Source organism: Salmo salar, chromosome 16 (genome assembly GCF_965601325.2).
Source record: "Salmo salar chromosome 16, fSalSal1, whole genome shotgun sequence".
In the NCBI taxonomy this organism is placed as follows: Eukaryota; Metazoa; Chordata; class Actinopteri; order Salmoniformes; family Salmonidae; genus Salmo; species Salmo salar.
This window is the reverse complement of record NC_138306.1, coordinates 59,062,261-59,127,500: the sequence shown is the minus strand read 5'-3', so window position 1 is coordinate 59,127,500 and position 65,240 is coordinate 59,062,261. Positions and strand designations below refer to the sequence as shown.

The window sequence follows — 65,240 nt, the reverse complement described above, 5'->3', positions numbered from 1 at the left end:
GCGTAGTTCGTTGACTATGAATAACTTGGAAGTGAGGGATCTTATGTTAAGTACTGTTTTGATTTGTGAGGTATATCACACTCTTTAAAAAAGAAAAAAGAAGAGAGACAAGGATGGAGGTCTTTATTCCAGTGAGATTGCTAAAGGCGAACAACCGCCATGTTTAGATTTTCCAGACCTAGATTGAGGCACAGACACGGTCTCAATAGTGAAAACTAGGCTGACTGCACTGACTGTGCTGGCAGCAGATTCCACTAAGCTGGCAGGCTGGCTAACAGTCTGCTGCCTGGCCTGCACCCTATCTCATTGTGGAGCTAGAGGAGTTAGAGCCCTGTCTATGTTTGTAGATAAGATGAGAGCACCACCTCCAGCTAGGATGGAGTCCGTCACTCCTCAAAAGGCCAGGCTTGGTCCTTTTTGTGGGTGAGTCCCAGAATGAGGGACAATTATCTACAAATTCTATCTTTTGGGAGGGGCAGAAAACAGTTTTCAACCAGCGATTGAGTTGTGAGACTCTGCTGTAGAGCTCATCACTCCCCCTAACTGGGAGGGGGCCAGAGACTCTCTGCTGTAGAGCTCATCACTCCCCTTAACTGGGAGGGGGCCAGAGACTCTCTGCTGTAGAGCTCCTCACTCCCCCTAACTGGGAGGGGGGCCAGAGACTCGCTGCTGTAGAGCTCATCACTCCCCTTAACTGGGAGGGGGCCAGAGACTCTCTGCTGTAGAGCTCATCACTCCCCCTAACTGAGAGGGGGCCAGAGACTCTCTGCTGTAGAGCTCATCACTCCCCCTAACTGGGAGGGGGCCAGAGACTCTCTGCTGTAGAGCTCACCACTCCCCCTAACTGGGAGGGTACCAGAGACTCTCTGCTGTAGAGCTCATCACTCCCCCCTAACTGGGAGGGGGGCCAGAGACTCTCTGCTGTAGAGCTCATCACTCCCCCTAACTGGGAGGGGGCCAGAGACTCTCTTCTGTAGAGCTCATCACTCCCCCTAACTGGGAGGGGGCCAGAGACTCTCTGCTGTAGAGCTCATCACTCCCCCTAACTGGGAGGGGGCCAGAGACTCTTTGCTGTAGAGCTCATCACTCCCCCTAACTGGGACGGGGCCAGAGACTCTCTGCTGTAGAGCTCCTCACTCCCCCTAACTGGGAGGGGGCCAGAGACTCTCTGCTGTAGAGCTCCTCACTCCCCCTAACTGGGAGGGGGCCAGAGACTCTCTGCTGTAGAGCTCATCACTCCCCCTAACTGGGAGGGGGCCAGAGACTCTCTGCTGTAGAGCTCATCACTCCCCCTAACTGGGAGGGGGCCAGAGACTCTCTGCTGTAGAGCTCCTCACTCCCCCTAACTGGGAGGGGGCCAGAGACTCTCTGCTGTAGAGCTCATCACTTCCCCTAACTGGGAGGGGGCCAGAGACTCTCTGCTGTAGAGCTCATCACTCCCCCTAACTGGGAGGGGGCCAGAGACTCTCTGCTGTAGAGCTCATCACTCCCCCTAACTGGGAGGGGGGCCAGAGACAATTACTCGATGCCGACACATCTTTCTCGCTGAAGCTATGTTGAGCTTGGTGACCTCTGACTGTTTATCCTAACATCGTTGGTGCCGACGTGGATAACAATATCTCTATACTCTCTACACTCGCCAGTTTTAGCTTTAGCCAGCACCGTCTTTAGATTAGCCTTAACGTCGGTAGCCCTGCCCCCTGGTAAACAGTGTATGATCGCTGGATGATTCGTTTTAAGTCTAATACTGTGGGTAATGGAGTCGCCAATGACTAGGGTTTTCAATTCATCAGAGCTAATGGGCTTGCAGCACGGCTATCCTCGCCGTAAGGCGATCGTTCTCCTGTTTATTATGAGAACAGCGACTGCAATTAGAAGGCATAATGTTAATGTTACTACTTAGCTTCGGCTGGTGGAGGTCCAACAGCAGGACCAGTGTAGCAACGCGGAGGCCCTCAGAGGACAGGAGAACTCTGTAGGTCCTGTAGAACCATGTCCAGATAAAGCGTCCAGGGTGGAAAAAGTTAAGCGAGGACAAAACTAAAACGTTGGTAAATTAGTTAAATGCAAAGTTTTTGATTAAATTGTTAAATAAAAGTTTTAAAAAAGCAGGTAGCAGAGTAGCAGCAAACAGCACAGCCGTACAGAGACAACGCAAAAGTGTTACGTTTCAAATTTCTTTTTGCTTGTTTTACTGGAGGATGTGTTTAATCTCAGTCAATCCTACAGAGTTCCCCTGTCCTCTGAGGGCCTCCGCGTTGCTACGCTGGTCCTGCTGTTGGACCCCGTTGGGAGGGGGGCTACAGCTTCTCTCTAGGAGTTTCTACAGTCTGTTCTCTATCTGCAGCACCGACTACTCCTTTACCATCTCCTCTTTTACCTGCACCAGCTCTCTCCTCATGGGGGCCTTTACCTCCTCAAGAGCTGTGGTAAGGCTCTCTCCTCATGGTGGCCTTTACCTCCTCCAGAGCTGTGGTAAGGCTCTCTCCTCATGGTGGCCTTTACCTCCTCCAGAGCTGTGGTAAGGCTCTCTCCTCGTGGTAGCCTTTACCTCCTCCAGAGCTGTGGTAAGGCTCTCTCCTCGTGGTGGCCTTTACCTCCTCCAGAGCTGTGGTAAGGCTCTCTCCTCGTGGTGGCCTTTACCTCCTCCAGAGCTGTGGTAAGGCTCTCTCCTCGTGGTGGCCTTTACCTCCTCCAGAGCTGTGGTAAGGCTCTCTCCTCGTGGTGACCTTTACCTCCTCAAGAGCTGTGGTAAGACTCTCTCCTCATGGTGGCCTTTACCTCCTCAAGAGCTGTGGTAAGACTCTCTCCTCGTGGTGGCCTTTACCTCCTCCAGAGCTGTGGTAAGGCTCTCTCCTCGTGGTGACCTTTACCTCCTCAAGAGCTGTGGTAAGACTCTCTCCTCATGGTGGCCTTTACCTCCTCAAGAGCTGTGGTAAGGCTCTCTCCTCATGGGGGCCAGCAGAGACGGCCCACAGTCCGGAGCCAGCAGAGATGGCCCACAGTCCGGAGCCTGCAGAGATGGCCCTCCAGTCCGGAGCTCCCAGAGTCGCCCTCCAGTCAGGAGCTCCCAGAGTCGCCCTCCAGTCAGGAGCTCCCAGAGTCGCCCTCCAGTCCGGAGCTCCCAGAGTCGCCCTCCAGTCCGGAGCTCCCAGAGTCGCCCTCCAGTCCGGAGCTCCCAGAGTCGCCCTCCAGTCCGGAGCTCCCAGAGTCGCCCTCCAGTCCGGAGCTCCCAGAGTCGCCCTCCAGTCAGGAGCTCCCAGAGTCGCCCTCCAGTCCGGAGCTCCCAGAGTCGCCCTCCAGTCAAGAGCTCCCAGAGTCGCCCTCCAGTCCGAGGTCTCCAGCGACGCGCATCAGCCCGAGGTCTTCAGCGATGCGCCATAGTCCAGAGACTTCGGGAAGGGTAAAATATAATAAGCAGTTAGCGGGGGTGGACAGGTTAGGTTGGGGAGTAAGGCCGGAGCCTGAGCCACCTCCATAGTAGGTGGGTTGGGGAGGGGGGGTGTAGCACAAGAACAGTCGGTGATGGTGGCCACCCTCCCTTCCCTCCCTTTAGTTTGGGATTATAATTTTTTTTTTGGGGGGGGGTTATTTTTGTGTTTTTGTTTAAGGTGTATCCGGGGTCTGCACCTTTGGGGGGGGGGGGGGGGGGGTACTGTCACGTCCTGACCAGTAATAGAGGTTATTTGTTATTGTAGTTTGGTCAGGACGTGGAAGGGGGTGTGTTTGTTTAGAGTGTTTCGGGGTTTGTTGGGCTATGTTCTTTGTTAGTCTATTTCTATGTTAGTTCTAGTATGTCTATTTCTATGTGGCGTTTGTTGGGTTGACCTTCAATTGGAAGCAGCTGCTCCTAGTTGCTTCTAATTGAAGTTCTTATTTAAGAGGGGTGTTTTTTTTTCTATGGGATTTTGTGGGTAGTTGTTCCTTGTATAGCTGTGTGCCTGACAGGACAGTTTATCGTCGTTGGTTTTGTATACGTGTGTTTTGTTTTGTTTTTCCTTCTTTCTGCCGAATAAAAAGAAAGTGAGTGTACACACTCCCGCTGCATTTTGGTCCAATCCTTACAACACCCGTGACAACAGTGGTGTTTGTTCTTCACTGGTTGACCTTTTCTTGTGGCAACAGGTCACAGATCTTGCTGCTGTGATGGCAGACTGTGGTATTTCACCCAGTAGATATGGGAGTTTATCAAAATTGGATTTGTTTTCAAATTCTTTGTGGGTCTGTGTAATCTGAGGGAAATATGTGTCTCTAATAAGGTCTCTCTCTCTCCACACATACTCTCTCTCTCTCTCTCTCTCTCCACTCTCTCTCTTGCCATTATCTTTCTATCTCTCTCTCTCTCTCGCTCTCTCTGTCTCTTTCTCTCTCTCTCTCTCTCTCTCTCTCTCTCTCTCTCTCTCTCTCTCTCTTACACTCTCTCCCGTTTCTCACCTCTTTTACAAGAACAGTCTGTTTTCACAGGGGAGGGGGGGGGGAGGTTGTGGAAATTCTGATGTTTGTTTTGCAGTCCTCCTTCATTACCAGTTCTCATGAACTTGAAGAGGCCCCAGCTGAATTACAATGTAGTTCGTCCCAGAAAACTCTGCCTGTCATAACCTGAAACAGGTGTTTCTGAAGCCTTTAATTCCCTCTCTTTGTATAATGTAAACAGCATAGTATATGTGGATACTTCATAAATTATTACTTTTTCATAACACCTTACATGTTTATTATTGCTCTGTTTTTCCATTGGCTACAGAACGGAAATAAAAACTTCCAAAACACACTGGGGAACTTTCCAATCCAGATACTTTTTTTTTACTGCAGGAAGTTAGAAATGTTTTTTAAACGAAACCCCCAAGAAATGACAAATGATTACAATTACCCCCCAAAAAATGTTTTGAACTGGCCAATGTCCTGTCAAACAAGATGTATTAAATTAGAACTCTCTCTCTGGACAGCCGAAGTACAACACTAATATTTAAACGACATGATGATTTACTTTACATCACGGTCCTAAATATTTACAAACAACATTTTATTTATTAAGGTGCACCCCCTTTATCTCTGCTATCGACACCGGGGAGTTTTTCTGAAAGTCGACCTTAACAGAAAGTCCAACCAAAACTGTCTTGGGAGCTGCAAATTACACATCAGTTCTGGATTCGGATAATTTATATACACATCTGGTTAGTCAACGACCTGAAAGCCAGACTGCTGTGGTGGAGAATAGAGGAGCGGGCCAGAGCAGACGGTCTTTCACTCTCTCCCTCTCTCTCTCTCGCGCTCTTTCTTTGTCTGCGATCAGATACAGACCCAGCTCAGAGCCTCCAGGACCAGTACTGGGTTAGCCTCAGAGTCGGACGCCCAGGCTTCGCTTACATTAAGCCCTTCACTTCACAAGCTTGGTCACCAACAGGATGAATCCAGGACCAGTGTTGTTACTGTGGGCTCTGGCCCTTCTAGCTACCGTGGCAAGCCAAGAGTACGAGAACCGTATGGAGAGTCATATCGACCGCTCTGTCCCCTGGATCCACACCTTCCGCCAAGGGTTTAACTTCCAGTGTCCCCATGGAGAGGTGCTGGTGGCCCTGCAGAGTGTCTTCAGTGAGAAGGAGGGGTCCGACCGCCTCTGGGCCTTCGAGTGCCAACAGACTCCCACCACCCTGGGGCATCCCACAGAGTGCTGGTGGGACGACACTAACCGCGCCGGGATGGAGTGGTAGGTCCCTGATGCCATCTCTGGTCATCTTTGTCTCTCTTTGACCTCTCTGTAGTGTGCCCTCTTTGACCTCTGTGACCTCTAGGCTTTCTGTGCCCTGATCCTTGTCTAGAAGTGTCATGTTTACACTGGTATCCGTCATCTCTAATCTCTGTAGATGTGGAGGTCCCTGTGGTGTGAATCTTCTCTGGTCATCTCTAATCTCTGTAGATGTGGACGTACCCTGTGGTGTGAATCTTCTCTGGTCATCTCTATAGATGTGGAGGTCCCTGTGGTGTGAATCTAATCTCTGTAGATGTGGAGGTACTGTTTGCTGGAAGCAAGTTAGGGGTGCCCTTTCTCTGTAGTGTGTTCTCTGTAGTGTGTTCTCTGTAGTGTGTTCTATGTAGTGTGTTCTATGTAGTGTGTTCTCTGTAGTGTGTTCTCTGTAGTGTGTTCTCTGTAGTGTGTTCTCTGTAGTGTGTTCTATGTAGTGTGTTCTCTGTAGTGTGCCCTTTGTAGTGTGTTCTCTGTAGTGTGTTCTCTGTAGTGTGTTCTCTGTAGTGTGCCCTTTGTAGTGTGTTCTCTGTAGTGTGTTCTCTGTAGTGTGTTCTATGTAGTGTGTTCTCTGTAGTGTGTTCTCTGTAGTATGTTCTCTGTAGTGTGTTCTCTGTAGTGTGTTCTCTGTAGTGTGTTCTTTGTAGTGTGTTCTCTGTAGTGTGTTCTATGTAGTGTGTTCTCTGTAGTGTGTTCTATGTAGTGTGTTCTCTGTAGTGTGTTCTCTGTAGTGTGCCCTTTGTAGTGTGTTCTCTGTAGTGTGTTCTATGTTGTGTGTTCTCTGTAGTGTGTTCTTTGTAGTGTGTTCTCTGTAGTGTGTTCTATGTAGTGTGTTCTCTGTAGTGTGTTCTATGTAGTGTGTTCTCTGTAGTGTGTTCTCTGTAGTGTGCCCTTTGTAGTGTGTTCTCTGTAGTGTGTTCTCTGTAGTGTGTTCTATGTAGTGTGTTCTCTGTAGTGTGTTCTATGTAGTGTGTTCTCTGTAGTGTGTTCTCTGTAGTGTGTTCTCTGTAGTGTGTTCTATGTAGTGTGTTCTCTGTAGTGTGTTCTCTGTAGTGTGTTCTATGTAGTGTGTTCTCTGTAGTGTGTTCTCTGTAGTGTGTTCTATGTAGTGTGTTCTCTGTAGTGTGTTCTATGTAGTGTGTTCTATGTAGTGTGTTCTCTGTAGTGTGTTCTATGTAGTGTGTTCTCTGTAGTGTGTTCTCTGTAGTGTGTTCTCTGTAGTGTGTTCTATGTAGTGTGTTCTCTGTAGTGTGTTCTCTGTAGTGTGCCCTCTGTAGTGTGTTCTCTGTAGTGTGTTCTATGTAGTGTGTTCTCTGTAGTGTGTTCTATGTAGTGTGTTCTCTGTAGTGTGTTCTATGTAGTGTGTTCTATGTAGTGTGTTCTCTGTAGTGTGTTCTATGTAGTGTGTTCTCTGTAGTGTGTTCTCTGTAGTGTGTTCTCTGTAGTGTGTTCTATGTAGTGTGTTCTATGTAGTGTGTTCTCTGTAGTGTGCCCTTTGTAGTGTGTTCTCTGTAGTGTGTTCTCTGTAGTGTGTTCTCTGTAGTGTGCCCTTTGTAGTGTGTTCTCTGTAGTGTGTTCTCTGTACTGTGTTCTATGTAGTGTGTTCTCTGTAGTGTGTTCTCTGTAGTATGTTCTCTGTAGTGTGTTCTCTGTAGTGTGTTCTCTGTAGTGTGTTCTATATAGTGTGTTCTCTGTAGTGTGTTCTCTGTAGTGTGTTCTATGTAGTGTGTTCTATGTAGTGTGTTCTATGTAGTGTGTTCTCTGTAGTGTGTTCTATGTAGTGTGTTCTCTGTAGTGTGTTCTCTGTAGTGTGTTCTATGTAGTGTGTTCTCTGTAGTGTGTTCTATGTAGTGTGTTCTCTGTAGTGTGTTCTATGTAGTGTGTTCTCTGTAGTCTGCCCTCTGTAGTGTGTTCTATGCAGTGTGTTCTCTGTAGTGTGTTCTATGTAGTGTGTTCTCTGTAGTGTGTTCTATGTAGTGTGTTCTCTGTAGTGTGTTCTATGTAGTGTGTTCTCTGTAGTGTGTTCTCTGTAGTGTGTTCTATGTAGTGTGTTCTCTGTAGTGTGTTCTCTGTAGTGTGTTCTCTGTAGTGTGTTCTATGTAATGTGTTCTCTGTAGTGTGTTCTCTGTAGTGTGTTCTCTGTAGTGTGTTCTCTGTAGTGTGTTCTATGTAGTGTGTTCTCTGTAGTGTGTTCTCTGTAGTGTGTTCTATGTAGTGTGTTCTCTGTAGTGTGTTCTCTGTAGTGTGTTCTATGTAGTGTGTTCTCTGTAGTGTGTTCTATGTAGTGTGTTCTCTGTAGTGTGTTCTATGTAGTGTGTTCTCTGTAGTGTGTTCTCTGTAGTGTGTTCTATGTAGTGTGTTCTCTGTAGTGTGCCCTCTGTAGTGTGTTCTCTGTAGTGTGTTCTCTGTAGTGTGTTCTATGTAGTGTGTTCTCTGTAGTGTGTTCTATGTAGTGTGTTCTCTGTAGTGTGTTCTATGTAGTGTGTTCTCTGTAGTGTGTTCTATGTAGTGTGCCCTCTGTAGTGTGTTCTCTGTAGTGTGTTCTCTGTAGTGTGTTATCTGTAGTGTGTTCTATGTAGTGTGTTCTATGTAGTGTGTTCTCTGTAGTGTGTTCTATGTAGTGTGTTCTCTGTAGTGTGTTCTATGTAGTGTGTTCTCTGTAGTGTGTTCTATGTAGTGTGTTCTCTGTAGTGTGTTCTCTGTAGTGTGTTCTATGTAGTGTGTTCTCTGTAGTGTGTTCTCTGTAGTGTGTTCTATGTAGTGTGTTCTCTGTAGTGTGTTCTCTGTAGTGTGTTCTATGTAGTGTGTTCTCTGTAGTGTGTTCTATGTAGTGTGTTCTCTGTAGTGTGTTCTATGTAGTGTGTTCTCTGTAGTGTGTTCTATGTAGTGTGTTCTCTGTAGTGTGTTCTCTGTAGTGTGTTCTCTGTAGTGTGTTCTATGTAGTGTGTTCTCTGTAGTGTGTTCTATGTAGTGTGTTCTCTGTAGTGTGTTCTCTGTAGTGTGCCCTCTGTAGTGTGTTCTCTGTAGTGTGTTCTATGTAGTGTGTTCTCTGTAGTGTGTTCTATGTAGTGTGTTCTCTGTAGTGTGTTCTATGTAGTGTGTTCTCTGTAGTGTGTTCTCTGTAGTATGTTCTCTGTCGTGTGTTCTCTGTAGTGTGTTCTATGTAGTGTTTTCTATGTAGTGTGTTCTCTGTAGTGTGTTCTATGTAGTGTGCCCTTTGTAGTGTGTTCTATGTAGTGTGTTCTCTGTAGTGTGTTCTATGTAGTGTGTTCTCTGTAGTGTGTTCTATGTAGTGTGTTCTCTGTAGTGTGTTCTCTGTAGTGTGTTCTCTGTAGTGTGTTCTATGTAGTGTGTTCTCTGTAGTGTGTTCTATGTAGTGTGTTCTCTGTAGTGTGTTCTCTGTAGTGTGTTCTCTGTAGTGTGTTCTATGTAGTGTGTTCTCTGTAGTGTGCCCTTTGTAGTGTGTTCTCTGTAGTGTGCCCTCTGTAGTGTGTTCTATGTAGTGTGTTCTATGTAGTGTGTTCTATGTAGTGTGTTCTCTGTAGTTTGTTCTATGTAGTGTGCCCTTTGTAGTGTGTTCTCTGTAGTGTGTTCTCTGTAGTGTGTTCTCTGTAGTGTGTTCTCTGTAGTGTGTTCTATGTAGTGTGTTCTCTGTAGTGTGTTCTCTGTAGTGTGTTCTATGTAGTGTGTTCTCTGTAGTGTGTTCTATGTAGTGTGTTCTCTGTAGTGTGTTCTATGTAGTGTGTTCTCTGTAGTGTGTTCTATGTAGTGTGTTCTCTGTAGTGTGTTCTCTGTAGTGTGTTCTCTGTAGTGTGTTCTATGTAGTGTGTTCTCTGTAGTGTGTTCTATGTAGTGTGTTCTCTGTAGTGTGTTCTCTGTAGTGTGCCCTCTGTAGTGTGTTCTCTGTAGTGTGTTCTATGTAGTGTGTTCTCTGTAGTGTGTTCTATGTAGTGTGTTCTCTGTAGTGTGTTCTATGTAGTGTGTTCTCTGTAGTGTGTTCTCTGTAGTATGTTCTCTGTCGTGTGTTCTCTGTAGTGTGTTCTATGTAGTGTTTTCTATGTAGTGTGTTCTCTGTAGTGTGTTCTATGTAGTGTGCCCTTTGTAGTGTGTTCTATGTAGTGTGTTCTCTGTAGTGTGTTCTATGTAGTGTGTTCTCTGTAGTGTGTTCTATGTAGTGTGTTCTCTGTAGTGTGTTCTCTGTAGTGTGTTCTCTGTAGTGTGTTCTATGTAGTGTGTTCTCTGTAGTGTGTTCTATGTAGTGTGTTCTCTGTAGTGTGTTCTCTGTAGTGTGTTCTCTGTAGTGTGTTCTATGTAGTGTGTTCTCTGTAGTGTGCCCTTTGTAGTGTGTTCTCTGTAGTGTGCCCTCTGTAGTGTGTTCTATGTAGTGTGTTCTATGTAGTGTGTTCTATGTAGTGTGTTCTCTGTAGTTTGTTCTATGTAGTGTGCCCTTTGTAGTGTGTTCTCTGTAGTGTGTTCTATGTAGTGTGTTCTCTGTAGTGTGTTCTATGTAGTGTGTTCTCTGTAGTGTGTTCTCTGTAGTGTGTTCTATGTAGTGTGTTCTATGTAGTGTGTTCTCTGTAGTGTGTTCTCTGTAGTGTGTTCTATGTAGTGTGTTCTCTGTAGTGTGTTCTCTGTAGTGTGTTCTATGTAGTGTGTTCTCTGTAGTGTGTTCTCTGTAGTGTGTTCTCTGTAGTGTGTTCTCTGTAGTGTGTTCTATGTAGTGTGCCCTCTGTAGTGTGTTCTCTGTAGTGTGTTCTCTGTAGTGTGTTCTCTGTAGTGTGTTCTATGTAGTGTGTTCTCTGTAGTGTGTTCTCTGTAGTGTGTTCTCTGTAGTGTGTTCTATGTAGTGTGTTCTCTGTAGTGTGTTCTCTGTAGTGTGTTCTCTGTAGTGTGTCTATGTAGTGTGCCCTCTGTAGTGTGTTCTATGTAGTGTGTTCTCTGTAGTGTGTTCTCTGTAGTGTGTTCTCTGTAGTGTGTTCTATGTAGTGTGTTCTCTGTAGTGTGTTCTCTGTAGTGTGTTCTATGTAGTGTGCCCTCTGTAGTGTGTTCTCTGTAGTGTGTTCTCTGTAGTGTGTTCTCTGTAGTGTGTTCTATGTAGTGTGTTCTCTGTAGTGTGTTCTCTGTAGTGTGTTCTATGTAGTGTGTTCTCTGTAGTGTGTTCTATGTAGTGTGTTCTCTGTAGTGTGTTCTATGTAGTGTGTTCTCTGTAGTGTGTTCTCTGTAGTGTGTTCTCTGTAGTGTGTTCTATGTAGTGTGTTCTCTGTAGTGTGTTCTCTGTAGTGTGTTCTCTGTAGTGTGTTCTATGTAGTGTGTTCTCTGTAGTGTGTTCTCTGTAGTGTGTTCTATGTAGTGTGTTCTCTGTAGTGTGTTCTATGTAGTGTGTTCTATGTAGTGTGTTCTCTGTAGTGTGTTCTATGTAGTGTGTTCTCTGTAGTGTGTTCTCTGTAGTGTGTTCTCTGTAGTGTGTTCTATGTAGTGTGTTCTCTGTAGTGTGTTCTCTGTAGTGTGCCCTCTGTAGTGTGTTCTCTGTAGTGTGTTCTATGTAGTGTGTTCTCTGTAGTGTGTTCTATGTAGTGTGTTCTCTGTAGTGTGTTCTATGTAGTGTGTTCTATGTAGTGTGTTCTCTGTAGTGTGTTCTCTGTAGTGTGTTCTCTGTAGTGTGTTCTCTGTAGTGTGTTCTATGTAGTGTGTTCTATGTAGTGTGTTCTCTGTAGTGTGCCCTTTGTAGTGTGTTCTCTGTAGTGTGTTCTCTGTAGTGTGTTCTCTGTAGTGTGCCCTTTGTAGTGTGTTCTCTGTAGTGTGTTCTCTGTAGTGTGTTCTATGTAGTGTGTTCTCTGTAGTGTGTTCTCTGTAGTATGTTCTCTGTAGTGTGTTCTCTGTAGTGTGTTCTCTGTAGTGTGTTCTCTGTAGTGTGTTCTATGTAGTGTGTTCTCTGTAGTGTGTTCTCTGTAGTGTGTTCTATGTAGTGTGTTCTATGTAGTGTGTTCTATGTAGTGTGTTCTCTGTAGTGTGTTCTATGTAGTGTGTTCTCTGTAGTGTGTTCTCTGTAGTGTGTTCTATGTAGTGTGTTCTATGTAGTGTGTTCTCTGTAGTGTGTTCTATGTAGTGTGTTCTCTGTAGTCTGCCCTCTGTAGTGTGTTCTATGCAGTGTGTTCTCTGTAGTGTGTTCTATGTAGTGTGTTCTCTGTAGTGTGTTCTATGTAGTGTGTTCTCTGTAGTGTGTTCTATGTAGTGTGTTCTCTGTAGTGTGTTCTCTGTAGTGTGTTCTATGTAGTGTGTTCTCTGTAGTGTGTTCTCTGTAGTGTGTTCTATGTAGTGTGTTCTCTGTAGTGTGTTCTCTGTAGTGTGTTCTCTGTAGTGTGTTCTCTGTAGTGTGTTCTATGTAGTGTGTTCTCTGTAGTGTGTTCTCTGTAGTGTGTTCTATGTAGTGTGTTCTCTGTAGTGTGTTCTCTGTAGTGTGTTCTATGTAGTGTGTTCTCTGTAGAGTGTTCTATGTAGTGTGTTCTCTGTAGTGTGTTCTATGTAGTGTGTTCTCTGTAGTGTGTTCTCTGTAGTGTGTTCTCTGTAGTGTGCCCTCTGTAGTGTGTTCTCTGTAGTGTGTTCTCTGTAGTGTGTTCTATGTAGTGTGTTCTCTGTAGTGTGTTCTATGTAGTGTGTTCTCTGTAGTGTGTTCTATGTAGTGTGTTCTCTGTAGTGTGTTCTATGTAGTGTGCCCTCTGTAGTGTGTTCTCTGTAGTGTGTTCTCTGTAGTGTGTTATCTGTAGTGTGTTCTATGTAGTGTGTTCTATGTAGTGTGTTCTCTGTAGTGTGTTCTATGTAGTGTGTTCTCTGTAGTGTGTTCTATGTAGTGTGTTCTCTGTAGTGTGTTCTCTGTAGTGTGTTCTATGTAGTGTGTTCTCTGTAGTGTGTTCTCTGTAGTGTGTTCTCTGTAGTGTGTTCTATGTAGTGTGTTCTCTGTAGTGTGTTCTCTGTAGTGTGTTCTATGTAGTGTGTTCTCTGTAGTGTGTTCTATGTAGTGTGTTCTCTGTAGTGTGTTCTATGTAGTGTGTTCTCTGTAGTGTGTTCTCTGTAGTGTGTTCTACTGTAGTGTGTTCTCTGTAGTGTGTTCTATGTAGTGTGTTCTCTGTAGTGTGTTCTCTGTAGTGTGCCCTCTGTAGTGTGTTCTCTGTAGTGTGTTCTATGTAGTGTGTTCTCTGTAGTGTGTTCTATGTAGTGTGTTCTCTGTAGTGTGTTCTATGTAGTGTGTTCTCTGTAGTGTGTTCTCTGTAGTATGTTCTCTGTCGTGTGTTCTCTGTAGTGTGTTCTATGTAGTGTTTTCTATGTAGTGTGTTCTCTGTAGTGTGTTCTATGTAGTGTGCCCTTTGTAGTGTGTTCTATGTAGTGTTTTCTCTGTAGTGTGTTCTATGTAGTGTGTTCTCTGTAGTGTGTTCTATGTAGTGTGTTCTCTGTAGTGTGTTCTATGTAGTGTGTTCTCTGTAGTGTGTTCTCTGTAGTGTGTTCTCTGTAGTGTGTTCTATGTAGTGTGTTCTCTGTAGTGTGCCCTTTGTAGTGTGTTCTCTGTAGTGTGCCCTCTGTAGTGTGTTCTATGTAGTGTGTTCTATGTAGTGTGTTCTATGTAGTGTGTTCTCTGTAGTTTGTTCTATGTAGTGTGCCCTTTGTAGTGTGTTCTCTGTAGTGTGTTCTATGTAGTGTGTTCTCTGTAGTGTGTTCTATGTAGTGTGTTCTCTGTAGTGTGTTCTCTGTAGTGTGTTCTATGTAGTGTGTTCTCTGTAGTGTGTTCTCTGTAGTGTGTTCTCTGTAGTGTGTTCTATGTAGTGTGTTCTATGTAGTGTGTTCTCTGTAGTGTGTTCTCTGTAGTGTGTTCTCTGTAGTGTGTTCTCTGTAGTGTGTTCTATGTAGTGTGCCCTCTGTAGTGTGTTCTCTGTAGTGTGTTCTCTGTAGTGTGTTCTCTGTAGTGTGTTCTATGTAGTGTGTTCTCTGTAGTGTGTTCTCTGTAGTGTGTTCTCTGTAGTGTGTTCTATGTAGTGTGTTCTCTGTAGTGTGTTCTCTGTAGTGTGTTCTCTGTAGTGTGTTCTATGTAGTGTGCCCTCTGTAGTGTGTTATCTGTAGTGTGTTCTCTGTAGTGTGTTCTCTGTAGTGTGTTCTATGTAGTGTGTTCTCTGTAGTGTGTTCTCTGTAGTGTGTTCTCTGTAGTGTGTTCTCTGTAGTGTGTTCTATGTAGTGTGTTCTCTGTAGTGTGTTCTATGTAGTGTGTTCTCTGTAGTGTGTTCTATGTAGTGTGTTCTCTGTAGTGTGTTCTCTGTAGTGTGTTCTATGTAGTGTGTTCTCTGTAGTGTGTTCTCTGTAGTGTGTTCTCTGTAGTGTGTTCTATGTAGTGTGTTCTCTGTAGTGTTTTCTCTGTAGTGTGCCCTCTGTAGTGTGTTCTCTGTAGTGTGTTCTATGTAGTGTGTTCTCTGTAGTGTGTTCTATGTAGTGTGTTCTCTGTAGTGTGTTCTATGTAGTGTGTTCTCTGTAGTGTGTTCTCTGTAGTATGTTCTCTGTCGTGTGTTCTCTGTAGTGTGTTCTATGTAGTGTGTTCTATGTAGTGTGTTCTATGTAGTGTGCCCTTTGTAGTGTGTTCTATGTAGTGTGTTCTCTGTAGTGTGTTCTATGTAGTGTGTTCTCTGTAGTGTGTTCTATGTAGTGTGTTCTCTGTAGTGTGTTCTCTGTAGTGTGTTCTATGTAGTGTGTTCTCTGTAGTGTGTTCTATGTAGTGTGTTCTCTGTAGTGTGTTCTCTGTAGTGTGTTCTCTGTAGTGTGTTCTATGTAGTGTGTTCTCTGTAGTGTGCCCTTTGTAGTGTGTTCTCTGTAGTGTGCCCTCTGTAGTGTGTTCTATGTAGTGTGTTCTATGTAGTGTGTTCTATGTAGTGTGTTCTCTGTAGTTTGTTCTATGTAGTGTGCCCTTTGTAGTGTGTTCTCTGTAGTGTGTTCTATGTAGTGTGTTCTCTGTAGTGTGTTCTATGTAGTGTGTTCTCTGTAGTGTGTTCTATGTAGTGTGTTCTCTGTAGTGTGTTCTCTGTAGTGTGTTCTATGTAGTGTGTTCTCTGTAGTGTGTTCTCTGTAGTGTGTTCTCTGTAGTGTGTTCTATGTAGTGTGTTCTATGTAGTGTGTTCTCTGTAGTGTGTTCTCTGTAGTGTGTTCTCTGTAGTGTGTTCTATGTAGTGTGCCCTCTGTAGTGTGTTCTCTGTAGTGTGTTCTCTGTAGTGTGTTCTCTGTAGTGTGTTCTATGTAGTGTGTTCTCTGTAGTGTGTTCTCTGTAGTGTGTTCTCTGTAGTGTGTTCTATGTAGTGTGTTCTCTGTAGTGTGTTCTCTGTAGTGTGTTCTATGTAGTGTGCCCTCTGTAGTGTGTTCTCTGTAGTGTGTTCTCTGTAGTGTGTTCTCTGTAGTGTGTTCTATGTAGTGTGTTCTCTGTAGTGTGTTCTCTGTAGTGTGTTCTATGTAGTGTGTTCTCTGTAGTGTGTTCTCTGTAGTGTGTTCTATGTAGTGTGTTCTCTGTAGTGTGTTCTATGTAGTGTGTTCTCTGTAGTGTGTTCTCTGTAGTGTGTTCTATGTAGTGTGTTCTATGTAGTGTGTTCTCTGTAGTGTGTTCTATGTAGTGTGCCCTCTGTAGTGTGTTCTATGTAGTGTGTTCTCTGTAGTGTGTTCTCTGTAGTGTGTTCTATGTAGTGTGTTCTATGTAGTGTGTTCTCTGTAGTGTGTTCTCTGTAGTGTGTTCTCTGTAGTGTGTTCTCTGTAGTGTGTTCTATGTAGTGTGTTCTATGTAGTGTGTTCTATGTAGTGTGTTCTCTGTAGTGTGTTCTATGTAGTGTGCCCTCTGTAGTGTGTTCTATGTAGTGTGTTCTCTGTAGTGTGTTCTATGTAGTGTGTTCTCTGTAGTGTGTTCTCTGTAGTGTGTTCTATGTAGTGTGTTCTCTGTAGTGTGTTCTATGTAGTGTGTTCTCTGTAGTGTGTTCTCTGTAGTGTGGTCTCTGTAGTGTGTTCTCTGTAGTGTGTTCTATGTAGTGTGTTCTCTGTAGTGTGTTCTATGTAGTGTGTTCTCTGTAGTGTGTTCTCTGTAGTGTGTTCTATGTAGTGTGTTCTATGTAGTGTGTTCTCTGTAGTGTGTTCTATGTAGTGTGTTCTCTGTAGTGTGTTCTATGTAGTGTGTTCTCTGTAGTGTGTTCTCTGTAGTGTGTTCTCTGTAGTGTGTTCTCTGTAGTGTGCCCTCTGTAGTGTGTTCTATGTAGTGTGTTCTCTGTAGTGTGTTCTATGTAGTGTGTTCTCTGTAGTGTGTTCTATGTAGTGTGTTCTCTGTAGTGTGTTCTCTGTAGTGTGTTCTATGTAGTGTGTTCTCTGTAGTGTGTTCTATGTAGTGTGTTCTCTGTAGTGTGTTCTATGTAGTGTGTTCTCTGTAGTGTGTTCTCTGTAGTGTGTTCTCTGTAGTGTGTTCTATGTAGTGTGTTCTCTGTAGTGTGTTCTCTGTAGTGTGTTCTATGTAGTGTGTTCTCTGTAGTGTGTTCTCTGTAGTGTGTTCTATGTAGTGTGTTCTCTGTAGTGTGTTCTCTGTAGTGTGTTCTATGTAGTGTGTTCTCTGTAGTGTGTTCTATGTAGTGTGTTCTCTGTAGTGTGTTCTATGTAGTGTGTTCTATGTAGTGTGTTCTCTGTAGTGTGCCCTCTGTAGTATGCCCTCTGTAGTGTGTTCTCTGTAGTGTGTTCTCTGTAGTGTGTTCTATGTAGTGTGTTCTCTGTAGTGTGTTCTCTGTAGTGTGTTCTATGTAGTGTGTTCTATGTAGTGTGTTCTATGTAGTGTGTTCTCTGTAGTGTGTTCTATGTAGTGTGTTCTCTGTAGTGTGTTCTATGTAGTGTGTTCTCTGTAGTGTGTTCTATGTAGTGTGCCCTCTCTAGTGTGTTCTCTGTGGCACGCTCTGGTCTGACCATCTGCATCCTCTCTGATCTCTATCGATTGTAAGATTTGCTGAAAACAAAGGCTGCAGCTGCAGCTGTAACGACGCTGGAACTTGCTGATTGGGTGGGTGAGGAGAGTCAAATTTGGTAATTGCTAATTATGGACAGTTTATTTCCCTCTGGGCTGAGTTGTAATACCCTCAGTCTCAGCAACAGGGTGACTGAAGGCTCTATCCTATTGGTGTCTACGTCGGAAAAGCCTGAGCTTCGATGGGATTTAATAAGGATAGACCATTTTATTGTCCCTCACTGATCCATGTCCATAGAGGAGCCTCTCTAGCATGAATCATCACGTTTACATTGTGCTTAGGTTTACGTTTATTTAAACATCTTGGTACATATGCAGAAACATACATCAAATGTGACGTCATAGAATATCTAAAACAGTGAATTGGAGTGCTTTATGATCAACAGAGACTGATATGAAGGAACTCAGGAATCCAACAAAAAACAAAACTTGAATCCGTTTTTCTGAAGTCTAGTCTGAAAAGATAGGAGGCAGGATGTCAGAGAGCCATCACGTAGTCGTCAGAGAGCCATCACGTAGTCGTCAGAGAGCCATCACGTAGTCGTCAGAGAGCCATCACCTGGTCGTCAGAGAGCCATCACCTAGTCGTCAGAGAGCCATCACGTAGTCGTCAGAGAGCCATCACGTAGTTGTCAGAGAGCCATCACGTAGTCGTCAGAGAGCCATCACCTGGTCGTCAGAGAGCCATCACCTAGTCGTCAGAGAGCCATCACGTAGTCGTCAGAGAGCCATCACGTAGTCGTCAGAGAGCCATCACGTACTCATCAGAGAGCCATCACGTAGTCGTCAGAGAGCCATCACGTAGTCTTCAGAGAGCCATCACGTAGTCGTCAGAGAGCCATCACGTAGTCTTCAGAGAGCCATCACGTAGTCGTCAGAGAGCCATCACCTAGTCTTCAGAGAGCCATCACGGAGTCTTCTACTGAGCCATCACGTAGTCGTCAGAGAGCCATCACGTAGTCGTCAGAGAGCCATCACATAGTCTTCAGAGAGCCATCACATAGTCTTCAGAGAGCCATCACCTAGTCTTCAGAGAGCCATCACGTAGTCTTCAGAGAGCCATCACGTAGTCGTCAGAGAGCCATCACGTAGTCGTCAGAGAGCCATCACGTAGTCATCAGAGAGCCATCACCTAGTCGTCAGAGAGCCATCACGTAGTCGTCAGAGAGCCATCACCTAGTCGTCAGAGAGCCATCACGTAGTCGTCAGAGAGCCACCACGTAGTCTTCAGAGAGCCATCACGTAGTCTTCAGAGAGCCATCACCTAGTCTTCAGAGAGCCATCACCTAGTCTTCAGAGAGCCATCACGTAGTCTTCAGAGAGCCATCACCTAGTCTTCAGAGAGCCATCACCTAGTCTTCAGAGAGCCATCACGTAGTCGTCAGAGAGCCATCACCTAGTCTTCAGAGAGCCATCACGTAGTCGTCAGAGAGCCATCACGTAGTCGTCAGAGAGCCATCACGTAGTCGTCAGAGAGCCATCACGTAGTCGTCAGAGAGCCATCACGTAGTCTTCAGAGAGCCATCACATAGTCGTCAGAGAGCCATCACGTAGTCGTCAGAGAGCCATCACATAGTCGTCAGAGAGCCATCACATAGTCTTCAGAGAGCCATCACGTAGTCGTCAGAGAGCCATCACCTAGTCTTCAGAGAGCCATCACGGAGTCTTCTACTGAGCCATCACGTAGTCGTCAGAGAGCCATCACGTAGTCGTCAGAGACCCATCACATAGTCTTCTACTGAGCAGGGTAATTCTAAAACCACTGAAGAGGTCCACGATGAAGGGTTAGAGAGACACGTGGCCTATAGACCAGATATAGTCACACACACACACACACACACACATTCCTAGGAGGACGTTAGGTCGGTGTGTGTCATGTCATCAGTCAGGTGCCAAACACATTCTCTCTGCCGTGGGGACATTCAATTAAACTCAACTTGATTTACTGCTCTGTTTACGGCTGAAATGTTGCAGCCTCAACTCACAGCGGTTAAGTTATTTCTGTACAATGGAGTTTATTGCTCTATGTTCCAAACCAATGAAAACAGTACCCCCCCCCCCTCACTTCCTCCGCGAAGAACATCATTGACTCGTTAGTGGATGACATCATCGTTCTAGAGAGCAGGAAGCAGTCCTTATATTGATCTCCGTACATCCCAAAAACTCTCCTGTTCAACTACATTTATAATCTTTTTTTTTGTCTATTTACATTTTTTTTTACATTTTTGTCATTTAGCAGACGCTCTTATCCAGAGCGACTTACAGTAGTGAATTCATACATTTCATTACATTTTTCCCCCCGTACTGGTCCCCCGTGGGAATCGAACCCACAACCCTGGCGTTGCAAACACCATGCTCTACCAACCGAGCCACACGGGACATTTGATCTTGTGTTTCTGTCGACTCCGTGTTCTTTCTCTCTTCTGCGTTGTTGGGAACGGCCCGTCGATCTACACACGCTGTTTACCAAGCATGTGTCAAATACAATCGGATTTGATTTGATTTGACATAGTGCACTACTTTTCACCAGAGCGCTATGGACCCTGGTGAAAAGTAGTGCACCACATAAGTGAGAGGGTGCCAGATGGGACTCTACTGCTGGTGACTCTACCGCTGGTGACTCTACTGGTGACTCTACTGCTGGTGACTCTACTGCTGGTGACTCTACTGGTGACTCTACCGCTGGTGACTCTACTGCTGACTCTACCGCTGGTGACTCTACTGGTGACTCTACTGCTGGTGACTCTACTGGTGACTCTACTGCTGGTGACTCTACTGGTGACTCTACTGGTGACTCTACTGCTGGTGACTCTACTGGTGACTCTGCTGCTGGTGACTCTACTGGTGACTCTACTGCTGGTGACTCTACTGCTGGTGACTCGACTGGTGACTCTACTGGTGACTCTACTGCTGGTGACTCTACTGCTGGTGACTCTACTGGTGACTCTACTGCTGGTGACTCTACTGGTGACTCTACTGCTGGTGACTCTACTGGTGACTCTGCTGCTGGTGTCTCTACTGGTGACTCTACTGGTGACTCTACTGGTGACTCTACTGGTGACTCTACCACTGGTGACTCTACTGGTGACTCTACTGCTGGTGTCTCTACTGGTGACTCTACTGCTGTTGACTCTACTGGTGACTCTACTGGTGACTCTACTGCTGGTGACTCTACTGGTGACTCTACTGCTGGTGACTCTACTGGTGACTCTACTGGTGACTCTAACGCTGGTGACTCTACTGGTGACTCTACTGGTGACTCTGCTGGTGACTCTACTGGTGACTCTACTGCTGGTGACTCTACTGGTGACTCTACTGGTGACTCTACTGCTGGTGACTCTACTGCTGGTGTCTACCGCTGGTGACTCTACCACTGGTGACTCTACTGGTGACTCTACTGCTGGTGTCTACCGCTGGTGACTCTACCACTGGTGACTCTACTGGTGACTCTACTGGTGGTGACTCTACTGGTGACTCTACTGGTGGTGACTCTACTGGTGACTCTACCACTGGTGACTCTGCTGTTGGTGACTCTACTGGTGACTCTACTGGTGACTCTACTGGTGACTCTACTGCTGGTGACTCCATTGCTGGTGACTCTACTGATGACTCTACTGGTGACTCTACTGGTGGTGACTCTACTGGTGACTCTACTGCTGGTGACTCTACTGGTGACTCTACTGGTGACTCTAACGCTGGTGACTCTGCTGGTGACTCTACTGGTGACTCTACTGCTGGTGACTCTACTGGTGACTCTACTGGTGACTCTACTGCTGGTGACTCTACTGCTGGTGTCTACCGCTGGTGACTCTACCACTGGTGACTCTACTGGTGACTCTACTGCTGGTGTCTACCGCTGGTGACTCTACCACTGGTCACTCTACTGGTGACTCTACTGGTGGTGACTCTACTGGTGACTCTACTGGTGGTGACTCTACTGGTGACTCTACCACTGGTGACTCTGCTGTTGGTGACTCTACTGGTGACTCTACTGGTGACTCTACTGGTGACTCTACTGCTGGTGACTCCATTGCTGGTGACTCTACTGATGACTCTACTGGTGACTCTACTGGTGGTGACTCTACTGGTGACTCTACTGGTGACTCTACTGCTGGTGACTCTACTGGTGACTCTACTGGTGACTTTACTGCTGGTGACTCTACTGCTGGTGACTCTACTGGTGACTCTACTGCTGGTGACTCTGCTGCTGGTGACTCTACTGCTGGTGACTCTACTGCTGGTGATTCTACTGCTGGTGACTCTACTGGTGACTCTACTGGTGACTCTACTGCTGGTGACTCTACTGGTGACTCTGCTGCTGGTGACTCTACTGGTGACTCTACTGCTGGTGACTCTACTGGTGACTCTACTGCTGGTGACTCTGCTGCTGGTGACTCTACTGCTGGTGACTCTACTGCTGGTGACTCTACTGGTGACTCTACTGCTGGTGACTCTACTGGTGACTCTACTGGTGACTCTGCTGGTGACTCTACTGCTGGTGACTCTACTGCTGGTGACTCTACTGGTGACTCTACTGGTGGTGACTCTACTCGTGATTCTAAGGGTGGTGACTCTACTGGTGACTCTGCTGCTGGTGACTCTACTGCTGGTGACTCTGCTGCTGGTGACTTTGCTGCTGGTGACTCTGCTGCTGGGGACTCTACTGGTGACTCTACTGGTGACTCTACTGGTGGTGACTCTACTGGTGATTCTAAGGGTGGTGACTCTACTGGTGACTCTACTGGTGACTCTACTGGTGGTGACTCTACTGGTGATTCTAAGGGTGGTGACTCTACTGGTGACTCTGCTGCTGGTGACTCTACCACTGGTGACTCTGCTGCTGGTGACTCTACCACTGGTGACTCTGCTGCTGGTGACTCTACTGCTGGTGACTCTACTGCTGGTGACTCTGCTGCTGGTGACTCTACTGGTGACTCTACTACTGGTGACTCTACTGCTGGTGACTCTGCTGCTGGTGACTCTACTGCTGGTGACTCTACTGGTGACTCTACTGCTGGTGACTCTACTGGTGACTCTACTGGTGACTCTACTGGTGACTCTACTGCTGGTGACTCTACTGGTGACTCTACTGGTGACTCTGCTGCTGGTGACTCTACTGGTGACTCTACTGGTGACTCTGCTGCTGGTGACTCTACTGGTGACTCTACTGGTGACTCTACTGGTGACTCTGCTGCTGGTGACTCTACTGGTGACTCTACTGGTGACTCTACTGGTGACTCTACTGCTGGTGACTCTACTGGTGACTCTACTGCTGGTGACTCTACCGCTGGTGTCTACCGCTGGTGACTCTACCACTGGTGACTCTACTGGTGACTCTACTGCTGGTGTCTCTACTGGTGACTCTACTGGCGACTCTACCACTGGTGACTCTACTGGTGACTCTACTGCTGGTGACTCTATTGGTGACTCTACTGGTGACTCTACTGCTGGTGACTCTATTGGTGACTCTACTGGTGACTCTACTGCTGGTGGGGATTCTCCATTCTGGCATTCTTCATGTATGTGTGAAGTGAAAAGGTTGCCAGTATTACCACACAACACAGACCTATACAGGTCCTGGTTGGAATGCTGATTGTACATTAACAAAACCTTTGCCGCCTTATGCTGCTGGTTCTGCTCTGCCACACGTGCTGCTTACTGTGTGTGTGGGTGTGTGTGTGGGTGTGTGTGCCACTCCCTTACAGCTAATTTGGTAAACAAAGCAGGAGGCTGATCCACAAAATGCCCGCGGTTTAGGATGGAGAAGGTGTATGATGTGCAGTTCCCCCAAAGCCCGAACCCTACAGATCATCATTTGTCTCGGAGAAATCGTATGTATGCTAATCACTCTTAGAGAAAGTGTGTTATCTAAAACCTAAAAGGGTTCTTCGGCTGTCCCCATCGGATAACTCTTTGAAGAACCCTTGGTGGCTCCAGGTGGAACCATTTTGGTTCCAAGTAGAACCGTTTTGGGTTCCATGTAGAACACTTTCCACAGAGGTTGGAAACCAAAAAAATTGTTTTACTTGGAACCAAAAATGATTATTCTACGGGGACAGCCGAAGAACCCTTTTGGAATCCTTTTGGAACCCTTTTGGAACCCCTTTTGGAACCCTTTTGGAACCCTTTTGGTACCCCTTTTGGAACCCCTTTTGGAACCCTTTTGGAACCCCTTTTGGAACCCCTTTTTTCTATGAGTGAACAATTGCCAATATCCTCCACCTTCTCACAACATCATAATACTACATTCAGACTAGGGGGGGGGGATCTAGAACCTAACTGACAACATAATGTAGTTACCTGTATGTTATTCATACTGAATGTGTTTCGTGTTGTGAATGTGTCAAGTCATGTCCATCTCCATCACGATGCTATTGACAGCCATTGTGGTTTGTTCAGACGCCACTAATATCAGTTTGGAACAGAGGGCAAACAGGGTTTCCCGAAACTGTATAGTGCCCTATGGGCCCTGGTCAAAAGTAATGCACTAAATAGGGAATAGAGTGCCATTTGGGACGCACCCTACAGAATGTGTGTAGTTATTCTAAGGGAGAATGGACTTAACACTAGATAATTGGTTCACAGGTAGCAAGCAGCAGCAGCAGTAGTAGTAGTAGTAGTAGTAGTAGTAGTAGTAGTAGTAGTAGTTGTAGTAGTATTATTAGTAGTAGTAGCAGTAGTAGTATTATTATTATTAGTAGTAGTAGTAGTAGTAGTAGTAGCAGTATTATTATTATTAGTAGCAGTAGTAGTAGTAGTAGTAGTAGTAGTAGTAGTAGTAGTAGCAGTATTATTATTATTATTATTATTAGTAGTAGTAGTAGTAGTAGTAGTGGTATTATTATTATTAATAACAGTAGTAGTAGTTGTAGTAGTAGCAGTATTATTATTAGTAGTAGTAGTAGTAGTAGCAGTATTATTATTATTATTAGTAGTAGTAGTAGCAGTACTAGTAACAGTAACAGTAGTTGTAGTAATGATAGTAGTAGTAGTAGTAGTAGTAGTAGTAGCAGTATTATTAATATTAGTAGTAGTAGTAGTAGTGGTTGCAGTATTATTATTATTATTAGTAGTAGTAGTAGTAGTAGCAGTAGTAGTAGCAGTATTATTATTTGTATTATTATTATTAGTAGTAGTAGCAGCATTATTATTATTATTATTAGTAGTAGTAGTAGAAGTAGCAGTAGAAGTAGCAGTAGCAGTAGTAGCAGTAGAAGTAGTAATAGCAGTAGTAGAAGCAAAGTAATAGTAGTAGTAGAAGCAGTAGTAGTAGTAGTAATAGTAGTAGCAGTATTATTAATATCAGTAGCAGTAGTAGTAGTAGTAGTAGTAGTAGTAGTAGTAGTAGTAGTAGTAGTAGTATTAATATTAGTAGTAGTAGTAGTAGTAGTAGTAGTAGTAGCAGTATTATTAATATTAGTAGTAGTAGTAGTAGTGGCAGTATTATTAATATTAGTAGTAGTGGTAGTAGTAGCAGTATTATTAATATTAGTAGTAGTAGTAGTAGTAGTAGTGGCAGTAGTATTAGTAGTAGTAGTAGTCGTAATCCAAATCAGTCAGGCAGGTACAGGACGGCAGGCAGGATTAGGGTCAGGGTCAGGACAGGCAGAAAGGTCAAAACTGGGAAGATTAGGAAAAACAAAGACTAGAGCACAGGAAACATGGGAACACAGCTGGTAGACCTTGAAATAGGAGACAAAGGGCTGTGAGACACATGAAAAGCAGGATGTATACGGAGGGTGCGGGGCAACAGAAGACGAACAGCAGAGCGGCTAAGGATTTTAGGGATGTGGAAAGGGCCGATGAAACGGGGGCAAAGTTTACGGGGCTCCACCCAGAGGGGCAGGTCCCCGAGTGGAGGTGGTCTGAAGAAGAGCGGCCCGGGATCTCTTCCTGAACACCTGGGCAGAGGGTATGCTGACTTCTTGCTCAGGGAAGAGCGGGGATTGATATCCCAAGGAACACTCGAAGGGTGAGAGACCTGTGGCTGAGCAGGGAAGGGTGTTACGGGCGTATTCCACCCACACGAGTTGCTGGCTCCAGGTGGTGGGGTTATTATTCTCCAAAAACGTCAAGGCTGGAGTTATCTCCAAAAACGTCAAGGCCGGAGTTATCTCCAAAAACGTCAAGGCCGGAGTTATCTCCAAAAAACGTCAAGGCCGGAGTTATCTCCAAAAAACGTCAAGGCCGGAGTTATCTCCAATAACGTCAAGGCCGGAGTTATCTCCAAAAAACGTCAAGGCCGGAGTTATCTCCAATAACGTCAAGGCCGGAGTTATCTCCAAAAACATCAAGGCCGGAGTTATCTCCAAAAACGTCAAGGCCAGAGTTATCTCCAAAAACGTCAAGGCCGGAGTTATCTCCAAAAACGTCAAGGCCGGAGTTATCTCCAAAAACGTCAAGGCCGGAGTTATCTCCAAAAACGTCAAGGCCGGAGTTATTCTCCAAAAACGTCAAGGCCGGAGTTATTCTCCAAAAACGTCAAGGCCGGAGTTATTCTCCAAAAACGTCAAGGCCGGAGTTATTCTCCAAAAACGTCAAGGCTGGAGTTATTCTCCAAAAACTTCAAGGCCGGAGTTATTCTCCAAAAACGTCAAGGCCGGAGTTATTCTCCAATAACGTCAAGACCGGAGTTATCTCCAATTACGTCAAATGGGCTTGTGTACTCATTCAACATTTTCAACAGACTGTCTTGGGTGTTTTTCTTCTCCTGGTGATTTGTAACAGTCTTTATACAACTAGCAGACTCTTGTCCATCCTCTGACATTTCCTTTGCTTACTTTATGATCCCAGTTTCCTGTGCTTTTAGAAATGTTTGGATGTTTGGCACAGCTTTCTGACACCATGGCCAGCTGAGCTCACTCCACTTGATCAGGAAGCTGAATAAATATGTAATTCACTCGAGACAACGTCATTATTTCACATTAAAATATTCACTATTTTTCCCCTAAGAAACACTATCATTCATGTGTAGACTGAAAAGAAACATTGCCAATAGACGTAATGTATATTTATTTAGTCGTTAGGCGGTGATCAACACGCCGCTGCGGTTTGAAAAGGTATTTCATTAATATTGTGTTCCACCCTAACCATTGTGTTCCATACTAACCATTGTGTTCCACCCTATAACCATTGTGTTCCACCCTATAACCATTGTGTTCCATACTAACCATTGTGTTCCACCCTATAACCATTGTGTTCCACCCTATAACCATTGTGTTCCACCCTATAACCATTGTGTTCCACCCTAACCATTGTGTTCCACCCTATAACCATTGTGTTCCACCCTATAACCATTGTGTTCCACCCTATAACCATTGTGTTCCACCCTAACCATTGTGTTCCACCCTATAACCATTGTGTTCCACCCTATAACCATTGTGTTCCACCCTATAACCATTGTGTTCCACCCTAACCATTGTGTTCCACCCTATAACCATTGTGTTCCACCCTAACCATTGTGTTCCACCCTATAACCATTGTGTTCCACCCTAACCATTGTGTTCCACCCTATAACCATTGTGTTCCACCCTATAACCATTGTGTTCCACCCTATAACCATTGTGTTCCACCCTAACCATTGTGTTCCACCCTATAACCATTGTGTTCCACCCTAACCATTGTGTTCCACCCTATAACCATTGTGTTCCACCCTATAACCATTGTGTTCCACCCTATAACCATTGTGTTCCACCCTAACCATTGTGTTCCACCCTATAACCATTGTGTTCCACCCTATAACCATTGTGTTCCACCCTATAACCATTGTGTTCCACCCTAACCATTGTGTTCCACCCTATAACCATTGTGTTCCACCCTATAACCATTGTGTTCCACCCTATAACCATTGTGTTCCACCCTAACCATTGTGTTCCACCCTATAACCATTGTGTTCCACCCTAACCATTGTGTTCCACCCTATAACCATTGTGTTCCACCCTAACCATTGTGTTCCACCCTATAACCATTGTGTTCCACCCTATAACCATTGTGTTCCACCCTATAACCATTGTGTTCCACCCTAACCATTGTGTTCCACCCTATAACCATTGTGTTCCACCCTAACCATTGTGTTCCACCCTATAACCATTGTGTTCCACCTTAACACCCTAACCATTGTGTTCCACCCTAACCATTGTGTTCCACCCTAACCATTGTGTTCCATACTAACCATTGTGTTCCACCCTATAACCATTGTGTTCCACCCTATAACCATGTGTTCCACTCTAACCATTGTGTTCCACCCTATAACCATTGTGTTCCACCCTATAACCATGTGTTCCACCCTAACCATTGTGTTCCACCCTAACACCCTAACCATTGTGTTCCACTCTAACCATTGTGTTCCACCCTAACCATTGTGTTCCATACTAACCATTGTGTTCCACCCTATAACCATTGTGTTCCACCCTAACCATTGTGTTCCACCCTAACCATTGTGTTCCATACTAACCATTGTGTTCCACCATAACCATTGTGTTCCACCCTAACCATTGTGTTCCACCCTAACCATTGTGTTCCACCCTATAACCATTGTGTTCCACCCTATAACCATTGTGTTCCACCCTAACCATTGTGTTCCATACTAACCATTGTGTTCCACCATAACCATTGTGTTCCACCCTAACCATTGTGTTCCACCCTAACCATTGTGTTCCACCCTATAACCATTGTGTTCCACCCTATAACCATTGTGTTCCACACTAACCATTGTGTTCCACCCTATAACCATTGTGTTCCAACCTAACCATTGTGTTCCACCCTAACCATTGTGTTCCACCCTAACCATTGTGTTCCACCCTAACACCCTAACCATTGTGTTCCACCCTAACCATTGTGTTCCATACTAACCATTGTGTCTTAGCTTGCGGTAAGGTTAGGTTACTATCATGTCTGGAAACAAAGCCTTCCTCTGGGAACTGAGGTAGACGTGCTCTCTCATCCCAGAGGCTGAGGCACACACTGGAAATCTTTATTTATTCATTTAAATTGTACCTTTATTTAACTAGGCAAGTCAATTAAAAACAAATTCTTATTTTACAATGATGGCCTACCGGGGAACAGTGGGGTAAACTGCCTTGTTCAGGGGCAGAACGACAGATTTTTACCTTGTCAGCTCGGGGATTCGATCATGCAACCTTGCGATTACAAGTCCAACGCTCTAACCACTAGGCTACCAAGGTGGTAGACGTGCAATGTTCCATAAAATCAAGCTGAGGCACACACATAGACAGAGACGTGCACTGTCCCATGGGCATCTCACACAGGGTTTTCCCTCAGGTTAATGGGGCTCAGTTTCTGATCCTCTGATCTCTGATCCTCTGATCCTCTGATATCTGATCCTCTGATATGTGATCCTCTGATATCTGATCCTCTGATCCTCTGATATCTGATCCTCTGATCCTCTGATATCTGATCCTCTGATCATCTGATATCTGATCCTCTGATCCTCTGATCCTCTGATATCTGATCATCTGATCATCTGATATCTGATCCTCTGATCCTCTGATCATCTGATATCGGATCCTCTGATATCTGATCCTCTGATCATCTGATATCTGATCCTCTGATCCTCTGATCCTCTGATCCTCTGATATCTGATCCTCTGATATCTGATCCTCTGATATCTGATCCTCTGATCCTCTGATATCTGATCCTCTGATCATCTGATATCTGATCCTCTGATCCTCTGATATCTGATCCTCTGATATCTGATCCTCTGATATCTGATCATCTGATCCTCTGATCCTCTGATCCTCTGATATCTGATCCTCTGATCCTCTGATCCTCTGATATCTGATCCTCTGATCATCTGATCCTTTGAATTTTGATCCTCTGATCTCTGATCCTCTGATCCTCTGATCATCTGATCTCTGATCCTCTGATATCTGATCCTCTGATCCTCTGATCCTTTGTGAAATCCTCCTGTAACGGGGTTCAGCGTGGATACCGCTGAGCTCCGAATTTCCGGCCTGGCCTCAAAGACTAGATGTAACATAGTAAACATAATCTGTGGCACTCAAATTAGTATGATTTGCTACGTTTGGTATGGTTAATTAAAACAGGTTATTCGAGACGAAACAAAAGGAAGGAGGTTGATCGGGGAGAATGGGTATAACGCGAATGTCTAGCAACCAAAATGTTAGCATTTTAGCAACTTTGCAACTACTTAGCATGTTAACTGACCCTTCCCCCTTTTACAAATTGTAATTAATACATACCATACGAAACGTAACAAATCATACTAAATGGATTGCGCTATATATACATTTTAAGGTCATTTCTAATTGAGCTGACATACACAGCATTGACTGTGAATGCAGTCCATGCTAACGCAGGAACAACGCTAACCTTCTGCGATACATGGACCTATCCTCCACGTTAGTTCTATAGCTGCTGGCTGGGCCACTGTTGCCATGACAAAGGGCTACAGATCACTGTGCTCTCAGCGCTCTAGGTTAACGTTGATCAAATTGTTCTGTTGTGATGACAACTGGCTGTATGGACTATAAACACACTACACCGTGTTTATATCAAATCACCAGAGTGGAGGAGAGAGGATGGGAGGGGAGGGGAGGAGGAGAGAGGACAGGAGAGGAGGAGAGGGGAGAGGAGGAGGAGAGGACAAGAGGGGAGGAGAGGGGACAGGAGAGGGGACAGGAGAGGAGGAGGAGAGAGGAGGGGAGGGGAGGAGAGGAGGAGGAGAGGACAGGAGAGGAGGAGGAGAGGACAAGAGGGGAGGGGAGGGGACATGAGAGGGGACAGGAGAGGAGGAGGAGAGAGGAGGGGAGGAGAGGAGGAGGAGAGGACAGGAGAGGAGGAGAGGGGAGAGGAGGAGAGGAGGAGAGGAGGAGAGGGGAGAGGAGGGGAGGAGGAGAGGACAGGAGTGGAGGAGAGGGGACAGGAGAGGGGAGAGGAGAGGAGGAGAGGACAGGAGGGGAGGAGAGGGGAGGACAGGAGGGGAGGAGAGGGGACAGGAGAGGGGACAGGAGGGGAGGAGAGGGGACAGGAGAGGGGAGAGGAGAGGAGGAGGAGAGGACAGGAGTGGAGGTTGAAAAGATGAGAAGATTGTTAATAAATTAAGCTTTCCTCGATGTAAAATGATAACTGCCTCATTTTCAACTCTTGGATGTCAATTGTATTGAAAGGATGAATTCATCTTACTTTGTTTAAGTGATCTGTAGTCAACTGAAGCCATTACAACTCTGTATCCTCGGTTTCTGAGACAAATCCTTTGAGATTCTTGGCCAACTATATTATGGGTCTTTGGTTCATAAAGTTTTAATTTACAAGTTGTATTTCAGGTCTTCAACATGCGGCAACAATGGTCTGGTGGCAGGGGTGATGAGCAAATACTTTGAGCCTGTCCTGGACCGTGAGTGGTCGTTCTACTGCTGTCGCTACAGCCGCCGCTGCCCCTACTCCTGCTGGTAAGTCCCCTACGCCTAACCCTTCCCAACCTTAACCTAACCTTAACCCTACCCAACCTTAACCTAACCTTAACCCTACCCAACCTAACCCTAACCCTACCCAACCTAACCCTAACCTTAACCCTACCCTTCCCAACCTTAACCTAACCTTAACCCAACCCAACCTAACCCTAACCCTACCCAACCTAACCCTAACCTACGCCTAACCCTTCCCAACCTTAACCTAACCTTAACCCAACCCAACCTAACCCTAACCCTACCCAACCTAACCCTAACCTAACCCTAACCCTTCCCAACCTTAACCTAACCTTAACCCTACCCAACCTTAACCTAACCTTAACCCTACCCAACCCAACCTTAACCTAACCCTACCCAACCCAACCTTAACCTAACCTTAACCCTACCCAACCTAACCCTAACCCTAACCCTAACCCTACCCAACCCTACCCAACCCAACCTTAACCTAACCCTAACCCAACCCCTACCCAACCTTAACCTAACCTTAACCCTACCCAACCCCTACCCAACCTTAACCTAACCCTAACCCTACCCAACCCTACCCAACCTTAACCTAACCTTAACCTAACCTTAACCCTACCCAACCCAACCCAACCCATCCTAACCTTAACCTTAACCCTACCCAACCTAACCCTAACCCTACCCAACCTAACCCTAACCCTACCCAACCTAACCCAACCCTACCTAACCTTAACCCAACCTAACCTTAACCTAACCCTAACCCTACCCAACCTAACCTTAACCTAACCTTAACCCTACCCAACCCTACCCAACCTAACCCTACCCAACCCTACCCAACCTAACCCTAACCCTACCCTACCCAACCCAACCCTAACCCTACCCAACCTAACCCTAACCCTAACCCTACCCTAACCCTACCCAACACCTTAACCTAACCTTAACCCTACCCTAACCCTAACCTAACCCAACCTAACCCTACCCTAACCCTACCCAACCTAACCTAACCTAACCTAACCCTAACCCTACCCAACCTTAACCTAACCTTAACCTTAACCCTACCCAACCTAACCCTAACCTAACCCTAACCCTACCCAACCTAACCCTAACCCTACCCTAACCCTACCCAACCTAACCCTAACCCTACCCTAACCCTACCCAACCTTAACCTAACCTTAACCCTACCCAACCTAACCCTAACGCTACCCTAACCCTACCCAACCCTACCCTACCCAACCTTAACCTAACCCTACCCAACCTTACCCTAACCCTAACCCTACCCAACCTAACCCTACCCAACCTTACCCTAACCCTAACCCTACCCAACCTTAACCTAACCCTAACCCTACCCAACCTAACCCTAACCCTAACCCTACCCAACCTAACCCTACCCAACCTTACCCTAACCCCACCCAACCTTAACCTAACCCTAACCCTACCCAACCTTAACCCAACCCAACCCAACCTAACCCTAACCCTAACCCTACCCAACCTAACCCTACCCAACCTTAACCCAACCCAACCTTAACCTAACCCTACCCTACCCTACCCAACCTTAACCTAACCCTACCCTACCCTACCTAACCCTAACCCTACCCTACCCAACCTTAACCTAACCCTAACTCTACCCAACCTTAACCTAACCCTACCCTACCTAACCCTACCCAACCTTAACCTAACCCTAACCCTACCCAACCTTAACCTAACCCTAACCCCACCCAAACTTAACCTAACCCTACCCAACCTAACCCTAAACCTAACCCTACCCAACCTAACCCTAACCCTACCCACGCTATGTGGTTACACTACACTATGTAGTTACACTATGTAGTTACACTATGTAGTTACGCTATGTGTTTACACTATGTAGTTACACTATGTGTTTACACTATGTAGTTGCACTATGTAGTTGCACTATGTAGTTGCACTATGTAGTTACACTACACTATGTAGTTACACTATGTAGTTGCACTATGTAGTTACACTACACTATGTACTTACACTATGTAGTTACACTATGTGCTTACACTATGTAGTTACACTATGTAGTTACACTCTGTGTTTACACTATGTAGTTACACTATGTGTTTACACTATGTGTTTACACTATGTAGTTACACTATGTGTTTACACTATGTGTTTACACTATGTAGTTACACTCTGTGTTTACACTATGTAGTTACACTCTGTGTTTACACTATGTAGTTACACTCTGTGTTTACACTATGTAGTTACACTCTGTGTTTACACTATGTAGTTACACTATGTGGTTACACTATGTAGTTACACTACGTAGTTACACTATGTAGTTACACTATGTAGTTACACAATGTGGTTACACTACACTATGTAGTTACACTATGTGGTTACACTATGTAGTTACACTATGTAGTTACACTATGTAGTTACACTCTCTCTCTCTGTCTCTCTCCACTCTCTCTGTCTCTCTCTCTCTCCCTCTCTCGCTCTCATTCTTTCTCTCTCTCTCTGTCTCTCTCTCTGTCTCTCTCTCTCTGTCTCTCTCTCTCTGTCTCTCTCCACTCTCTCTGTCTCTCTCTCTCTCTGTCTCTCTCTCTCTCTCTCTCTCTCTCTCTCTCTCTCTGTCTCTCCCTCTCTCCCCCTCATCTTTATTATTTTGGAACTTTTGTGAGTACTGTTTACTGTTCATTTTCATTGTTTATTTGACTTTTGTTTACTATCTATTTCACTTGCTTTGGCAATAAATCCAGGGAGAGAGTGAGGGAGAAAGGGAGAGAGGGAGATTTCAGATGTCATATTATGTCTATATACAGTGTTGCAACAATGTGCAAATAGCTCAAGTACACAAGGGAAAATAAATAAACATCTCTCTCTCTCTCTCCATAGGAAATCATTGGAGGTACCTGGGCAATACAGAGAGGAGGGAGAGTTTGTCATCCCAGGCTACGGCTACTTCATCAGAGGGGCCCAGACCACCTTCGATGGAGTTCTCAGGTCTGTAGACTGTAGCTGCAGGTCATTCATTGGTCAGTTAGTTAGTTAGTTATTTATCTAGTTAGTTAGTTAGTTAACTAGTTAGTTAGTTAGTTAGTTAGTTAGTTAGTTAGTTACTTAGTTACTTAGTTACTTAGTTAGTTAGTTATCTAACTAGTTAGTTATCTAGCTAGTTAGTTATTTATTTATGTATTTATCTAGTTAGTTAGTTATCTAACTAGTTAGTTATCTAGCTAGTTAGTTAGCTAGTTAGTTAGTTAGTTAGTTAGTTAGTTAGTTAGTTAGTTAGTTAGTTATCTAGCTAGTTGGTTAGTTATCTAGCTAGTTAGTTAGTTAGATATTTATTTATCTAGTTAGTTAGTTATCTAACTAGTTAGTTATCTAGTTAGTTAGTTAGTTATCTAGCCAGTTAGTTAGTTATCTAGTTATCTAGTTATCTAGTTATCATCTAGTTAGTTAGTTAGTTAGTTAGTTAGTTAGTTAGTTAGTTAGTTAGCTAGTTAGCTAGTTAGTTAGTTAGTTATCTAGCTAGTTAGTTCGTTAGTTAGTTATTTATCTAGTTAGTTAGTTATTTAGTTAGTTAGCTAGCTAGCTATCTAGTTAGTTAGTTATCTAGCTAGGTATCTAGTTAGTTAGTTAGTTAGTTAGTTAGTTAGTTAGTTAGTTATCTAGTTCGTTAGTTATCTAGCTAGTTAGTTCGTTAGTTAGTTATTTATCTAGTTAGTTAGTTATCTAGCTAGTTAGTTAATTAGTTTGTTATTTATCTAGTTAGTTAGTTATTTAGTTAGTTAGCTAGCTAGCTATCTAGTTAGTTAGTTATCTAGCTAGGTAGTTAGTTAGTTATCTAGTTAGTTAGTTATCTAGTTAGTTAGTTAGTTAGTTAGTTAGTTAGTTAGTTAGTTAGTTAGTTAGTTAGTTAGTTATCTAGCTAGTTAGTTAGTTAGTTAGTTAGTTATCTAGTTAGTTAGTTAGTTAGCTAGTTATCTAGCTACTTATCTAGCTAGTTAGTTAGTCAGTCAGTCAGTCAGTCAGTCAGTCAGTCAGTCAGTCAGTCAGTCAGTCAGTCAAGGGGCCCAGTACTCCAGTCTGTAGTAGCTGGAGTTTGGAGTGGCTCCTTCCAACTCGTGTCTGGTATTACATTGTAGTTACATGGTAGTTGCATTGCAGTAGCTTGGAATGGTAGTATTTTTAATCTTCTCTCTTTACCCTAAAAAAATAAAGTATGTCTACTCCATCACTTGATGAAGTCCAAAACGTTTCATGGCTTCAGGAGGGAGGACTGAAATAGTAGTCCATTTATACCACTGAAGCGGGGCGAAGCCATCTCATATCTCAGCCTGACGTTTCATAGCAGTATATATCCATCCATCCACTCACTGTGGAAACAGCCTGTCATTCACCTCCATCCATCCACTCACTGTGGAAACAGCCTGTCATTCACCTCCATCCATCCACTCACTGTGGAAACAGCCTGTCATTCACCTCCATCCATCCACTCACTGTGGAAACAGCCTGTCATTTACCTCCATCCATCCACTCACTGTGGAAACAGCCTGTCATTCACCTCCATCCATCCACTCACTGTGGAAACAGCCTGTCATTCACCTCCATCCATCCACTCACTGTGGAAACAGCCTGTCATTCACCTCCATCCATCCACTCACTGTGGAAACAGCCTGTCATTTACCTCCATCCATCCACTCACTGTGGAAACAGCCTGTCATTCACCTCCATCCATCCACTCACTGTGGAAACAGCCTGTCATTCACCTCCATCCATCCACTCACTGTGGAAACAGCCTGTCATTCACTGTCTGTCTGTCTGTCTGTCTGTCTGTCTGTCTGTCTGTCTGTCTGTCTGTCTGTCTGTCTGTCTGTCTGTCTGTCTGTCTGTCTGTTTGCCTGTCTGATAACCTTCTTCTCTCTTTTTGTTTGTTGCAGAGATCGGCAGTGGAAGTACATTGTGTGCAGAATGACCGATTTCGACTGTGAATTTGAGAATTTATAGACGTACATTCAGACTCAGTAAACAAGGCGAGATGGCCACTGGTGTTTGGCGAAGAGAGTCTCGCGTGCGACAAACCGCTGTTCTACTACCATCAGCCAAGCAGATGCTTCCCTCTACATGAATTTGTCTTTCACTTCAACCACTAAAGTACGACGACACAAATCCACAATAGCAACAGATCCCCAGAATCATTAAGTCCAATATTCACATCCCCTCCTAGTATCATTAACTCCAATATTCACATCCCCTCCCAGAATCATTAAGTCCAATATTCACATCCCCTCCTAGAATCATTAAGTCCAATATTCACATCCCCTCCTAGAATCATTAAGTCCAATATTCACATCCCCTCCTAGTATCATTAAGTCCAATATTCACATCCCCTCCTAGAATCATTAAGTCCAATATTCACATCCCCTCCTAGAATCATTAAGTCCAATATTCACATCCCCTCCTAGAATCATTAAGTCCAATATTCACATCCCCTCCTAGAATCATTAAGTCCATTATTCACATCCCCTCCTAGAATCATTAAGTCCAATATTCACATCCCCTCCTAGTATCATTAAGTCCAATATTCACATCCCCTCCCAGTATCATTAAGTCCATTATTCACATCCCCTCCTAGAATCATTAAGTCCAATATTCACATCCCCTCCCAGAATCATTAAGTCCAATATTCACATCCCCTCACAGAATCATTAAGTCCAATATTCACATCCCCTCCCAGAATCATTAAGTCCAATATTCACATCCCCTCACAGAATCATTAAGTCCAATATTCACATCCCCTCCCAGTATCATTAAGTCCAATATTCACATCCCCTCCCAGAATCATTAAGTTCAATATTCACATCCCTTCCCAGAATCATTAAGTCCATTATTCACATCCCCTCCTAGAATCATTAAGTCCAATATTCACATCCCCTCCCAGAATCATTAAGTCCAATATTCACATCCCCTCCTAGAATCATTAAGTCCAATATTCACATCCCCTCCTAGAATCATTAAGTCCAATATTCACATCCCCTCCTAGAATCATTAAGTATAATTTATTCACATCCCCTCCTAGAATCATTAAGTCCAATATTCACATCCCCTCCCAGAATCATTAAGTCCAATATTCACATCCCCTCCCAGAATCATTAAGTCCAATATTCACATCCTCTCCTAGAATCATTAAGTATAATTTATTCCCATCCCCTCCTAGAATCATTAAGTCCAATATTCACATCCCCTCCTAGAATCATTAAGTCCAATATTCACATCCCCTCCTAGAATCATTAAGTCCAATATTCACATCCCCTCCTAGAATCATTAAGTATAATTTATTCACATCCCCTCCTAGAATCATTAAGTCCAATATTCACATCCCCTCCCAGAATCATTAGGTCCAATATTCACATCCCTTCCCAGAATCATTAAGTCCAATATTCACGTCCCTTCTCAGAATCATTAAGTCCATTATTCACATCCCCTCCTAGAATCATTAAGTCCAATATTCACATCCCCTCCCAGAATCATTAAGTCCAATATTCACATCCCCTCCTAGAATCATTAAGTCCAATATTCACATCCCCTCCTAGAATCATTAAGTATAATTTATTCACATCCCCTCCCAGAATCATTAAGTCCAATATTCACATCCCCTCACAGAATCATTAAGTCCAATATTCACATCCCCTCCCAGAATCATTAAGTCCAATATTCACATCCCCTCCCAGAATCATTAAGTCCAATATTCACATCCCTTCCCAGAATCATTAAGTTCATTATTCACATCCCCTCCTAGAATCATTAAGTCCAATATTCACATCCCTTCCCAGAATCATTAAGTTCATTATTCACATCCCCTCCTAGAATCATTAAGTCCAATATTCACATCCCCTCCTAGAATCATTAAGTATAATTTATTCACATCCCCTCCTAGAATCATTAAGTCCAATATTCACATCCCCTCCCAGAATCATTAAGTCCAATATTCACATCCCCTCCCAGAATCATTAAGTCCATTATTCACATCCCGTCCTAGAATCATTAAGTATAATTTATTCACATCCCCTCCTAGTATCATTAAGTCCAATATTCACATCCCCTCCTAGAATCATTAAGTTCATTATTCACATCCCCTCCTAGAATCATTAAGTCCATTTATTCACATCCCCTCCCAGAATCATTAAGTCAAATATTCACATCCCCTCCCAGAATCATTAAGTCCATTATTCACATCCCCTCCTAGAATCATTAAGTATAATTTATTCACATCCCCTCCTAGTATCATTAAGTCCAATATTCACATCCCCTCCTAGAATCATTAAGTTCATTATTCACATCCCCTCCTAGAATCATTAAGTCCATTTATTCACATCCCCTCCCAGAATCATTAAGTCCAATATTCACATCCCCTCCTAGAATCATTAAGTCCAATATTCACATCCCCTCCTAGAATCATTAAGTCCATTATTCACATCCCCTCCTAGTATCATTAAGTCCAATATTCACATCCCCTCCTAGAATCATTAAGTCCAATATTCACATCCCCTCCTAGAATCATTAAGTCCAATATTCACATCCCCTCCTAGAATCATTAAGTATAATTTATTCACATCCCCTCCTAGAATCATTAAGTCCAAAATTCACATCCCCTCCCAGAATCATTAAGTCCAATATTCACATCCCCTCCTAGAATCATTAAGTCCAATATTCACATCCCCTCCTAGAATCATTAAGTATAATTTATTCACATCCCCTCCCAGAATCATTAAGTCCAATATTCACATCCCCTCACAGAATCATTAAGTCCAATATTCACATCCCCTCCCAGAATCATTAAGTCCAATATTCACATCCCCTCCCAGAATCATTAAGTCCAATATTCACATCCCTTCCCAGAATCATTAAGTCCATTATTCACATCCCCTCCTAGAATCATTATGTCCAATATTCACATCCCCTCCCAGAATCATTAAGTCCAATATTCACATCCCCTCCTAGAATCATTAAGTCCAATATTCACATCCCCTCCTAAAATCATTAAGTATAATTTATTCACATCCCCTCCTAGAATCATTAAGTCCAATATTCACATCCCCTCCCAGAATCATTAAGTCCAATATTCACATCCCCTCCCAGAATCATTAAGTCCATTATTCACATCCCCTCCTAGAATCATTAAGTATAATTTATTCACATCCCCTCCTAGTATCATTAAGTCCAATATTCACATCCCCTCCTAGAATCATTAAGTTCATTATTCACATCCCCTCCTAGAATCATTAAGTCCATTTATTCACATCCCCTCCCAGAATCATTAAGTCCAATATTCACATCCCCTCCTAGAATCATTAAGTCGAATATTCACATCCCCTCCCAGAATCATTAAGTCCAATATTCACATCCCCTCCCAGAATCATTAAGTCCAATATTCACATCCCCTCCTAGAATCATTAAGTCCATTATTCACATCCCCTCCTAGTATCATTAAGTCCAATATTCACATCCCCTCCTAGAATCATTAAGTCCAATATTCACATCCCCTCCTAGAATCATTAAGTCCAATATTCACATCCCCTCCCAGAATCATTAAGTCCAATATTCACATCCCCTCCTAGTATCATTAAGTCCAATATTCACAACCCCTCCTAGAATCATTAAGTCCAATATTCACATCCCCTCCTAGAATCATTAAGTCCATTATTCACATCCCCTCCTAGTATCATTAAGTTCAATATTCACATCCCCTCCCAGAATCATTAAGTCCAATATTCACATCCCCTCCCAGTATCATTAAGTCCAATATTCACATCCCCTCCCAGTATCATTAAGTCCAATATTCACATCCCCTCCTAGAATCATTAAGTCCAATATTCACATCCCCTCCTAGAATCATTAAGTCCAATATTCACATCCCCTCCTAGAATCATTAAGTCCAATATTCACATCCCTCCTAGAATCATTAAGTATCATTTATTCATCCTTGTTAATGACATATCACTGTTTACTATTAATATTGCATTATCCTTGATTCTTGATAATAACCATGCTTGTATTATTTTTTTGGGATGAATGTAATCTTAAGTTTTAGATGTCAAATCACTTATCTTTATATCTATCATAGCACCATAGCAATATAAATAAAATGTCTGTGTACAGCACTTAGCCTACTTTTCCAAATGTAAACGATCCAAGTAATGTCTCTACTTGTTATGATCAATAAAAGTCCAATGGTTGAACGATAACAGAGTATCAGAGTGTATCAGTTTGGGTTCAGTTGGTAGGTCACGGTTCAGTTGGTTGGTCACGGTTCAGTTGGTAGAGCAGTGTTCAGTTGGTAGAGCACGGTTCAGTTGGTAGGTCACGGTTCAGTTGGTAGGTCACGGTTCAGTTGGTAGGTCACGGTTCAGTTGGTAGGTCACGGTTCAGTTGGATGGTTCAGTTGGTAGGTCACGGTTCAGTTGGATGGTTCAGTTGGTAGGTCACGGTTCAGTTGGTAGAGCACGGTTCAGTTGGTAGGTCACGGTTCAGTTGGTAGGTCACGGTTCTGTTGGTAGGTCACGGTTCAGTTGGATGGTTCAGTTGGTAGGTCACGGTTCAGTTGGTAGAGCACGGTTCAGTTGGTAGGTCACGGTTCAGTTGGTAGGTCACGGTTCGTTTGCAGCACCAGGGTTGTGGGTTTGATTCCTATGGGGGTGACCCCATGCATTCCCTACTCTAAATCACTCTGGATAAGAGTGTCTGCTAAGTGACTAAAATGAACAATGAGATGTTAGACCACAGGGTGAACCAGGGAAGAGGACTGGAGAGGAGAGTGTATCCATGTTGTGATGTCAGACCACAGGATGAACCACAGACTCCAACACTGCAAGATGAAGGCAGCTCTGAGCAGCACATTAACTGCCGTAGATATACAGTGCCTTCGGAAAGTGTTCCGACCCCTCGACTTTTCCCCATATTTTGTTACGTTACAGCCTTATTCTAAAATGGATTAAATACATGTTTTTCCTCAGCAATCTACACACAATACTCCATAATTACAAAGCGAAAAACAGGGTTTTAGAAATGTTTGCAAAAAAAAACTAAAAACTAACAGAAATACCTTATTTACATAAGTATTCAGACCATTTGCTATGAGACTCAAAATGTAGCTCAGGTGCATCCTGTTTCCATTGATCATCCTTGAGATGTTTCTACAACTTGATGTCTGCAGCATTGAAGGTCCCCAAGAACACAGTGGCCTCCATCATTTTTAAATGGAAGATGTTTGGAACCACCAAGACTCTTCCTAGAGCTGGCCGCACGGCCAAACTGAGCAATCGGGGGATAAGGGCCTTGGTAAGGGAGGTGACCAAGAACCCGATGGTCACTCTGACAGAGCTCCAGAGTTCCTCTGTGGAGATGGGAGAACATTCCAGAAGGACAACCATCTCTGCAGCACTCCACCAATCAGGCCTTTATGGTAGAGTGGCCAGACGGAAGCCACTCCTCAGTAAAAGGCACATGACAGCCCACTTGGAGTTTGCCAAAAGGCACCTAAAGACTCTCAGACCATGAGAAACAAGATTCTCTTGTCTGATGAAACCAAGGTTGAAGTCTTCAGCCTGAATGCCAAGCGTCACGTCTGGAGGAAACCTGGCACCATCCCTACAGTGAAGCACGGTGATGGTATCATCATGCTGTGGGGATGTTTTTCAGCAGCAGGGATGGGTGAACGGAGCAAAGAACAGAGAGATCCTTGATGAAAACCTGCTCAGGACCTCAGACTGGGGCGAAGGTTCACCTTCCAACAGGACAACAACCCTAAGCACACAGCCAAGACAAAGCAGGAGTGGCTTCAGGACAAGTCTTTGAATGTCCTTGAGTGGCCCAGCCAGAGCCCGGACTTGAACCCGATCAAACATCTCTGGAGAGACCTGAAAATACCTGTGCAGCAACGCTCCCCATCCAACCTGACAGAGCTTGAGAGGATCTGCAGAGAAGGGTGGGAGAAACTCCACAAATACAGGTGTGCCAAGCTTGTAGTGTCATACTCAAGAAGACGCGAGTCTATAATCACTGCCAGTATCTATAAATAATCTACACCTGGAGACAGTATCTATAAATAATCTGACCTGGAGACAGTATCTATAAATAATCTAGACCTGGAGACAGTATCTATAAATAATCTGACCTGGAGACAGTATGTATAAATAATCTGAACTGGAGACAGTATCTATAAATAATCTGAACTGGAGACAGTATCTATAAATAATCTGAACTGGAGACAGTATCTATAAATAATCTGAACTGGAGACAGTATCTATAAATAATCTTGACCTGGAGACAGTATCTATAAATAATCTGAACTGGAGACAGTATATATAAATAATCTAGACCTGGAGACAGTATCTATAAATAATCTGAACTGGAGACAGTATCTATAAATAATCTGAACCGGAGACAGTATCTATAAATATTCTGAACTGGAGACAGTATCTATAAATAATCTAGACCTGGAGACAGTATCTATAAATAATCTAGACCTGGAGACAGTATCTATAAATAATCTGAACTGGAGACAGTATCTATAAATAATCTGAACTGGAGACAGTATCTATAAATAATCTGAACTGGAGACAGTATCTATAAATAATCTGACCTGGAGACAGTATCTATAAATAATCTAGACCTGGAGACAGTATCTATAAATAATCTGAACTGGAGACAGTATCTATAAATAATCTGAACTGGAGACAGTATCTATAAATAATCTGAACTGGAGACAGTATCTATAAATAATCTGAACTGGAGACAGTATCTATAAATAATCTGACCTGGAGACAGTATCTATAAATAATCTGACCTGGAGACAGTATCTATAAATAATCTGAACTGGAGACAGTATCTATAAATCATCTGAACTGGAGACAGTATCTATAAATAATCTGACCTGGAGACAGTATCTATAAATAATCTACACCTGGAGACAGTATCTATAAATAATCTACACCTGGAGACAGTATCTATAAATAATCTGAACTGGAGACAGTATCTATAAATAATCTGAACTGGAGACAGTATCTATAAATAATCTGAACTGGAGACAGTATCTATAAATAATCTGAACTGGAGACAGTATCTATAAATAATCTGAACTGGAGACAGTATCTATAAATAATCTACACCTGGAGACAGTATCTATAAATAATCTGAACTGGAGACAGTATCTATAAATAATCTGACCTGGAGACAGTATCTATAAATAATCTGAACTGGAGACAGTATCTATAAATAATCTGAACTGGAGACAGTATCTATAAATAATCTGAACTGGAGACAGTATCTATAAATAATCTGAACTGGAGACAGTATCTATAAATAATCTGACCTGGAGACAGTATCTATAAATAATCTTAACTGGAGACAGTATCTATAAATAATCTGAACTGGAGACAGTATCTATAAATAATCTTAACTGGAGACAGTATCTATAAATAATCTAGACCTGGAGACAGTATCTATAAATAATCTGAACTGGAGACAGTATCTATAAATAATCTGAACTGGAGACAGTATCTATAAATAATCTACACCTGGAGACAGTATCTATAAATAATCTGAACTGGAGACAGTATCTATAAATAATCTACACCTGGAGACATTTACATTTACATTTTAGTCATTTAGCAGACGCTCTTATCCAGAGCAATTTACAGTAGTGAATGCATACATTTCATACATTTTTTTCTCCGTACTGGCCCCCCGTGGGAATCGAACTCGATTAGTGTCGGTGGCGGCTCTGGTACGGGACGAAGTACCCGCTCATCCCGCGGATCCGCCAGCATCAGGGCGGCTCTGGTGTGGAACGAAGAACCCACTCAGCTCGTGGATCCACCATCTTTGGTGGCGGCTCTGGTGCGGGCCGAAGAAACCGCTCATCCCGCGGATCCAGCCATGGACCCAGGCTGAACACTGTGCCTGGACTGGATCTCGATGCCGAGGAAGGCTCCTGCCATGGAGTGGGACTGGACGCCGTGTTTGAACTGGGCATCGGCGCAGAGGAGAACTCCTGCCATGGAGCTGGACTGGACGCCGTGTTTGGAAGCTCCGGACCGTTGACCGTTGCCTGCGGTTCTGGACCGTGGACCGTCGCCGGAGGTTCCAGACCGTGGACCGTGGACCGTCGCCGGAGGTTCCGGACCGTGTACCGTCGCCGGAGGTTCCGGACCGTGGAGCGTTGCCGGAGGTTCCGGACCGTGGACCGTCACCGGAGGTTTCGGGTTGTGGACCGTCTCAGGAGGTTCCGGACTGTAGACCGTCTCAGGAGGTTCCGGACTGTAGACCGTCTCCGGAGGTTCCGGACTGTAGACCGTCTCAGGAGGTTCCAGACCGTGGACCGTGGACCGTCACCGGAGGTTCCGGACTGTAGACCGTCTCAGGAGGTTCCGGACTGTAGACCGTCTTAGGAGGTTCCGGACTGTAGACCGTCTCAGGAGGTTCCGGACTGTAGACTGTCTTAGGAGGTTCCGGACTGTAGACCGTCTCAGGAGGTTCCGGACTGTAGACCGTCTTAGGAGGTTCCGGACATCCACTGTACATCAAAAAACCTTTAATAAGCAATGAGGCTGATGCAACAGATCACAACGTTTAGCTTAAAATGTTGATCAACTATCAGGCTATTTATTCACATTATAAGTGCAGTAATGCGTACCTGGCAGTGGGCTATAACCGCAAATGTTCCCAAATTGCAATTAGAGGGAAAACACTGTTCTCAAAAGTGCAAGTGCAAATGCCAGCGGTTTCATATGACAGAGATGAAAACATCCTTCAGAAATGTAGAGAGGGAAGATTCAACAACAAGCATGAGTTGTTAATATGGGTTGTTATTATGCGTTGTTAATATGGGTTGTTATTATGGGTTATTAATATGGGTGGTTATTATGGGTTGTTAATATGGGTTGTTATTATGGGTTGTTAATATGGGTGGTTAATATGGGTGGTTATTATGGGTTGTTAATATGGGTTGTTATTATGGGTTATTAATACGAGTTATTAATATGGGAGGTTAATAGGGGTTATTAATATGGGTGGTTAATATGGGTTGCTATTATGGTTTGTTAATATGGGTTGTTAATATGGGTGGTTGATATGGGTTGTTAATATGGGTTGTTCATATGGGTGGTTTTATGGGTTGTTAATATGGGTGGTTTTTTGGATTGTTAATATGGGTTGTTAATATGGGTGGTTTTATGGGTTGTTAATATGAGTGGTTAATATGGGTTGTTATTATGGGTGGTTAATATGGGTTGTTATTATGGGTGGTTATTATGGGTTGTTAATATGAGTTGTTAATATGGGTGGTTAAATAGGCCATGGTGGCAAAGTAATTACAATATAGCAATTAAACACGGGAATGGTAGATGTGCAGAAGATGAATGTGCAAGTAGAGAAACTGGGGTGCAAATGAGCAAAATAAATAAATAAATACAGTATGGGGATGAGGTAGTTGGATGGGCTGTTTACAGATGGGCTATGTACAGGTGCAGTGATCTGTGAGCTGCTCTGACAGCTGGTGCTTAAAGTTAGTGAGGGAGATATGAGTCTCCAACTTCAGAGATTTTTGCAGTTCGTTCCAGTCATTGGCAGCAGAGAACTGGAAGGAGAGGCGGCCAAAGGAGGAATTGGCTTTGGGGGTGACCAGAGAGATATACCTGCTGGAGCGCGTGCTACAGGTGGGTGCTGCTATGGTGATATGGGTTGGTGATATGGGTTGTTATTATGGGTGGTTAACATGGGTGGTTAATATGGGTGGTTAATATGACTAGGATTGTGTCATTGGCTGCTGGAAAACGAAAGAAAGTTGAGAACATGAGAGAAATACTGGTTTCAATGGCATTTATAAAAGTGTTTATAAAATAATAAATCCACTTAACATCGCTATGGTTGGAACATGGTGACACATGCCTCAAAAAACAAAAAACGTGGAATTAATTTAAGTCAACATCTAAGTATTAAGTATTTTTACATAAATTGTTGAATGTGTATGAGCTACAGGAGGACGGGCTCATTGCAATGGCTGGAATGGAGTAAATGTTTGGTGGTAGAATGGCATCAAACACCATGGAAACCGTGTGTTTGATGTATTTGATACCATTCCACGGATTCCGCTCCAGCCATTACCACGAGCCCATCCTCCCAAGTTAAGTTGCCACCAACCTCCTGTGTACCAAACACATGGAATCAATTTGTTTCACAATGTGTTTCCATCGATTCCATTCCAGCCATTACAGTGAGTCCCTTAATTCCAGTCTGGTCCCAGATCTGTTTGTGCTGTCTTGCCAACTGCAGATCAGTGACCAGGCTAACAATGTTTCCATAGATGGGACAATTTATATTATTTATATTTTTTATTTAACTAGGCAAGTCAGTTATATAAAGTGCAGTGAATTAACTTAATGAGGACAGAGCCAGCAGGAATTAAGAGCCAACGGGACAAAATACATTTAATAGTTCTGGTAAGTTCCAGAATCTTCCAGTTAACAGTGTGGTTACGTCTCAAATGCCATCCTATTCCCTGTATAGTGCACCATCAGCCCGTGTCAAAAGTAGTGCACTACACAGGGAATAGGGTACCGTTTGGGACGCATGCTATGTGAACAAAACAATGACCGGGTGTTGTAGTCACCTCTCCATTCTGCTATCTACATCACAGGCCATAAACCTCTCATTCATTCTGCTACACTACCCGGGAATCCACCAATGAAGAAGCCAGCGGTAATAATGACGCTATTGTTTGTGGTCTCTACCAGCAGGGAAGGAGAGGGAGAGGGAGAGAGAGAGAAACACAGTCACGGTACAGTCACAGTAGGCTGGTTCTGCTCTGCTCTGTTCTATAAAAACACAGTCACGGTAGGCTGGTTCTGTTCTGCCCTGTTCTATAAAAACACAGTCACAGTACAGTCACGGTAGGCTGGTTCTGTTCTGCTCTGTTCTGCTCTGTTCTATAAAAACACAGTCACAGTACAGTCACGGTAGGCTGGTTCTGTTCTACTCTGTTCTATAAAAACACAGTCACAGTACAGTCACGGTAGGCTGGTTCTGCTCTGCTCTGTTCTATAAAAACACAGTCACAGTAGGCTGGTTCTGCTCTGCTCTGTTCTATAAAAACACAGTCACGGTAGGCTGGTTCTGTTCTGCCCTGTTCTATAAAAACACAGTCACAGTACAGTCACGGTAGGCTGGTTCTGTTCTGCTCTGTTCTGCTCTGTTCTATAAAAACACAGTCACAGTACAGTCACGGTAGACTGGTTCTGTTCTACTCTGTTCTATAAAAACACAGTCACAGTACAGTCACGGTAGGCTGGTTCTGCTCTGCTCTGTTCTGCTCTGTTCTATAAAAACACAGTCACAGTACAGTCACGGTAGGCTGGTTCTGCTCTTCCCTGTTCTATAAAAACACAGTCACAGTACAGTCACGGTAGGCTGGTTCTGTTCTGCCCTGTTCTATAAAAACACAGTCACGGTACAGTCACGGTAGGCTGGTTCTGTTCTGCTCTGTTCTATAAAAACACAGTCACAGTACAGTCACGGTAGGCTGGTTCTGTTCTGCTCTGTTCTATAAAAACACAGTCACGGTAGGCTGGTTCTGCTCTGCTCTGTTCTATAAAAACACAGTCACAGTAGGCTGGTTCTGTTCTACTCTGTTCTATAAAAACACAGTCACAGTAGGCTGGTTCTGTTCTACTCTGTTCTATAAAAACACAGTCACAGTAGACCTATAATGGATGTGTCTGTGACTCCGATAGGAACAAATGAAGATGGAGATTGTGATTGGGTGTTGAGATGAATAACCCACTGTGATTGGGTGTTGAGATGAATAACCCACTGTGATTGGGTGTTGAGATGAATAACCCACTGTGATTGGGTGTTGAGATGAATAACCCACTGTGATTGGGTGTTGAGATGAATAACCCACTGTGATTGGGTGTTGAGATGAATAACCCACTGTGATTGGGTGTTGAGATGAATAACGCACTGTGATTGGGTGTTGAGATGAATAACCCACTGTGATTGGGTGTTGAGATGAATAACCCACTGTGATTGGGTGTTGAGATGAATAACGCACTGTGATTGGGTGTTGAGATGAATAACCCACTGTGATTGGGTGTTGAGATGAATAACCCACTGTGATTGGGTGTTGAGATGAATAACCCACTGTGATTGGGTGTTGAGATGAATAACCCACTGTGATTGGGTGTTGAGATGAATAACCCACTGTGATTGGGTGTTGAGATGAATAACCCACTGTGATTGGGTGTTGAGATGAATAACCCACTGTGATTGGGTGTTGAGATGAATAACCCACTGTGATTGGGTGTTGAGATGAATAACCACTGTGATTGGGTGTTGAGATGAATAACCCACTAGGTTCTATGGGATCCTATTCATTCAGAGCCCTGGGAAGAAAAAGATGTCTGTCTGCAGTAAGGACAAACACAGCTGGGAAATAGACAGAGAGGAGATTGCCTTATCTTTCATTGCCTCTCCTGGATCTCTTTCCACTCTGTTCTGCTCTGTTCAGCCTGGTTCTGCTCTGTTCTGTTCTGTTCAGCCTGGTTCTGCTCTGTTCTGCTCTGTTCAGCCTGGTTCTGCTCTGTTCTGTTCTGTTCTGCTCTGTTCTGTTCAGCCTGGTTCTGCTTTGTTCTGTTCTGCCTGGTTCTGTTCTGTTCTGCTGTTCTCTCCTCTCCTTCGTTCTGCTCTGTCGGGGTCATGGTCAGTGATATGGAGCTGAGTAGGGCTGCCTTGGTGCTGGAGTAGTTTTCCATCACACACACACACACACACACACACACACACACACACACACACACACACACACACACACACACACACACACACACACACACACACACACACACACACACACACACACACACACACACACTCATACAAACACTGAAGGAAAGATGGAGCCATACTTTGCTCTTTTCTGATAATTTTGGCCTTTATTTGTACTTTATTTTCACTAAAATGTATCCACTATCATTTCTTACAACCAACAATAACTATTGAACATTAGATCGGCAGTTACTTACCTCAATTCCAGCTTCAACTGCTCACTGGGGCTTTACCTCCTCTGTCACCCACCATAGAGGCTGTCAAATGGGACCCTATTCCCTAATATATTGCACTGATATTGACCCAGAGCCTGTAAGGCACTGTATAGGGAATAGGGTGCAATTTGGAACCTGGACAATAACTCACACAGGACAGGAGAAATGTAACGCACCTCTGAGTTGAAGAGAAGTTGAGCGGCCGAGTTTTTTTTGTTTGTTTGTTTGTTTGTTGTGTCAATAAATGTGAGTAGAATCACGATGCTCTTGCTGTGGAGCTGGCATCCCTCCAGCTTCCTGCTACTTCCTGCTTCCTGTCAGCCAGGCAACAATACAAAACTGTCCTCCTCTTCTTCGTCATGTTGTGTGTGACAGATGTACTAATCAGCTGGCAGAGAAACCTCAAGGTTAAAGGACTACTTTCCTCCGTCCAACGGACTGTAGTGTGGATGTCATTTAGGGCCCCTTAGTAAGACATACATGTAATCTACTGTGTAAAAGTTAAAGACTCTTGGAAATGTCATGAGTACAGTAAACACAGTGATGATTGTGTCAACAGACATACTGCTGGGCAGTATGTGGACGCGTGGTATAAACAAATACTACCAATACAAAGACTGAAGGACCAATAGGAGCACTGTCCTGCTAGAGGGATAGTTCCCCTATAGACCAAAGGACCAATAGGAGCACTGTCCTGCTAGAGGGATAGTTCCCCTATAGACCAAAGGACCAATAGGAGCACTGTCCTGCTAGAGGGATAGTTCCCCTATAGACCAAAGGACCAATAGGAACACTGTCCTGCTAGAGGGATAGTTCCCCTATAGACCAAAGGACCAATAGGAACACTGTCCTGCTAGAGGGATAGTTCCCCTATAGACCAAAGGACCAATAGGAACACTGTCCTGCTAGAGGGATAGTTCCCCTATAGACCAAAGGACGAATAGGAACACTGTCCTGCTAGAGGGATACTTCCCCTATAGACCAAAGGACCAATAGGAGCACTGTCCTGCTAGAGGGATAGTTCCCCTATAGACCAAAGGACCAATAGGAACACTGTCCTGCTAGAGGGATAGTTCCCCTATAGACCAAAGGACCAATATGAACACTGTCCTGCTAGAGGGATACTTCCCCTATAGACCAAAGGACCAATAGGAACACTGTCCTGCTAGAGGGACAGGTCTTCTAACCATCACATTTCAAGGTTGGACTATAGGGGGACATTACCTTTTTGTTGGTCCTTTCTTCATCCTCAATATAAATGAATTTGGTAAAAGCTGACAGGAATCCCTGTGACATTAGTGTTTCTTCATACATTATATAGTCCTACAGCTCTCAGGAGCTATATGTGGCCTTTGTTTGTAAGTGCTTGTGTGTGCGTACATGCCTGTGGTTTAGGGCCTGTATGTGTGAACTGACCACATAGAGAACGTGACAGTCAGAGATAGGGGGGGGGGACACACAGACAGACAACAGGACTGTTGTTAGATGAGGATAGCTGGGATACGGTCCATCAGAAAACAGCGATGTGATGAGTCACCCAGGGCTGTTGCCCAGCAACCCCCTTCAGAGGTGGAGGCTGTTCAATTATCTCTTCCAGACAGAACGGAGAGCGCTGCCCAGACCAGACAGAGGGGAGGAGGGGAGGAGAGACAAGGGGGGGGAGGCGAGCAGAGGAGGGGAGGAGAGGAGGAGGGGAGGAGAGAAGAGGGGAGGAGAGAAGGGGAGAGGAGGAGAGCTGAGCAGAGGAGGAGAGGAGGGGAGGAGAGAAGAGGAGAAGAGGAAGAGAGAAGAGGAGAGCTGAGCAGAGGAGGAGAGGAGGAGAGAAGGGGAGGAGAGAAGAGGAGGAGAGGAGAGGAGGAGAGCCGAGCAGAGGAGAGTGGAGAGGAGGGGAGGAGAGGAGGAGAGAAGAGAAGAGGAGGAGAGGAGGAGGGAAGGAGAGCCGAGCAGAGGAGAGAGGAGGGGAGGAGAGGAGGAGGGGAGGAGAGGAGAGGAGGGGAGGTGGAGAGGAGAGGAGGGGAGGAGAGCCAAGCAGAGGAGGAGGGGAGGAGAGAAGAGGAGGAGAGGAGGAGAGGAGGGGAGGTGGAGAGGAGAGGAGAGGAGAGGAGGGGAGGTGAGGAGGAGAGGTGGAGAGTCAACACACCCAATAATGTCTCTCTAAAAGTCCTCTGTGACTGTGGCTTTTGATTGGCTTCATCTTGATGACAAAGCAATGTCATTGGTTTATTTCATTACCCGTCGACTATTGTACAGCAAGATGCATTTTGGTTTATTCTATTATTTGGATGTGAATGGATATGATTGGATGTGAGTGGATATGATTGGATGTGTATGGATATGATTGGATGTGAATGGATATGATTGGATATGATTGGATGTGATTGGAAGTGATTGGATATGATTGGATGTGATTGGATGTGAATGGATATGATTGGATATGATTGGATGTGATTGGATGTGATTGGATGTGAATAGATATGATTGGATATGATTGAATGTGAATGGATATGATTGGAAGTGATTGGATATGATTGGATGTGATTGGATGTGTATGGATATGATTGGATGTGATTGGATGTGATTGGATGTGAATGGATATGATATGATATGATTGGATGTGAATGGATATGATTGGATGTGAGTGGATATGATTGGATGTGTATGGATATGATTGGATGTGATTGGATGTTAATGGATATGATTGGATATGATTGGATGTGATTGGATGTGAATGGATATGATTGGATATGATTGGATGTGATTGGATGTGAATGGATATGATTGGATATGATTGGATGTGATTCGATGTGAATGGATATGACTGGATATGATTGGATATGATTGGATGTGATTGGATGTGAATGGATATGATTGAATGTGAATGGATATGATTGGAAGTGATTGGATGTGAGTGGATATGATTGGATGTGTATGGATATGATTGGATGTGAATGGATATGATTGGATATGATTGGATGTGTATGGATATGATTGGATATGATTGGATGTGTATGGATATGATTGGATATGATTGGATGTGTATGGATGTGATTGGATGTGTATGGATATGATTAGATATGATTGGATGTGTATGGACATGATTGGACTTAATACACAACAACACACTCAACTGCCGTGAAACATCTTATAAGATCGCATGAAATCTCTTTGCAAAATCAAATCCACCCTTATTCCTTAAACCTGCCTGTAATGCCCTTCCTTGGAGGGCTCCTGGAGGAAACGACGCTTTAGTTAAACTGGTACCTGACAGCCTTCCTTGGAGGGCTCCTGGAGGAAACGACGCTTCAGTTAAACTGGTACCGGACAGCCATCTGGGATCACCGACTGGATCGTGTGGTTGGGACTTGGGAGGAGACCATTGCTGATTCTGAGATGTTGTTGATTATTAGTGGTTTGTTCCAACAAGCATTCATATATATATATATATATATATATATATATATATATATATATATATATATATATATATATATATATATATATATATATATATATTGTCACTGTTTACTCCTTTTCTATCAGGCCATTTAAATATGTAGCCTATGAAAAAGCTAAATGATACTAGAAGATTCATTTGAAATATGAATCATTAGTAAAGCTTTGGGAAAGAGGAAAACAGCTTGGTTTGTTGTCACATTGCGCCATCTTGTGGTCAGAAATGAACATAGCAAGGCGTCGTCAAAGACAGTACGGTAATGAAGACAGGCAGAAACCGCTTCTCCAATAGAAATCCCCGATCACACTTGTAGGCCATGTCATGGTGGCGTCGGCTAGCTAAGAGTCTAACGGTCGTCTCGCCCCGAACTAAGGATCTGCAGGCCGTCAAATCAAACACCCTCCTTCCATATAAAGTTGTTTTGTATGAAAATGAAAACGTGTCAGTTTGTCATTTTCACAAGGTTGGAGTAATAAACTTGGTTAAAGCTTCTCTAGTGTCCGCGAGTTATTTACTCTGGAAAATAAGAACCTAACAGTTGTTACCCGGGAGATCCATTTGAAGTCTCTATAAAAAAAAAAAATCGTGGATGAGGTGAGAGTAACGAGAAGTGGGCTTATTTTGGATTTTCTCTGTGTGTCTATGTGTGTCTAGAAGGAGTGTACTCTACGCCTCATGAAGATATCGGATTGGAATGTATTGTATGTAGGTGTAACGGCTCGTCGTAAGAAGGAGAAGTGGACCAAGGCGCAGCGTGGTAAAATGTTCATGATACTTTATTCAAGAAAACACTCAAACAAGAACAACCAAAAGAAACCCAAAAGGAAAAGCGAACAGTTCTGCTCAGAATGCTAAACAGAAAACAACCTCCAACACAAAACACAGGTGGGAAACCAGGCTGCCCTAAGTATGATTCCCAATCAGAGACAACGATAGACAGCTGCCTCTGATTGGGAACCACACACTCGGCACAAAAAAAAAACAAAGAAACGGAAAACATAGACTTCCCCACCCGAGTCACATCCTGACCTAACCAAACAGAGAATACTAAGGATCTCTACGGTCAGGGCGTGACAGTAAGACTGTGGCGGTCATGACATTTCATCAGCCGGTGATGCCCGGTCTCACGGTAATTGACCGTTAATTAACATAAACACGTTTATTATCTCCTGGCTTCCACGCATGCTGATCTTTGGAACATCTACATTTTAAAAAGTCAAATAAATCCATGTAATATAGCCTAAACCATCACAATAAATCCATGATTTATTTTTAGACAGGTCTAAAGAAACAGGATATGAAAAAAAAAAGTATTCTATTTCAGAAGAACAGAATAGTGTACTCTGTTATCTGGGACAATGGCTTTGGATTCCGTGGCATTATTTTATAGTACGAAGAACACAATTGAACATAGCTGAATAAAATAGCTGCAAAGGATTTGAGGAAGTGTGCACATGCAGCTATTCTGTGTTGAGCGGTTAACGAAGAAACAGGTACTCCTATATACTTCATTTAGAGTTATTTATGTAACTTTAGTTGTGATACAAATGTTGGTTTATATGTTTAGATTTTTAATACATTCTAAGACTGCATGAAAGGCATGAGCTCTGCTTTGTTTATTGTTTCAGGCTGTACACACTTCATCAGTCTCTCATTCACAATTTCACAAGCACTTCATAATGGGTCGAATTTCTCTTTTAGATTCTCAGAACTAATAGCTGACAAAGATGGCAAATACACTACATGGCTAAAAGTATGTGGACTCCTGAGTATATTCTCCCCAGGGTATATTTATTTTGTCACTAGAGTCCCTTGGCTGCACCATTAGAGCTAAGGAGGATATAAATGGAATCACTTTTAGTGATCATGACATAGAAACCAACCTATACCCCGACGATATCTTAGTAACACTGTCAAGTCCCAGGTGTTCGATACCAAGGGTTCTACAGCTCATAAGAGCATTTGGGCTCATGTTCTGGACCTATATCATGATTTATATACTGTTCTGGATATAAAGTGAATAGGAGGGAGACTGGTCTGAAATACCTAGGGGGGAAATATCAGGTCCAACCCACCTTGGTACTGCTCCCTTCATATGGAAACCACAAGGTCTGAAATACCTAGGGGGAAATATCAGGTTACCGATCAATAAGATATTTAACGTAAATGGACCAGGTCTCTTAATGTCATCTCTAATGGTTTCTAGGAGACGGACAGTTCTATCGTTATCACCATGGGGTAAAGGTGACAAAGATGACTATCGTTCCTTATGTCTGCTATGCCACTTCAGTTCCCTCAGGACTGGTTTAAAGAGATACATCGTTTATTTTCTGGCTTTTTGTGGAAAGATTAAAAATATATATATATAATAATTAAACCATAAAAACTTGTCCATGTCAAGAAGCAAGGTGGTCCTCATCTTTATTTGTATTAGTGGTCTTATAATGTCAGATACCCATTGTCATGGCGTTATGAAGTCTTATAATGCTTGATACCTATTGTCATGTGGTTATTAAGTCTTCTAATGTCAGATACCCATTGTCATGGCGTTATAAAGTCTTATAATGCTTGATACCTATTGTCATGTGGTTATTAAGTCTTCTAATGTCAGATACCCATTGTCATGGGGTTATAAAGCCTTATGATGCCGTAATCCCATTGTCATGCCGTTATGAAGTCTTATAATGCGAGATGCCCATTGTCATGCCGTTATAAAGTCTTATAATGTCAGATACCCATTGTCATGGCGTTATGAAGTCTTATAATGCCAGATGCCCATTGCCATGCCGTTATGAAGTCTTATAATGCCAGATACCCATCGTCATGCCGTTATGAAGTCTTATAATGCCAGATACCCATTGTCATGCCGTTATGAAGTCTTATAATGCCAGATACCCATTGTCATGCCGTTATAAAGTCTTATAATGCCAGATACCCATTGTCATGCCGTTATGAAGCCTTATAATGCCAGATACCCATCGTCATGCCGTTATGAAGTCTTATAATGCCATAATCCCATTGTCATGGGTTATACAAATGGGGAATAGTAGGCAGCTGGGAGTGGTTAGGGGAACACATTGTAACAGAACATATCAATTTGATCTCCATATCAATCATTATGGTATTACATCAAGTTCTACTGTAAGATAGATAACCCAGGACAGCGGAGTCAATCACCACCTTCCGGAGACACCTGAAACCCCACCTCTTTAAGGAATACCTGGGATAGGATAAAGTAATCCTTCTAACACCCCCCCCCCCCCCCCCCCCCTTAAAAGATTTAGATGCACTACTGTAAAGTGGTTGTTCCACTGGATATCATAAGGTGAATGCACCAATTTGTAAGTCACTCTGGATAAGAGCGTCTGCTAAACGACGTAAATGTAAATAACCCAATGCTTGAGTTTTCATGTGAAGAGGGGTGCAGCTAATGGGAAAGGAACGGTGTCCGCCTCCTACACGCTGGTTGGCCTCTCCTTCACAAACAGCAACATCTCTATTCCGTTACCTTGGGAACAGGACCTGGGTGTATCTCTTACCGCAGTACAGTGGGATGCAATATGGAAAAACACCAGCAACATCCAACTGTGTAAGGTATAAAATTATTCAGATTAACTTCTTACATAGGGCTTATATAAAACCTCACTTGTTGAAAAACATTTTTTTATCAAAACCTTTCAGATTTGGCATAGGTGCGGTGAGGTTGGTAAACCAAAATCCATCTGTTCTGGAAATGTCCGGCCGTCAAAAGATTTTGGACGTTAGAAGTTGATATCGTATCTGTAATATTGAACGTATGTATTCCATTTTGTCCTGTAGTGTGCTTGCTAGGAAGTAGGGTGGACAATATCCCACCTAGAGCCACGCATCATTGCACTGGCCTTCCTATTGGTCAAACGAACAATACTTATGAATTGGAAACAGTGTAAACCTCTTGGACATTTGGTTAAGGGAATTCGTGGATTTATTGAGTACGGAAAGAGCGGCATCGGCCCTTCAGGACTATGGTCTAGAGGGTCTCTGGGACGTTATAAAAATTAAATATAGTTAGTTAAATAAAAGATAAATAAATACATCTTTTTTTTTACATTTTTTTTTTTTTTTTTTAAATATGTCACATGTATATCAAAGAGCATAGCCTAATATATCAATGGTCTGTATTTGTTTGTGAACTGTAAGTCCCCAGGCTTTTATTTTTTATTTATTTTATCTTTATTTAACTAGGCAAGTCAGTTAAGAACAAATTCTTATTTTCAATGACGGCCTAGGAACAGTGGGTTAACTGCCTTGATGCCTGGCTCACATGATGCCTGGCTCTCACATGATGCCCGGCTCTCACATGATGCCCGGTCACATGATGACCGGTCACATGATGCCTGGCTCACTGAGTGTCCTGTGTTTCCTGGCCATGTCGTCATCATGTTGTTATTGTCTTTCTAAATGTAAAATAAAGTATAAAATAGACACACACTATAAGAATCTGGTAGCAGCAGCTGTGACGTGTGTTAGTGTAGCAGATGGGGAACTTACTCCTAAGCCTGAAGTGTCCCTCTTGCATCGCCTCATTAGCTAGCTTTTGAGGTGGAGCGATCGGATAAGACACTTGACGGGGACAGTTGTGTGTTTGTGAGGCAGAGGTCTCGAGTTCACGCCAGGTATTGGGCTAAATCGGGAGGAAGTGGTACTCGCTAAGCAAGCAGGTCAATATTCAAATAGGTGTTCTCGTAATTGTATCCGACCGCTGGTATCAGACGGTAAGGGAGAGAACAGACTGTTGGTATCAGACGGTAAGGGAGAGAACAGACTGTTGGTATCAGACCTCTGGTATCAGACGGTAAGGGAGAGAACAGACCTCTGGTATCAGACCTCTGGTATCAGACGGTAAGGGAGAGAACAGACTGTTGGTATCAGACCTCTGGTATCAGACGGTAAGGAAGAGAACAGACTGTTGGTATCAGACCTCTGGTATCAGACGGTAAGGAAGAGAACAGACTGTTGGTATCAGACCTCTGGTATCAGACGGTAAGGGAGAGAACAGACCTCTGGTATCAGACGGTAAGGGAGAGAACAGACTGTTGGTATCAGACCTCTGGTATCAGACGGTAAGGGAGAGAACAGACCTCTGGTATCAGACGGTAAGGGAGAGAACAGACTGTTGGTATCAGACCTCTGGTATCAGACGGTAAGGGAGAGAACAGACCTCTGGTATCAGACGGTAAGGAAGAGAACAGACTGTTGGTATCAGACGGTAAGGGAGAGAACAGACCTCTGGTATCAGACCTCTGGTATCAGACGGTAAGGGAGAGAACAGACTGTTGGTATCAGACGGTAAGGGAGAGAACAGACTGTTGGTATCAGACGGTAAGGGAGAGAACAGACTGTTGGTATCAGACGGTAAGGGAGAGAACAGACTGTTGGTATCAGACGGTAAGGGAGAGAACAGACTGTTGGTATCAGACGGTAAGGGAGAGAACAGACCTCTGGTATCAGACCTCTGGTATCAGACGGTAAGGGAGAGAACAGACCTCTGGTATCAGACCTCTGGTATCAGACAGTAAGGGAGAGAACAGACTGTTGGTATCAGACCTCTGGTATCAGACAGTAAGGGAGAGAACAGACTGTTGGTATCAGACCTCTGGTATCAGACAGTAAGGGAGAGAACAGACTGTTGGTATCAGACCTCTGGTATCAGACGGTAAGGAAGAATCAAATCAAATGTATTTATAAAGCCCTTCTTACATCAGCTGATATCTCAAAGTGCTGTACAGAAACCCAGCCTAAAACCCCAAACAGCAAGCAATGCAGGTGTAGAAGCACGGTGGCTAAGGAAAAACTCCCTAGAAAGGCCAGGAAGAGAACAGATTGTTGGTATCAGACCTCTGGTATCAGACGGTAAGGAAGAGAACAGACTGTTGGTATCAGACGGTAAGGAAGAGAACAGACTGTTGGTATCAGACGGTAAGGGAGAGAACAGACCTCTGGTATCAGACCTCTGGTATCAGACGGTAAGGGAGAGAACAGACTGCTGGTATCAGACCTCTGGTATCAGACGGTAAGGAAGAGAACAGACTGTTGGTATCAGACGGTAAGGGAGAGAACAGACTGTTGGTATCAGACGGTAAGGGAGAGAACAGACTGTTGGTGTCAGACCTCTACTCCCCCTCTAAATGAATATTTTTGTTTCCTTACCCTGTACAGTAGGTGGCGTCAATACACCCGTAGGTTGTAGTCCGCCATTAAAACCTCAAAGAAGAAGGACGAGGCGAAGCGAGAGGGTTGAATCTGTCCACGATAAACAGACCACCTGCCTTCGGGACACCGACTAACACTGTTAGGGCGGAGACAAGATTATCTCGCCGTTACATTACAGTATCTCTGCTCTTCCGCCATTTCTCACGCCACATCCGGTTGTGCAGCAGCCATTTTGTCTGTTCGTGCAAGTCCACCCCTCACGGTCAAGAACTGCGTTCCCCCTTTCGAAAATAACCTGAAATATTCTATTTTTTTGTATATTATGCGGCACTTATACGGATTAAAAAAATTACGAGTTCGAAGATGCTTTTCTCTTCGAAATAAATAGCGTAATTTATTTTTGTTGTTGTTGTGTGCGCGAATAATTAAGGTGATGTCGTGCGAGGAAAGCTACTTAGCCATTAGACGTTATCTGACCGACGAGCGGGAGCCGTACGCACCAGGGACCCATGGAAATACTAAGAGAAAGATTCGTAAAGCAGCCGCTTGTTATGTCGTGCGGAATGGCACACTGTACTACCAGAGAAGACAGAAAGGCCTGGATGAATTCACCGAGTTGGAAGTGGTTTTACAGGCGGGACGGAGGAAGGAACTTATCGTCGAGTCACATATTGTCGCCGGAGAAGAGCACCTTAACCAGCATCACACATGGGAATCCATTTCTCAGAAGTATTGGTGGAGAGGTAAAATACTATTCTACAGCTAAATTATCTAACAACACTTTGTTTATTAGGCCAGAGAACACGCTGGTTTATTTCCTACGCAGTTTGTTAGCCATGTGGCTCGCTAGTTAACTGGTGTCTGATTGATTCATTGGTACGTTTTTAAAAGGAGCAATATGCCGAAATCATGCCGCCATTTCCTGGTTGCAAAAAAAAATTCTAATATTTGGCTTTATTTCAATTTGTGACAAAACCAAAGTAATTGTATAGACAATCATTGTACCGTCTAAACAGCTGTGAATCATTTGTTTTGTATTTTCAGATATTAAATATTGTATTTTCAACTTTTTGAAGCTGGTGTACAAAAACCGAATGTAAAAAAAATAATTAAAAAAAAACAAAAAAAATGCAAAAACTAAACGGGAAGGATAGAGATTGTACACAGAACAGATACACCACCACTTCTTAGACCGGCTTTCAATGAGAATGACATATCTTTAACTTTCATTTCTATGTGAATTTGGTGGCTTACCCAAAAAGTTACATATTGCAGTTTTAAGTTATGTGCAGGTTGAGTCATACCCGCAGTCCCCATGGGTATATCTGTGGGTCAGGCGGGTTTAGGGTTGTGAAATATTGAGTGGATGAAGGGCAGTAGAGCCCTGTACAGGCATGGGTTTTAAGCCTTATTCCTGCAAAGTTCAGGCCCACAGTTTCTAAACCCAGAGGTGAAACATTGCGAGACTTCTGTAAATGCATGCCAAACAGGCCAGGGTTTGAGAAGTGAGAAATTCTTCCTTTTTTTAGTTGTTTGTTTTTCTCTATCTAAATGCAAAACCAAGTAGTTGAACATGTTACTCCAACCTCGTGAAAATCACACTTAAAAAAAAAAAATGTTCTTTAAAAAAAATGACTTCATTTCGAAGGATTTGATTTACATTTACATTTTAGTCATTTAGCAGACGCTCTTATCCAGAGCGACTTACACTAGTGAATGCATACATCTCATACATTTTTGTTGTTTTTGTTGTTTGTACTGGTCCCCCGTGGGAATCGAACCCACAACCCTGCCGTTGCAAACACCATGCTCTACCAACTGAGCTACAGGGAAGATTTGACGGCCTGAACATATACAGTTCGGCGAGAAACTACCATTGGACCCGATGACGTGTTTTTACAATGTACATTTGTCGTCATTTAGCAGACGCTCTTATCCAGAGCGACTTACAGGAGCGATCAGGGTTCAGTACCTTGTTCAGGGGCACATCGGCTGATTTTTCACCTAGTCTGCTCAGGGATTCGAACCAGAGACCTTTCGGTTTCTGGCCCACCACTCTTAACCTGCCGCGTGAGCTTTGATAGCCAACGCTGCCGTGACGTCGACTAGAAGAAGTGTGATCGGGGGATTTCTATTGGACAAGCAGTTATCTTCATATCGTACGGTCTTCGTTCAGGCCCTACCCAGGTCAATTGCTTCTGCGAAATTGAAGGCAAGGCTGTAACAGAAATAAGTGAATAAGTGAATTCATTAGCTGCTCCCCTGTTTCACTCGCTCCCTGCATGCTGCTCGCTCTACTCATGGCTCTCTGAGTCTGTAAGTATCCATCGCAGCGGCTCCGCTTTTTTTCTTTTTTTGATTTAACCTTTATTTAACTAGGCAAGTCAGTTAAGAACAAATTCTTATTTTACAATGACGGCCTACACCGGTCAAACTTGGGACGGCGCGCTGGGCCAATTGTACGCCGCCCTATGGGCCTCCCAATCACGGCCGGTTGTGATACAGTCTGGATTCGAACCAGGTTGTCTGTAGTGACGCCTCTAGCTGAAATGCAGTGCCTTAGACCGCTGCGCCACTTGGGCTGCTCTGCTCAATGAAGAGCCATGAGAGAGCAGTTGGCTACTTTTCATTTTACATATTTATTTTTTTACATTTTAGTCAGGTCCCCCGTACTGGTCCCCCGTGGGAATCGAACCCACAACCCTGGCGTTGCAAACACCATGCTCTACCAACTGAGCCACACGGGACTTTTCGCCACTCAACTCCGACAACACTCAAGTAACATTATTATTTTCTGTGAAATAATCTCTCCTTCTATTTGACGAGGTTGAAGAACTTCTGACCCCATGCTATGATCCTCGTCAGATATGACTGTACCACGCAGCAGAGGACATGCAGATGGCTCAGCATCAAACCCGAGCCCTGGCCGTTTTGTCTCTGTGTCCACTATGATGGACATTTTTAGAGGTAGTTTTGTGAAACAATGCTAACTAGCTTCAGCGTAATAACTGGAAGTCTATCTGCTAGCATGCTAGACTCGAGGACATAACAATTGTAGCCACGAGTTCATCGGACTCTGAGGAAGTAGATAAAGTGCCTCATTGCCAAAATCCTGAAGTATCAAACTTTCAAAAAACAGAGCATGATGTCAAGAATAGTTCACATGTATAATATCTATAATCTATATTTGATCTTTTTATAAATGAATATGTAAAAAAACCCCAGAAACAATCAAACTGTCATTTGGAAATTTTGCACAGACTTCAGTTTTTAGAGTTGTTGCTTTTTTTCCCCGGTCCCTAACGTTTTCTCCCCGGTCCCTAAACGTCTTTGCTCTGCAACAAAAGTAGAGATAACAGAGAACCTCGCTGATGTCAACTAGATTGACGCGTCCATTCTATCGATTTATAACATTCTGGTGAGGTTCTCTTTTATCTCTACATTTTTTTTGTTTGTTGTGTGAACAAAGATGTTGTTGGGTTTTATTTATTCTTCATATGACAGAAGAGAAGCTACATGTATGTAATTATAGACAAGTTGACTAACAAATACCTCAATTTTCTTTTTCGAGAAATTCACAAAAATCGTTGCACCGTTTCACTGTAGTCTACGGCGCATTTAAATTTTTTTTTTTTTATTCCACCTTTATTTAACCAGGTAGGCCAGTTGGGAACAAGTTCTCATTTACAACTGCGACCTGGCCAAGATAAAGCAAAGCAGTTCGACTGAAACAACAACACAGAGTTAGACATGGAGTAAACAAACATACAGTCAATAACACAATAGAAAAAAAAGAAAGTCTATATACAGTGTGTGCAAATGGCGTGAGGAGGTAAGGCAATAAATAGGCCATAGTAGCGAAGTAATTACAATATAGCAGATTAACACTGGAGTGATAGATGAGCAGATGATGATGTGCAAGTAGTGATACTGGTGTGTAAAAGAGCAGAAATGTAAATTAAAACAATATGGGGATGAGGTAGGTACATTGGGTGGGCCATTTACAGATGGGCCATTTACAGATGGGCCATTTACAGATGGGCCATTTACAGATGGGCTATGTACAGATGGGCTATGTACAGATGGGCTATGTACAGATGGGCTATGTACAGATGGGCTATTTACAGATGGGCTATTTACAGATGGGCTATTTACAGATGGCCTATGTACCGCTGCAGCGATCGGTTAGCTGCTCAGGTGGCATTTTCTATATTAACGGTTCGTTAGCGGTTCGTTATTAGCAATTGTGGGTGAACAAACAGCTGACTGGTACGCTTGGCAACACGCCACTGGTACGCTTGGCAACACGCCACTGGTACGCTTGGCAACACGCCACTGGTACGCTTGGCAACACGCCACTGGTACGCTTGGCAACACGCCACTGGTACGCTTGGCAACACGCCACTGGTACGCTTGGCAACACGCCACTGGTACGCTTGGCAACACGCCACTGGTACGCTTGGCAGCACGCCACTGGTACGCTTGGCAGCACGCCACTGGTACGCTTGTCAGCACGCCACTGGTACGCTTGTCAGCACGCCACTGGTACGCTTGTCAGCACGCCACTGGTACACATCATTATTAAAATACCAACCTGCACATGTTTCAAAAACTGACATTTTTGTCCAAAATGTCTACTTTTCATTGATGTGATGAGTACTGCTGCACCATAACGATGAAGGGAATACATCCAGCTACTGAAACTATTCGGTGTGTACGTATACTGTTGATAAATCAATGTGATTAACCCTGTGTCACCCCAGGTATCCTGAAGCAGGTGAAGGACTACATGAGACAGTGTAGCCAGTGCCAGAACAGACAGGACCGGAGAGGCCTATCGGAGGACCGGAGCGGATCCAGACTGGTGGGCCGACCGGGGAGACCAAGGAGGGTCACGACCCTGGCCAGTGACGAGGAGGAGGAGGAGGAGGACGAGGAGATGGACTTGGTGACTTCCATTCATCACAAGACGAAGAGCCCCAGGACTGTGGCTAAACACGAACTGGTCTTTGTCAGTACTGCTGAAGTTTAATGGGGGATATAGCCTAGTCACTTTACTGATACTATACTGTCTAATGTCTCTCTTTCTCTATCTCTCTCTCTCTCTGTCTAGTGCTGTCTTAGGTCTCTCTCTCTCTCTGTCTAGTGCTGTCTTAGGTCTCTCTCTCTCTCTGTCTAGTGCTGTCTTAGATCTCTCTTTCTCTCTGTCTAGTGCTGTCTTAGGTCTCTCTCTCTGTCTAGTGCTGTCTTAGGTCTCTCTCTCTCTGTCTAGTGCTGTCTTAGGTCTCTCTCTCTCTCTGTCTAGTGCTGTCTTAGGTCTCTCTTTCTCTCTGTCTAGTGCTGTCTTAGGTCTCTCTCTCTCTCTGTCTAGTGCTGTCTTAGGTCTCTCTTTCTCTCTGTCTAGTGCTGTCTTAGGTCTCTCTCTCTCTCTGTCTAGTGCTGTCTTAGGTCTCTCTCTCTCTGTCTAGTGCTGTCTTAGGTCTCTCTCTCTCTCTGTCTAGTGCTGTCTTATGTCTCTCTTTCTCTCTGTCTAGTGCTGTCTTAGGTCTCTCTCTCTCTCTCTCTGTCTAGTGCTGTCTTAGGTCTCTCTCTCTCTGTCTAGTGCTGTCTTAGGTCTCTCTCTCTCTCTGTCTAGTGCTGTCTTAGGTCTCTCTCTCTCTCTGTCTAGTGCTGTCTTAGGTCTCTCTCTCTCTCTGTCTAGTGCTGTCTTAGGTCTCTCTCTCTCTCTGTCTAGTGCTGTCTTAGGTCTCTCTCTCTCTCTCTGTCTAGTGCTGTCTTAGGTCTCTCTCTCTCTCTCTGTCTAGTGCTGTCTTAGGTCTCTCTCTCTCTCTCTGTCTAGTGCTGTCTTAGGTCTCTCTCTCTCTCTGTCTAGTGCTGTCTTAGGTCTCTCTCTCTCTCTGTCTAGTGCTGTCTTAGGTCTCTCTCTCTCTCTGTCTAGTGCTGTCTTAGGTCTCTCTCTCTCTCTGTCTAGTGCTGTCTTAGGTCTCTCTCTCTCTCTGTCTAGTGCTGTCTTAGGTCTCTCTCTCTCTCTCTGTCTAGTGCTGTCTTAGGTCTCTCTCTCTCTCTCTGTCTAGTGCTGTCTTAGGTCTCTCTCTCTCTCTCTCTGTCTAGTGCTGTCTTAGGTCTCTCTCTCTCTCTCTGTCTAGCGCTGTCTTATCTCTCTCTCTCTCTCTCTGTCTAGTGCTGTCTTAGGTCTCTCTCTCTCTCTCTGTCTAGTGCTGTCTTAGGTCTCTCTCTCTCTCTCTGTCTAGTGCTGTCTTAGGTCTCTCTCTCTCTCTCTGTCTAGTGCTGTCTTAGGTCTCTCTCTCTCTCTCTGTCTAGTGCTGTCTTAGGTCTCTCTCTCTCTCTCTGTCTAGTGCTGTCTTAGGTCTCTCTCTCTCTCTCTGTCTAGTGCTGTCTTAGGTCTCTCTCTCTCTCTCTGTCTAGTGCTGTCTTAGGTCTCTCTCTCTCTGTCTAGTGCTGTCTTAGGTCTCTCTCTCTCTGTCTAGTGCTGTCTTAGGTCTCTCTCTCTCTCTCTCTCTCTCTGTCTAGTGCTGTCTTAGGTCTCTCTCTCTCTCTCTCTCTCTCTGTCTAGTGCTGTCTTAGGTCTCTCTCTCTCTCTCTCTCTCTCTCTGTCTAGTGCTGTCTTAGGTCTCTCTCTCTCTCTCTCTCTCTCTCTCTCTCTCTCTCTCTCTCTCTCTCTCTGTCTAGTGCTGTCTTAGGTCTCTCTCTCTGTCTAGTGCTGTCTTAGGTCTGTCTGTCTGTCTCTCTCTCTCTGTCTAGTGCTGTCTTAGGTCTGTCTGTCTCTCTCTCTCTGTCTAGTGCTGTCTTAGGTCTGTCTGTCTCTCTCTCTCTGTCTAGTGCTGTCTTAGGTCTGTCTGTCTCTCTCTCTCTGTCTAGTGCTGTCTTAGGTCTGTCTCTCTCTCTGTCTAGTGCTGTCTTAGGTCTGTCTCTCTCTCTCTCTCTCTCTCTCTCTCTCTGTCTAGTGCTGTCTTAGGTCTGTCTCTCTCTCTCTCTCTGTCTAGTGCTGTCTTGGGTCTCTCTCTCTCTCTGTCTAGTGTTGTCTTAGGTCCTCTCTCTCTCTCTCTCTCTCTGTCTAGTGCTGTCTTAGGTCTGTCTCTCTCTCTCTCTCTGTCTCTCTCTGTCTAGTGCTGTCTTAGGTCTCTCTCTCTCTCTGTCTAGTGCTGTCTTAGGCCTCTCACTCTCTCTGTCTAGTGTTGTGATTTGTCCTATATTTGTATTTTTAATCCCAATAAGTAAATGTAAATGTCATAGACCAACATGTTGATCAGGGCTTCATCTAGATGTGGTTACTACCTGTGTTACTACCTATCCAGGTGGTTGGACAGTAGTCGTTACTACCTGTGTTATCTATCCAGGTGGTTGGACG

At 44.0% G+C, this 65,240-nt stretch overlaps 2 protein-coding genes across 3 annotated transcripts in view; both read left to right on the top strand.

Moving 5' to 3' along the window:
• Positions 1-5,112: 5,112 nt before the first annotated feature.
• Positions 5,113-39,375, top strand: dpt (dermatopontin). The gene is made up of 4 exons (XM_014149879.3): positions 5,113-5,704; positions 30,056-30,181; positions 33,023-33,130; positions 35,071-39,375. The coding sequence occupies exons 1-4, from the start codon at positions 5,403-5,405 to the stop codon at positions 35,135-35,137; spliced, it is 603 nt and encodes a 200-aa protein (XP_014005354.1). The 5' UTR covers positions 5,113-5,402; the 3' UTR covers positions 35,138-39,375.
• An 18,714-nt stretch (positions 39,376-58,089) lies between these two features.
• zbtb11 (zinc finger and BTB domain containing 11) overlaps positions 58,090-65,240 on the top strand; it is a 33,865-nt gene continuing 26,714 nt past the window's right edge. For both annotated transcript variants that reach the window (XM_082962798.1, XM_045697483.2), the window contains exons 1-2: positions 58,090-58,614; positions 62,635-62,882. In XM_082962798.1, the coding sequence (XP_082818924.1) occupies positions 58,305-58,614; positions 62,635-62,882 (558 nt within the window). In that variant the 5' untranslated portion in view covers positions 58,090-58,304. The remainder of the gene's footprint in view (positions 58,615-62,634; positions 62,883-65,240) is intronic.

Bases quoted from the DNA above. Each gene is read 5' to 3' on its own strand.
- dpt (XM_014149879.3), top strand. From the start codon at position 5,403: ATGAATCCAGGACCAGTGTTGTTACTGTGGGCTCTGGCCCTTCTAGCT. The intron at 5,705-30,055 runs GTAGGTCCCTGA...GTTGTATTTCAG, and splicing joins AACCGCGCCGGGATGGAGTG to GTCTTCAACATGCGGCAACA. The intron at 30,182-33,022 runs GTAAGTCCCCTA...CTCTCTCCATAG, and splicing joins CGCTGCCCCTACTCCTGCTG to GAAATCATTGGAGGTACCTG.